At 45.4% G+C, this 72,089-nt stretch overlaps 1 protein-coding gene and 1 long non-coding RNA gene across 2 annotated transcripts in view; both read right to left on the bottom strand.

Moving 5' to 3' along the window:
- Window positions 1–24,287: 24,287 nt before the first annotated feature.
- Window positions 24,288–53,780, bottom strand: LOC139052543 (uncharacterized). The gene is made up of 5 exons (XR_011509960.1): window positions 53,641–53,780; window positions 48,837–49,060; window positions 31,432–31,667; window positions 25,502–25,781; window positions 24,288–24,572 (listed from the first exon to the last, which is right to left on the bottom strand). It is a non-coding gene; the product is annotated as an uncharacterized lncRNA (long non-coding RNA).
- Window positions 53,781–68,716: 14,936 nt separating this feature from the next.
- Window positions 68,717–72,089, bottom strand: part of LOC139052517 (valine--tRNA ligase, mitochondrial-like) — a 14,833-nt gene continuing 11,460 nt past the window's right edge. The window contains exons 3-4 of the mRNA XM_070529633.1: window positions 70,540–70,716; window positions 68,717–68,807 (exon numbers count right to left, since the gene is read on the bottom strand). Of these exons, the coding sequence (XP_070385734.1) occupies window positions 68,717–68,807; window positions 70,540–70,716 (268 nt within the window). The remainder of the gene's footprint in view (window positions 68,808–70,539; window positions 70,717–72,089) is intronic.

Below are 72,089 nucleotides of genomic sequence, written 5' to 3' on the forward strand. Positions count from 1 at the left end.
TTTTCTCAGTGACACGTTTCATTTATTTACAATATTGCAGAGCTTGAATGATGAATTAAGAATGATTATGCAAGTAGCGTAATGTGAAAACATCTTCTGAGTGTCTCCAAGCGACCTCAAGCAACATTACGATTTGGCGCAACTACGTGGCATTTTCACACTTTTAAATCTTGGTGCATGATATTTTGGACACCCTGTACAAACAGATATCAGATTACGGGGACATGCGCAATTTGTACTTCATAGAGTAGCTGTGCGAGTTCTAGCACGGGCTGTATGCATTGTTTTTCTGTTAGTCTTTCCTTCCTTTTCCTCTAAGCAGAAATGGGTAGCCCTGTCAGAAGTTTGCACATAATATGAAACACGTTCCTTCCATAATTGTTAATTTCACTAAAAATAAGCGATGGGGAAATCTTCAGTATTGACTCCAGGAAGCTCTATAAATTGTAACAAAATGCAAAGCCCGTCACACAGGCCACGGTGCACAGCCAAAAGGCGAAGAGTGCACAAGGATCTATCGACGCGCAGCTGTAGAAGTTTGCGGAATTCTGTGCGTAGTTCCCAGTGGCCAACGCCGCAGAAGAGATCAAATTGAATTCGGGTGTTTTACATTCCAAAAGCACGATCTTTACTTATGATGTACGCAGTAGTGGAGCAGTCCGGATAAATTTTGGCTGTCATTGGATACTTAACGTGCCCACAGTGCACCCGCTGAAGAGATCCATCAGGCGTTCTCTCTGAAAGGTTTTAACATGAATCGTGTCTTGAAACTTTCGCACAGCTAATTATCACGGGCCCTTCTGCTTAAAATTATGCTTGCAAATGTGGGTCGCAGCTTCCTTCAGCTGGGAGCTGACAGGAAAAGCTGTCGATAACAAAAAACAAAAAAAATGCCAGTCGCAACATGCATGCTTGAGTAGGCGGCGTTATCTTCACCGCTGTTATCGTGGACGTTGTTATGATTGAAGTCGTCGTTGTCGGTTTATTTACCGATGTTTCCGGTATACATTTACGTTTTCCTTTTAGTGCCTGTGAAAAGCGCTCTTAAGAACTTTGTAAAAAGTTAGTTATTGTAATGGGTACGAATGAGAACTTTATCAGGTTATAGTATACATATCTACAAACTGTTAGCATGCTTCGAAAATTGAGCCATAGCAAGTGTTGCCTTTACTAAGAATCAATAAACGCTGCAGTTGTCTTACCTGTTATCTGTTAGCCTATTCAGTCGCGGTCCTAGTGCGACATATGGATGAACCGCAGTTTATTTCATTATATTGGATTAACAGGGATGCGTTATTTCGTGGAGCACATATGTACAGATGCTACGTTACATAAATTTATGTTCATAAGATAGGATACAAAGCTGGGATGGCTGGTTTGGTTAGTGAGACATATTTACGGGAATGAAAAGAAAAAAAAGCGAGCACGCATCACGGAGACAGGACGGGCACTGAACTGCTTCCCAGCGCCGTCAGTGCCCGTGGTGTGTTCTTTATGTTGCGTGTAACCATTTGCTCAGCAAGGTAAGCTTGTTCCAAACTTTATTTGTTCAGCTACCCACATACATATGTGATCAGTGCTAACACCTGTGCTCCCAGGGATGCGGGTATAAATACAAGGTCGTCCTGAAGGACGTGTCACGTGGTATCCCGACGAATGTGTACAGATTATTTTTTTTTTGTTGTTTTTTACCTGCTAATTACTATTACCTGCGCCGTTGCTACTTCCGGTTACTGAGATTTTAAAGAAGTTTGTGACGCGGCGTTGCTAAGTTACGGTTTATCCCGCACTCGAGCTGTTTTACAAGTCTTCAATTTCTGTTGTGCCTTTTCGTAGCTCTCCATTTGATGAGATGCTCAATGAAAGGCACTGTGATGAACTACCGGACCATTTTCCCGCCATTAGTGTGGTGTTTCAGTCAATTTGATTGTATTCAGGGGAGAAAGTACCTCTGTAACCAATCTTTGCCAATGTCTGAGTGAAAAACACGGAGTCTTGTAGAGATAATCCAGCAGCGGCGGATGGGTGTGGATGTGACATCATTACGTGGTCCAAACGGGATACACTGAAGGCCAGTATTACCCCTTAAAACAAAGCAAAGCGTTCGCAAACAGCTTCTTGAGGCGCCTTCGCATATTGAAAGTGAATGGCGTGCCCTGCAGAGAACTGTACGCAGTCCTGTTTTCTGTACTGAAAATTCGATCACAAAATGATCAAGAAAGGCCAATCGTCCCGTAAGGAGTTATTTATTCCTGCTCCTGTATAGCATAAACAAGTTTGTGTACAATATGATAGGGTTTAGACCATCTCTTTCCACGCAGGACGTCATGCTACTGCTAAAAAGACAGGTTATTGACAACAGGACTAGAGACGTCAGGGGCATTCTTACACTAGACTTGTCCAAAGCCTTCGACACCGTGTCGCACGACTTTATCTTAAATGAGATTTCGGCATTGAACTTGGGAGGTAGATTTTTCGCGTATGTGGAGTCCTTCCTGAGGGGCAGGACGGCGGTCGTCAAGTTGGGGCAGACCAAATCAGAACCATTCCCGCTAGGAAACAGAGGCACGCCACAAGGGGCGGTGATCTCCCCCCTCCTATTTAACATTGCAACGCACGGACTTTCGAAGCGGCTGGCCGCCGTGCCAAACGTGGGGCACGCGCTGTACGCCGACCACATTACGATCTGGTGTCCGGGAGGCTCGGGGGCGGCCGTGGAACAGGCACTCCAGGAGGCCTTGGACGTGACCCAGTCCTTCCTGGAGGGCACGGGTCTCCAACTCTCCCCGACCAAGTCAGAGCTCATGTTATACAGACCGGCAAGGCAGGGGGTTCGGGGGCTTGTGCCGCTCGAGCAAATCCCCACAGATGTATACACGCGGGACGGCCAGAAGATCCCCAGGGTGAATTCGATTAGAGTTCTAGGATTGTTGCTCGATGCCAGGGGCTGTAATGCCAAAACCATTGCGCATCTGACCGCCAAAACTGAGAATATTCTCAGATTAATCATGAGAGTCTCCAATAAGAAGGGGGGCCTAGGCGAGGACAACCTACTTAGGGTGCATCACGCTTTTCTTATGAGCCACATCAACTATGTGGTTTCGGCCCTACAGTGGACAAAGACTGAAAGGAACAAGCTTGACACGTTGATGCGGAAAAGCGTCAAGAAGGTACTGGGTATTCCGATCACGGCGAGCACGGACAGGTTAATGCAGCTCGGCGTTCATAACACGACCCTCGAACTCATAGAGGCGCAACGAGCGGCGCAGATCACGAGGCTTTCGGGCTCCAGCGCCGGTAGGCGCCTCTTGGAGGCTGCGGGCTTGCAGCCGCGTTACAGTCACAGCGAGGTGGTTCAGCTGGACGAGAACTCCAGGGGGACCTACGTCGTCAGTCCCTTCCCTAGAAACGTTCACCCGCAACACAATGCGGGCAGGCGAGCAGCTCGTGCCAGGGCGATATTGAAGAAAACGGTCGGCATGGAAGCCTTCGTGGACGCAGCTCAATATGGGCGCTCCTGTAAATTCACGGTCACGGCGGTCAGCGAAAAGGGGCGAGCTCCTATCTGCGGCTTCGGTAGGCGCTGTGACGGCCGACGTGGCAGAACAGGTGGCGGTGGCGCTGGCGATGCAGGATTTAAAAAGGCCGTATATCTACACTGACTCACGCGCGGCCGTCAGGGCTTTCGCTTCGGGAATGGCTGCGAGACAGGTGGAGGCGATTCTCAAAAACAAGTCCAGAACTAATTGTGACCCCGTGCATTATATTATATGGTTCTCAGCTCACATGGGCGACAACGTGCTGCCGGACCGCCCGAACCCTAATGAAATTGCTCACCGCCGTGCGTGAGAATTCACGCGCCGCGACGGCGATGGGGCTACATTGGATCCGGAGGAGCTCGGCCACAGCGACCCCTTATTAACTTTTCACGAGATCGTCTCCCATTATAAAGAGGAACGCAGGCGCTTCCCGCCTCCGCATCCAAATCTATGCAGATCACAATCGATCACGCTTAGGATGCTTCAGACGAGGTCATATCCCTCGCGAGGTTTCTTAAAGGGACACTAAAGGTTACTATTAAGTCAACGTGGACTGTTGAAATACCATCACAGAAACCTCGAAACGCTTGTTTCTTGGCAAGGAGAGACTTATTTTAAGAGAAAATGCGTTCTGAAGCGTCCGCGTACCTCTAGCGCAGTTCAAATCGCCCGCCCTCCGATCGAGGAGAACTGACATCATGGTCTCATAGTGACGTTGCGCCATCGGTGAGTAGAACGGCGTCCGCAGACGGCGCTACGGCTTTTCTGCGCAAAACGCAAACGCGCGGCCAGAAACAGAGCCAAGACAGAGCCGACAGCAGAGCGAAAGCGGGAGTGTGGTGGCTAGCGGAAGGAGAAACTAATTACGTCCCACATTACGTCCCAAAGCACACGGAAAGTCCGTTTTCGTTAAACTATAGGCTGCGGCGAGCTCGCAGCGTGGTCGGCGTGGTCTGTGAGAAGTGACGAGCCTTTCCGCACTCGCAACAGGGCATAAAAAAGTGCGAATCGACGCAAAACTCGGCCTAGAAACGTGCTTCGCCACAGCCGACCCAGATGTCGTTTCCCGCACCGCCACCAGGCGCCGCTACTATACCTCAAGCTCCAGCGCAAGACGCCCATAAGCTGGTACTTCATTCTATGACGCAAACTTCGACGCTCGTCGCAATGGACCCTGACACCGACAGATTGGCTCGCGATGGTGGGCTCAACTTCAGCGATTTGAGCACCGACGAGCGCGACCTGCTGCTGAGGGCTCGCACTGCCGGCGTCGTTGCGTACTACGACGGCGGCCTCGACACCGGCTCTCCGGAGCGGGAAAGCAACGAGGGCTTCCCACGACATCACATGGACGTGGCATTCTCGCTGCTTGTTCCAAATGAAAGTTTCGCGAGCCAGCAGAACCCTCACAGCACGACGCGATAACGAAAGTACTGAAACTCCAAAGCGTGCGCGGCGCAGAGTCGTGCGCGCAGAGTCGAGCGAAAACGAAACCTTTCGACCACCCATACTACTGAAGGGTAACGTCAAAATCTTAGTTTTTGTTAGAATCGAGTAGACGTAGACAAGTAGCATTTTCTTCCGTCTTATAATCGAATGAAATGATATTTTTAATACGAGTAGTTGAGTATTAGTAACATAAATTACGGGGAGATCTTTCGTCATCGGTTTAGTACCGGAATGTCGCTGGGGGGTCTCAAATCGTGTCATGCATTTACCTCAATTTCTCGGTTACTAAAGCTCTGTTCGCGATTATATTGACGCCTTAGACGTTCTAGAACATTGCTCTACCACTTTAACTTGACTTTCTGGTAACCTTTAGTGTCCCTTTAAGCAGGATTTATCCAGAAATTGACCCACAGTGCCCGGATTGTGGGGAGGTTAGCAGTCTACCTCATATGCTCTGGCAGTGTCCTGCGTTACGGGATACGTCCCTCACCAGCGAACGGGACTGGGACGAGGCCATATCTAGTACGCAACTCAAGCTCCAGTCCATGGCCGTCCAGAGGGCCCGTGAAAGAGCGGAGAGGCTTGGCCTCCCGATTCCGACATGGGAGCAGCCAGCGGCGAGCCGGGGGCCCCAACGGGTCTCCACCGGACCTCAATAAAAGTTCATTGTCTGTCTGTCTGTCTGTGCACCCTCTTCGAACCGTGCAGTAGAGAACCCACGACCACTCCAGCGTGTCCGCCTTTGTTCACATATAGTAGGCATGTGACACAGGATTGCTTCATGAATTCTGACACAGCCTGTCTATGGTGTTGGCGAAATGTAATATCCAAAATATTGTCACACGCTGTCATGAACCACGCCTGCCGCGCAGACAACCAGACGAAAGAAAGAGGAGAACGACGTTAGCCAAGCTGCCGCGAGACCGCTCTTCAACAACCGCGCCTATCAAGCAGATTCATCTGGTTCTGCATTAAACACCTCGTGTGTAACAATATTAGAAAGTACTGTTTTGTTCGCATCAATGTCTTTTACTTCACGCTGCGGCTTCTGCGCGATATAGTACAGGGATGTTAACATCACGTCAATGTTATTATGCGTCCTGTTGGCATGGTAACTTGTAACTTTCTTGCGTAGCTCTCACTGTAGCCAAGTTTCTTAAGTACACTTTTTTTTTTGGCTGGTCAGCAAACCTCAGCCGAAGCATTTATATAGGCGTAGAAGCGGACACCAGAGGCGCCACTGTCTGCAGAAGCCTATCGGCGGGCCTCGGTCGGCTGGCCGGAGCCGCGCGCTCCAGCCGTCCGGGAAAGTAAGGCGGCCACGTTTCTTGGCCAGTTGTTGTTTTGTTTATGCACTTGCAACAAGCAGGATAGTCAAGGTCGGCCGCGTTTATAGCAGGCTGAAAATTATTGAGCAAGTTGCTTACTCCCATACATCGAGAGCACCGACGGTGGGAACGCACCCGAGTAAAAATAATGGAGAAGGCTAGCGAAATAAACTTGCGCTCTTAAAAAGTGCATAACGTAGAAATGTCACATTTATACTGATATGTGAAGTGACGTCCTGTGGAACATCTCTGTTTGAAGCAGGAATACACTATCTGCGCCGCTCTACCTTACATTCAACATAGTGCTGTTCAATTGTGTCACCAACATTAAAACTGCTTAATTAGTGAACGAATGTCTAAGAAGAATATTGTATTTTATTCGTATTTTGTTGTTCCTCGGTCCAGCAAAAGTAAAGCTCAGCAGAAGAAAAATAATATATATATATATATATATATATATATATATATATTGTACAATAGTGGATCATCTGGCATAATGTACGGGCTACACAAGGATCTCTGACTGGCTAATTGCTACGCATCCACCTATATGGCTTCTTATTCGAGTCGCGCGCTCCAGCCATCCGGGAAAGTAAGACAGCCCTGTTTCTTGGTGAGTTGTTGTTTTGTTATTTATGCACTTGCAATAAGCAGGAGAGTCAAAGTCGGCTGCGTTTATAGTAGGCTGAAGATTATCGAGCAAGTTCCTTACTGCTGCACATTGAGAGCAGAGACGGTGGGAACGCGGTCAAATAAAAAGAATAGAGAAAAGTAACGAAAAAAACTTGCGCTCTGAAAAAGCGCGTGACCTAGTAATGCCCACATATAGATCGATATGTTAAATGACATCCAGCCGAACATCACTTTATAATGTAGGCATACACCATCTGCGTCACTCTATGATAGTTCAACATTGTGCTGTTCCATTTTCTCAGCAACTTCAAAAGTGCTTAATTAGTGAAAGAAAAGATGTCTAAAAAGAATATTGTCTTGTCTCCATTATATCTTGTTTTTCCTAGATCCAGCAAATGCAGACCTCACCAGAAGAACATTCATTTATATAATTATACACGTCTATATATATATATATATACAATAGTGGATGGTCTGGCATAATATACGAGCTGCACATGGATCTCCAACTGGCTCATGGCAACACATCCAGATGCGTATATGGCTACTTATCATATGCTAATTTTATTCACATAGGGCAGATATCTTAATTTTCTAAATATGCGGTATTAATTTTCCAACGGTGGGGGCGATTCTCATTCCCCACTCAGCTTTGTTCCCCTTGGCGTCTCGCGTTGCCTCTTGCCATGCAGAAAAATCACGAGTTTTATGCGAGTAACTACCAGCAGCACGAAAAGCTGACAGTCACTTTACCATCAGCTAAGTAGGATGAATGCAAGAGCTGGCGTCCTCTCGAGTCATTTCTTTAAATCTTGACATTTTTATTCAAACGCGTTAGTTCCTGTTACTTGTTTTCTCCCATATTTGCTCGAGAGCCCTAATTAAGGCTACCCTACATACCGGCGCCTTATTCAAGATCCCCTAATTAACACAAAGGTCGTGTGTTCGACCGCTAATTTTTGTGCCATTGAAGTTTGGTGCCATTAAATACTGTGGGCGGTCAAATTTTCCATTCATCCGCCACTTAAGGCTTTTGCCTTAAAAACAGGGACCGTTAAAAACACATTTTTGTTGCGTCTCTGCTCTTGTGTCTTTCTTCGTTGCTGTTCATTGTGATGGCATTAAATATGAACCGGTTTACTTTTGCCTACTTTCTATTTAAAAAAAAAAAGAATTTTCATTTCGTGTCTTCAAGTTTGGTTCGAACATCTTGAAGGGGCAGCGCAGTAAGACGAACACAGAAGGAAGGAACACACAGGACAGCGCTGAACTCACAACTAACTTTATTCGAAGGCATACACAAACTTATGTACACAACCCACAGCCTTCTGTCTTCGTCTTACTGCGCTGCCCCTTCAAGACTCGGAAGAGAACAGTAGTTTATGATAGGTAGCAATGCACTGGAAGTGGTAAGGGAGTACATCTACTTAGGACAGGTAGTGACTGCGGATCCATATCATGAGACAGAAATAATCAGAAGAATAAGAATGGGCTGGGGTGCATTTGGCAGGCATTCTCAGATCATGAACAGCAGGTTGCCATTATCCCTCAAGAGAAAATTGTATAACAGCTGTCTTACCAGTACTCACGTACAGGCCAGAAATCTCGAGGCTTACGAAAGGGCTCTACTTAAATTGAGGAGGACGCAACGAGCTATGGAAAGAAGAATGATAGGTGTAACGTTAAGGAATAAGAAAAGAGCAGATTACGTGAAGGAACAAGCGCGAGTTAATGACATCTTAGTTGAAACCAAGAAAAAGAAATGCGCATGGGCAGGACATGTAATGAGGAGGGAAGATAAACGATGGTCAGTAAGGGTTATGGACTGGATTCCAAGGGAAGCGCAGCAGGGGGTGGCAGAAAGTTAGGTGGGCGGATGAGATTAAGAAGTTTGCAGGGACGACATGGCCACAATTAGTACATGACCGGAATAGTTGGAGAAGTGTGGAGGCCTTTGCCCTGCAGTGGGCGTAACCAGGCTGATGATCATGATGATGACACTTAAACAGTAGTTTTGTTTTAAACGTAGTAAAGTCAAATCCCCGACTCAGCAGCCATTGAACCTAACGTGTTTTGTATCCGCATAAACCGTACCAGCTTATTGCGTACGTATAGGTTAGCACGTAGTGTTTACACTTTTCATCGCGCAAGCACGGCGGTGCGTCGTCTCTATTGGGCGGCCTGGCAGAACAACAAGCCTCAGAGATTGGAACAACGGCCTTCAAGAGCCCCGTGAGTATGGCCGTGAAGCCACAACAACATCATTATCACTTCGGTACCGTGCCAGATCACAGCCTCCCAATAGAGGAGGCTATGGCCAGATTACGTTGTAAAGTTCGTTCTTCATTCTATGGAGTTGTGGCGTCGTGCGATCAAGGGCTCGCAGTATGCCGAAGCTCAGATAAAAAAGATGCTAGATGCTCAGCACAGAAGGAAAATTAGACATCGTTCACGCTATCGAACCTGACACGAAGAAGTCGGCGTTGACACGCGACAGGAATCTGCTGTTGACTACAGTGTGTGGCATTTGGGATACGAAGCAGTTCCTCGGCAGCGCTGCTGCGACCATGAATTGATGCCAGCTACGAGGTTCGGGCCGTCGTTGCCTGGATGGATAGGATAGATATTAAGAGCGTCCCCTTTGGAACGGGGCGGTGGGTTGCACCACCAAGCCTTTGCTACTGTACTGCCTAATATCCTACCTAGGTTAAACAATGAAAAAAGAAAAAAAAAACACTCTACTACCACGGCCAAATTTTCTGATCCCCTATTGCGAACTGTGCTTTTGTACGTCTCCGTCTTTTGTCGTTTCCCTACTTTTCTTCCACCAATCCTCCAGTCGCCTCTTACACTTACTTCGGCAACAACTCTTTGTTGTTGCCGAAGTGCCACCTAGCGACAGTAATGAGGACGACACGGAAAGCGACAGCACGGGCGATTCAGGCCCGGCAGTGGCAGAAGCTGCGCGTTACGTCAGCCTCATGAATGCAATCGTCGAAACGAGAACAGCCACCCGCAATGAAAAATGCACCCCACAACTTCTGCAGCTCTACCGCCCGCGTGCAGGGAAAACGTGCAACGCCAACGAGGAATCTGCCATGCAAGTGTTTGCCAAAAAGAGGGGGCTGGTTGAAAAGCTGGCTCGCACCTTCAGGAAGTTTGAGGCCGCTGTTGTCGCTGCTAAAACGCCGCGGCATAAGTTGAAAATAACACTTTCGTCGTGCGAAGTGAATAAATACTGTATGTCTTTTTTCCCTTCCATCTCACTCTCTCTAAGTTCCGTTTTTGACAGGTAAGTGGGCGATCTCAGGCTATTTAGGTTAAGCAGTGCTACCGTTTAGTACATACTTTTTTCCGAGCTCCGGCCAACTACGGTTTAACGAGGTTTCACTGTAGTACTTCTCAGTTATTGTTCGAATGATGCTGGCCTGTGATAATTCTTCAAACAGGCAAATGGCAAATAGCAGATAGCCAGTGCATTCGTCTGCTATTTTCACTTACACTTGTCATCGCCAGGCTTCTTTAAATTGTTAACAAACAAGGAACTTCTGGGTAGGTCTTTCAAAGGGAGCTCCTTAGCCATAATCCGGGTGTGTACAGCTTGCTACTCGGGATTGCAGCACGTACCAGACAAAGGACATGTTATTACTGGGCAAGGCGAAAAACAGACTGGTGTATGCACCCGACGGACGTTTGTCTCCAGGTTTCCGAGATGAGAACATGGAGAAGCCGCCTATGAGAGTACCCCTTGGTCCTGGTCGGCAGCTGTCCCAGAATGTGGCTGTCGGTGAACCGGCTCGCTTCCAACCTTCACTGCCTGTGGATCATCCGGAGACATCCCTGGGTGGACCTCGGCAAGTCGTGCACAGCTGGCAGCTGCTTCCTCCTTTCGGAGTGGTTCCCGTGCAACAAATTCCTGTGGTTCGTCAACATTGAGCAGCGCAAAGGATGATCCACCGCGGATTGCCTGGGCAGACACGTGGTTCCTGCAGCGTTCAACTACAATTAAGGAATTGGCAAAGTTGCTCACTGATCTATCGGGCAAGTTTGACTCACATCGATCTACTCTGAGAGATGAGAAGCAAGAGATAAGGAAACCCCTCCATTTCCTGAACTCTCACTTTGAAAGTTTCAAGGCAACAATTGATGCTATGAAGAAAGAACAAGCGTTGCTAAAGAAAGAAAATGAACTACCAAGTAAGCTTGAAAGCACCCGCTATGACATAAGCGAGCTGAAGCAATATACACGACAACAAAATTTGGAAATCGAGGGACTTCCCTTAAAACGAAACGAAAACCTCATCGAAGTATTGACATTTGTTTGTCAAAAGCATGACATCTCTGTTAGTGAAACAGACTTTGATGTGATTCATCGTGTTCCAAGTAAAGACAAGAATCGGCCAAATATTGTAATTAAGTGCATGTCTCGTTCTATTCGAGAACGCATAATTAAAGGATTCAAGAAGAAAAAGATAAGCCCTCAGGATTTTGGATACGATGCCTCAGCGAATGTGTACATTAACGAGCACCTCTGCCCTGAAATGAAAACACTATTAGGGAAAGCTATCGCCAGGAGAAAGACAAACAACTGGAAATTTGTCTGGGCAGCAAACGGAAGAATTCTCGCCCAAAAGGCTGAGAATGCACGGCTTTTCAATATTCGTAATGATAACGACCTATCACTTATTTGTTCGTTTTTTGCATTAACATGGCTACCATAGTACAGTCTGCTAATGACTTCCTGAACAGTTCCTCCTGTTGCAGTTTAATTCATTGTAATGTGCGTAGCTTGCTCAAAAATATTAACAATCTTTGCTCTCTTCTGTCATTGCATAATTTCCCCTTTGATGTTATTGCTACCTCAGAAACATGGCTGCGTTCAGACGAACTGTACCATATACCCGGATATGCATTCTTTTCCACTCCTCGAAGTACGGGAACGAGGGGTGGTGGCGTTGCACTATTTGTGAAGTCTTCTGTATCATGCTCAGTCATTAAGGAGTACTCTTACTCATACGCGAATGAATTTGATATGCTTGCTGTGAATGTTCATTGCTTCGTTGCAGCGGTAATTTATCGTGCTCCTAACAAGAACAAATCAGCTTTTATGCAACATGTTGAACATTTATTAATTTAACCAATTTAAATAAACGAATAATAATATGTGGAGACTTTAATATTGATGCTATAAAGGAACATGACAGTGATTATTTTAATCTTGTTAGATCATATGGATTCCATAACGTAATTAAAACCCCAACATGTATAACTTCATTGACATCCACACTGATCGATCATATATTGTGCAACTTTAACACCAATTCAAGCTGGTGTAATGTTTATGATTCGGCTGTAACAGATCACTCTGCTGCTGCCATCTTTTTTCATCGATCCACTCATTCTTAGGGCCATTCTCATATTTCTCAGTGAGTTAAATATCCAGTATTACGTGAACGCCTTTGCTCTTTAACTATAGATGCGCAGAAAAATGCAAATCAGCAATTTGACAGTTTCAGCAGAGCGTTGTGCGATGCATTAGCACAGTCATCAAGCACCTTAGAAAAACGATATTGTAGCACTCCTATCTGTCCCTGGATGACGAAAGGACTGCTACAAGATAAAGACTTTTGGCACACTAAAGTCGCATAAGGGTAACAAATATTATGAAAAAAAATTTCGTATGGCTCGAAATATAGTAACTGGCACTATACGTTGTAGCGTTCCTAACTAGAACGGCAACAGAAATGACATAATCTAAGTGAGACGGGTGTCGTCCGCCATTTTATTCCTACTTCTTCCTTCTCACTTCTCCCCTAGCCCATTCCTTCATCTTCTTTCATGCGTCCAGTGCAGACCGCTTCACTCTTCCGGATTTCTTTTAATTACACCTCCTGGGGTAATACTTGAATATGTTTCCAATAGCGGCGCACTCCGTTTGGCCTGAGGCTCTGGCGTACCAGACATTCTTCAATATTCCATGCTGGCATGCAGTCTTAATAACTTGAAATGGTCCGCAAAATTTTGAATTTGAGGGCGCAGCTCCTTTCCTTACAAGGACATAGTCTCCAGGCTGTATGTCCGGTATCTCGCTACTGTGCCTTTTATCAAAGTTTTGCTTCATGTGGCGCTTGTAGACCTCCTGTTTTTTGACAGTTTTCCTTACTTCCGCAAGTTCGAGGTTCTCTAGGAGACCTAGCTCACGATCTGCAGGAAGTATGGGCGCTGTACCCGAACTTACAAAATGAGGGCTGCAGCCTAAACCCGTGGTGTATGATCTGTTGTGATGTTTCACAGCGGCCTCGAGACAGCACTTCCAGCCACCGGCAAAGTCTGGATACATCTTCAGATACTGTTTGATGTCTCGTATGGCACGTTCCGCTAGGCCGTTTGCTGCCGGGTGGTATGGAGAAGCATACTTTATCATTATGCCGTGCTCCTGTGCCCACTCTGATAACTTGGCACTCCGGAAAGCCGGCCCGTTGTCGCAGACGAGCGTCTTTGTGTGTTTAAAACATTCAGCTTTGAGGAGGTCTATTACGCTGTTTGCGTCTTCTTTGCCAGCTTTAGCCGCAATCGTCCTTGTGCACTCATCTATGGAGAGCAAGAAAGCTTGCGTTCACTTGACTCCTTCCCCCTTCTTTTTGAGCTCTGCGAAATCCAAATGAATTACTTCCAACGGAACGCTTGAATATTCAGGGTTTGTCATAACGTCTGTCGATTGCTTGAATTTAACTTTGTTCACCTGGCAGAGGTGGCATGTGCGGATGTAATGGCTGATGTCGTTTTGTCGTTTTGATGGCGCTTGGACGAAAGTTCTCATTATTTCGATCTGTTGTATAATGTTCCTTAGCAGTTCCATAACAGTCCAGTCTAGGCTCACCTTCCCGGCAGGCGTTTCCTCTTTGAGGGTGCCACGTCGTATGGGTTCCAGAACGCGTTCGCTCAGTGTCTGCAGTTGTAGATTCACTGTCACCGATCCTGTTTGCACGAGGGCTTGGCGGCTGATTGCAGCTTGTTGCAGCACTACGTTGATCAGCGCGGTAGAACTAACTTCAAGAGGAAGGTCCGTCGCTGGCTCACCGTGCACTTGGTATCGGGTGAACACAACAGACTCCGATGACGCCTGGTCGACGAAAAACGTCACCCGCATGGCTGGTCTTCGAAAACTGTCGGCTGTGCCAAAATGTAGCGTTCCTAACTAGAACGGCAACAGAAATGACATAATCTAAGTGAGACGGGTGTCGTCCGCCAGTTTATTCCTACTTCTTCCTTCCCACTTCTCCCCTAGCCCATTCCTTCGTCTTCTTTCATGCGTCCAGCGCAGACCGCTTCATACGTATTCGTAAAAAAGAGTATTACACAAATTTAATAGTCCGTATATTCTGGTAATTCAAAGGCTACGTTGCGCATTATCAATTTGGTAATTAAGCCATCAGTTAGAGAATATACAATGCCAGACTTGAAAATCTTAGGAATATCTATGGAATCCTTAGTCTCGTTTTTCAACTCGTACTTCTGTATGATTGGTCACGCAATATCTAATAATATACCTCTTCTTTCGTCCATTACTTACCCAGAAAGGACGACAAACTCATTTGGTTTTGTGGACATTACTGCGGAGGAGATAGTGTCCGTAGTTAACGGCATGCCATTCAAACATTCTACTTGTCACGATGGAATATCCACAGTGGCCTTAAAGCATTGTGTTGATATATTGTGCGTGCCATTAGAAAAAATATTCAATCTCGCTTTCTATATTGCTACCTATCCAGACTTACTAAATATCGCTAAGGTTATACCAATTTACAAAAAATGGGGACCACAACTTATTAGAAAACTACCGTCCTATATCTGTCTTAAGTTGCTTGAACACAGTCTTCGAAAAATTTATCGCCCAACGAATCACTTCATTTCTTGAGTGTGAATCCATTTTGTCTTACTGCCAGCATGGTTTTCAAGCTAAAATATCGACAAGCACAGCAGTATTAGCTTTGTCTGACTACGTAAATTCTAACTTGAACAACAACAAAAGAGTCCTAGGCATATTTCTAGATGTGAGAAAAGCGTTTGACACTGTTGATCCTGACATACTGCTAAATAAGTTAGAATGCTATGGTTTTCAAGGTCTAACTCTACAATTTTTCCGCAGCTATTTCAATAACAGAAAACAACTAGTTTCCATTGCAGATACCAAACCCGACATTTCTGACATTGTTACAGGGGTCCCACAAGGCTCAGTACTGGGGCCAATATTTTTTTCTTTATTTATAAACGATCTTCCTGATGCCTTAGAAAACTTCTTTGCTGTGATGTATGCAGACGACACTGTTCTACTTTGTGCGCTAGACTCCTTGGACAAAACATTTCAAGTGGCTAATAATGAACTTCGAAGTGTTAACCAATGGTTCGCATCAAATAAGCTAACTCTGAATATCAAGAAAACTAAATATATTCTCTTTACATTTTCGTGGAAACCACCACTAAGAGATTGTCATTCGCTTTCTTTAAACTATAATATACTTGAGCGGGTGAGTTCAATTCTATACGTGGGTGTCACACTAGATGAGCATCTTCATTGGAAGCCTCACATTGCATTGTTGTGTAAAAAGTTGAGCAAGGCTTGTTTTATGCTGTACAAATGCCGTTATTACTTCGACACTGCCACTCTGAGAACAATTTACTTTAGCATATTCCATAGCCATCTATCCTACTGTATTGCATCTTGGGGCAACACGTACGTTTCTTATGTAGAACCTGTTGTACTTCTTCAGAAAAGGGCCTTGCGATTCATTACTTTTTCGTATTACAATACTAAATCGATGCCGCTGTTTCAAAGTTTAAATATACTGCTTTTTAATTTATTACTGAATCTTAAAACTATATTGCATACTCATAATAGCATAACCACTAACTGTCCTTTGAATGTATAATTTTTTTTACATTCCAGAAGCAATACACGCAGCGCACTTAAGGGAAGTTTTCTCATACCAAAAATGCATAATGTATATGGAAGGCGAAGGTTAAACAACACTGGAGCACTGCTATGGAACAGCTTACCATCAGAAGTAAAACAAGCAAAGTGTTTTTCAATATCAGTGAAATCTCATTATCACTCACTACTATTATCTGCATGGAGTTTTCATCTCGATGGTGTACATATGTTTACCTTTTTCACTTTCAGTGTATAATTTACTAAATATAAATTCCTTTCTGTGGGTTTCTCGTAGCTACTACATGTACCCTGCCTTGTGTTTATGAATGAATGTTTATGTATGTACGATTTATTGATACTTTTTCGTATTGCTGGTAAAGTTGTGAGTTATAACTAGCATGGATCTCAACTAGCCTTGAGCTAGGGATTCAGATGTCCTGTTCAACATTTCCTGTGTACTTTCCTATATTGCATAAACTTCAACTTCAACCTGCAGCGCAGGTACTCGTTCGTGGTAGTCGACTGGCTGCTGATAGACTACCACTGTATCAAGTTTGTGGAGCTGTGTGAGTCGCACATGTCTCCAGATCAGTTTCTGTTCCGGAACGAGTTTCTGTTCCGGAACGAGGAGGCACGCCAAGCTCTGCTACTCCCTGCTGGACGACTACCCGATAAGGAATCTGATTGACTCGCTGCCCTCCTCGGTGACCGCGCTCGACATGCTGGAGACTAGGAGCATGCGCTTCTCGAGAGTCGGCATTCATGAGCCAATCGAACTCCTCAACAGGTTTGAGGCCATGTCCGTGCTCGTCTTCCACGAGAACAGGAGGGACGTGTCCGATGCTGAGGCACTGATTGGCTGCTGCACCACGCACCGTGGTCAGTACAGGATCCACGTCAACGAGGCGTTCACGGTGGTCGTCTGCTGCTGTGTGCTGGCCAAACTAGTATCGCGTAGCACGGCCATCGTAAGCTCGTCGGGAGCTGCTGTTCGCCGGGCACGCACAGTACGGCCCACGGGATCGTGGCACTGGCACGTTCTCGGGGGCATCGCAGATCGGTGCGAGCAGCTCGGAACGTACAAGATGCAGAACTTCGAGCGGAACGACGCAGACATCCGGAATCCATCCAGAGCGCTGAGCGTCAACGCGAACATGAAGACACTGATGATCACATGCACTGCCACCTCCCCGGGCCTCTACTTGTCTGTCGCGCCTGTTATTGTGCACACTGCGACGCCCACCGAAATTTACATCAGCGGCTATTTGGTGCCCGTTGACAACTGGAAAGGGAGGGCAATCGAGTATAATGGAAAGGGAGGGCAATCGAATATAAGCTAACAGTCAGCCAGACGTGTCTTAGGAGGGGTTATGGCATGCGGCTTGTAGATGCCCGATTGGTCAACTCGACGCCTCGGCACAGTAATGCAGCCGGGACTGGCGAATTTCTGGACACAAGTCGGTGAAAGACACCCGAGAAGCAGGGTAAAGTTCAGCTGCTGCTACGCTGCGACTGACGACGTGATCGATTGTCTGCAGTGTGTCCCCAAGATCTCGTACGTCACATTCGAACCACCTGCTTTCCTGGCCTGGTCCGAGAACAAGGAACTCAATCGCGGATTCTACAATGGCAACGCCAACTTGTGGAGCCTTGTGGTTGGGATGGGTCCAGTGATCGACAATAACTTGGCCTTCCCGCTGTCCACTGTATTCGCCAGCTGGCTGTACCTCGAGAACTCTGAGGTGGCCTTCGCCACGCACAGTTCTGAGGCCGGGAATCAGCACACAGTTACCGGTTAGATCCGCAGCCACTGCTCCCTCATCTTCGGTGGCTGGACCTGGACCTTCGAACACCACGCGACGACCGCCTTAAGTAACATGCTGCGCAGGAGTAGCACCCTGAACTACGTCACGTTCGACGCGGTGTTGCCCGAATCCGCCGTCTCCCGGATGGCGGGGCCGCGAGGCCTAGAAACAAATTAGACGCTCTTAACCATCAACGACTGTAAGCAGAGCCACCCCACACAGAACGTGCTCGTGATGCGCGACGGGGTTCATGTTGTTGTCTGACTACACATATGAGATGGCGGCCCCACTATTGAAGAAGGCGCTCGAGACCGGTCGCTACTCGTTAACCTGTCCTCACTGGCTCGCATGACCACAGCCGAGGGGGCTGAGGCGGCAACTAGGCGACAATGACACCAGGGCACGCACTTCCTGGCCCTCGGTGCTGTCAGGAGAGAAAAACTTCAGTGTTACCCTGAGCCAGTCAGTGGTTACCGCCTTCGCCAGTTGTACAAGCATAAAAGGTCATAGCAAATCCTTGTAGAAATGCCGATGACAGGACTGCTATTATGGGCCATTGTATCGCCTGGGTGCGACAGCATATTGTAGCGAACCAAATGAAAGTGCTCCACTGCTAGCCATTCTAATAGTGATAGAGATACCGATGTTCAGAACTGCCTGTACGCAAAAAATCGGGATGTTAAGTTTGTTGTTTTAGTTGTGATGCATGATAATCAGTTTAGTTGGACACAACGTCTGTGGCATCAGGCACTTCTGCAAGGTTGGCTCGCTGCAGTGAGAATGGCAATGACAATACCTGCTTGCGGAATTTGACTTTTACTTCTGTATTCACATTTCTTTGCGCAGTTAATCGCGAACAAGCGATAAAATCAATGCTTCTTGCACGTCAACTTCTGGTAATGGTGCTGAAGATTCCACAGAATTACCATCACTTCTGTGATGTGTTGTTTTTGACGCCAAGTTTCAACTAAAGCGCACATAAGGTTATGTCTGTTCTATAGGATTTTACGTATACCGAGAACATCAATAGGGCATATTGTTTGCAGCGAAATGTATTTTGTTCTGTTCTCTCTGGAACATAAGGACATACATTCTTTTGGTTCATTTGGCGACATCTATTTCACTCCTAGCGTGTTGTTACGCTTGAGCTATTGACTGCGAGAACTGTTTTGGCGTGCAGTGACACCTTGTATAAATTATTGCTATGACAGTTGCGTTATCAAAGCAGTAAAGATCAAAAATTATTTCTAATGCACTCGCAGTATTGAGTTAACAAAGAAGGAAATAAATTTTTGAACGAGGCCATAACAGCCAGATGTAGCTGCAAGGAGTTTACAGAGCTCGCAACACAAAGGACTATCACGCAAACTGGATCCCTGTAAACTTGGGTCCATTGGCAGTATAAGCTTGGTGCGTGTGGTGTTCTCTATACTAAGGTGCAGATAATAGCGCTGTGGAAGTAGTCGTTCCATAGCCAAGAGGAGTTACGTTCACATACGTAATAGGTACGTTAATGTACAACTGTCACTATCTAGAACTTGTAGAATGGTCGTTACTGGTGATCACGTAGTCGCTGATGACAGGAAGATTCATGGCGGCAGTTGCAGGCATGGTGCCATCAAACGTGAAGTCAGGGCTTTGAACGTGCTTATGTAGAGACACTGCCGCGCTTTCACCATGGAAGCTGGTGAGGATGAGGGACATTCTGAATTGCAGCAGCGAGGACAGCGAGAAAGAACTTACGTGGTGACTGTATAACTTTTTAAACACTCCAAGGCGAACTGCTTCCGTGCATCTTTGCCGAGTTTAGCACGTCATCGTTTAGTAAGGCAAGTCGTTCAATGGTAGCAGGTGTATGAACAGAGGTTGCCAATTTATTGATAATTCGCTTATGTGCATTTACACTCGCCCACCTTTGTTGCTTGGGGAGTTCCTTAAGACCGTGCTTCGATTAAACAGCATATTATGTGATTCTCCGGCCTACCAAGTTGCATTGCTTAATACGAAAGGGACAGCAGACAATCAATTTCTTTAGCTCTGAATTAATTTACGACGACAGCAGCATTTGTCAACTGTGAAGAGCACCACCTCGTTGCTGTTGCCTTTAACTTCATGAAGGTGCGCTTGAGGAGAGGATTCGCCAAGGTTAACAATTTAGGCATACTAAATGAACTTCAAAGCGCTAACATTATGTTCTCTATTGCCTATATTTAAATAGTGCTACAATAAATCCTAAAAATTTTTTTGGAAAGATATACCACTTTTTGGTGAAGTCGCTGACGTGTTAAGAGAGAATCAGCTGTTAATAATGAGGGAAAAAGGTGTTCAACACGTCAGCCTGTCTGTAGCATTGCTTTACTCATTCATCCACATTCTGACTTGCATCTTTTCGACCCAACGAAGGTTGCTAACACCAAAACATAAAATATTACCCACTGTGAGAGTACAGCCACTATGCAATAACAGTTGTTATAGGCGCTTATTTATTTACAGATTATAACTGCGGTAAAGATTGGCGTGCTTAGCTTTTCCTCAAATAATTTCGCTCAGCAACTACTGGGAATTGAACATGAAACTAACGGTAAGAAAGTGGCTGGGTTGTGTGGATATGTGCAGTCGTATAAAAACATTCATAAATATTTAATATATGTTTAAATTTAAACCTCAAGTCTCACTTCTGTGATATTACAAAACAATAAGTGCGTATTAGATGAAGGAGTTGTGACTTTAGCTTATGGACGATGTACTACAATTCGTCTCTATGAACTACTAGTAGTTTATCTTGTGAATTTCAATATATGTTCATAAACAGGAATTAGGACTCTCACATTCCATTACCTATACAGACTAGATTTATGTCCTAGAAATCTACAACTTTTTAAAATCTTGTGGTGCGGTGCTGCTTATAGCAACCCTCCAACGGTTGTCGATGTCCATTCGTCTACGCGTCACATCGATAAAAAAACCTTAGTCTCCTGTATCTCGCGAATGCTGTGCATCGCTCAATTTACTGTGGATATCTTTGAAAAAAACACACTGAAATTGGCCGTAATGACGACTGTATCATCTCGCCGAGTTTCATTTACTTGTCACTGTGAAGTTGTAGACGTTACAGAATTCCCTTCTACTTTCAATACATGGCCATCTACGATGGAGTATGGTTATAGAAAATGGTTGTAACTCTTGCTGTATTGAAACTAATGTCTAAACAAATGAAATGACAATTAGCCGCTAAGATGGCTCTAATATTACGTCGAGTTTCATAAATTTTTCCTAATTATGTAGTTCATAGTGAACTTGTGAACATTGTGGAATCCCCGTCGGCCATGTGGCGTTACTTGCACACGTCACTACTTCATAAAAGAATAAGAATAAATCCCTCCACAGTCAAAATGTGTAATCGTTGTCTGTGCCCTTTATACTACTAATTAATTTGTACATATAATTTTGCTAGGTCTGCCAAAGCCTTCTGTGGGCTTGTATGGCAGAAACCTGGCAGTCAGGGCAATGCATCATGTAACCTTATTACAGACAAACTAAATCTCAAACTAAAAAAAATTAAAAAAAAAAGTACCACAGGTTCCTCAGGTAAACATGCCCAGTAAACTACTTAATGCTCAAATGAAGACACGAAGCACACAACAACTATTAAAACTGAGTAAACATGGCACAATATGTAAACAAAGTTACAACCTATCGATGACAAAAAAAAGAAAAATTGTAAAAACAGCGGAAACAGTCTTACATTCATTTTGGCAAAGATCACACTACAACAAAAGAGACTTCATACATGTGAAAACTATTCAATCATTGCTTCGAGGGTCTTTTTTAATCCAGACAAATTTGTCTGATCCAGTACAGCCCTGGGAAGGTTATTAAACAGGTGGGGGAAATAGTACCTTCTTCGTCCTTTTTCATAACGAGTTCTTGCCAGAGGAACTACATATCTGGGATGTCTACGCAAAGCAACACTTTTATGGACAGGTTCTCGGAAAGCATTGCTCCCGAAATAATGCATCCCAATTGTCGAACCTAGCAAAGACTCGAAATCAAGCATTTCTTGATCTTGAAATAAGTTATCCGTGGTTTGGTTGTACGCAACAATTTTCAGGATGCTTTTTAATAGGCTGCCAATTTTATGTTTCCAAAATCCGCTGCAATTAAGAAAAACAGCAAATACCGTACCTTATATGCGAGGAGCCTAAAGCATGCACTATCACTTTTTTAATCTTGGTAGGTGCATACTTCCTTATACGGTAAAGGACACATGCAACATTACGTAATCACGCACGAATTCGAGCCATTTGAATATTCCATGATAAGTCAGTCTCAAAGTATACTGAAAGGTACTTGACACTATCCGCATATTGTACTGGGGCACAAACAGTCTAAGCAATCAAATACGTGAAGGAAGACATGTTAACTTGTTACAAGAGCCTTTAACAGATTTCTGAAACACACTAATCGAGTTTTCCGAGCAATAACTTTTATAAGGTTTTATTTAAACCAGTTCATCACATTTTTTAAGTCGCTTTGAAGTAAGGCGACAGCTGCTTCCTACTGCATTTGCTTAGAAACAAGCAACATATCATCTGCATACTGGAAAATCGTACATGAAGTACGTAGTCACAAACGTGCAAATTAAAAAGAAGCGGAGATAAAACGGAACCCTGCGGAAGCCCTGCGTTAAGAAACCGCAAAGAACTCTTTTGGTCGCCAATACACACAATCTGGGACTGATTTAACAGATAGTTTTGTATAAATGCATGGAAATGTCCCCGAAACCCATAATTGTGTAGTTTAGCACATAGAATACGGTGGCTTACCGAATCGAAACCCTTAGATATATCTAAAAAAAAGCCCACAGGCTACCTGGTTAAGTTCAAATGTCTGATATAGAAGATCCGACAGTTCTTCAAAAAGTGCATGCATGCTTCTACCAGACACGAAGCCATACTGGGAAGATGATAAGATGCTGTGTTTTAAAACGAACCCCTCAATCGTTTCAAGCACGTGTCTTTCCAACAGTTGCACTTAGAAAGAAAGAACAGAGATGGGGCAACAGTTCTCTGGCTTCAAAGCATCTCCGCCTTTTAAATGTAGGAATCACGGATGCTTTCTTTAGTGCATCTGGTATTATGCAAGTATCAAGGATTCTATTAAAGAAAGAAGCAGATCGGCCAGAACATTGACGTTGCTACATATGTCTTCTGCTGATATGCCGTCGAGTCCGACAGCACGGCCTTTTCTATATCGATGGAAAAATCAATAGAAGTCTTCTTTAGTTATTGGTGGAAGAAATGCCGAATATAGTATTGAACAAAGACCACCGTTGAGGGTCAGTTGGTCTATCATTATCAGTGCAAACCAAAGAAAAATCATTGAAATTTTCCGCCAGATTTTGATTGATAGATCCGAAACTTTTTGTTATCGGGTCCAAATACGTACCTGGATAAGAGCCTCTAAGCTCATTTACCAGGGACCACATTTTAGCGGGTTTATAACGCGAGGAAAAAAATTTATTGCAATAGTAGTTCCTCTTAGAACAGCGCATCAGTGCTGTAACTGTTCTGGGCTTCTCGATAGGGACATTTTAAATGTTTCGTCATCAGGGTGCTGTCGACACCGCTTGCACAAGTTTTCCTTGTCTTCAGTAGCTTTTATTATCCAATTGCTCAGCCAGTATAGGTGTGGTCTTCACTTTCGGAGCAAGATTGTTTTTCTACATGCCTTCTCTAAATCGGAAATTGCCGCTATAAAATTATTACATACACTATTCGGACAGCTATTTGTTAACATTGTGTTCCATTCATAGTGGGAAACTAGTCGGTCGAATTTAAAGCAATCAAATACTTCAATGAATTGGGATTCCTTACTTTGGGATTGCTAGGAACTTGGGAATGAACGCTGGCATCTTATAAAATAGTGGTCCGCTAGCTTTTCTGTCACTCGGACGAAATCGATATTCAAAAAAATCTATTGAACGGACCCTCACGTGGTCATACAGGAAGTCATGACACGAGACAAAAGAAGCTCCTCTCGTGTAGCCTTGTTAAAACCTGACCCAATGCTATAGTCAGCTAAGATGTTCAAGTACTAATTGGTAACCATGGCTTTCTCTGAGTTTAAGATGTCTATGTTAATGTCTCAAATGAGACAAACGTTCGACTTAGGAGGTGTACAACTGAGATATTGCTTTAGTTCATTCAAAAATGTTTGCACATGTTCGGAGGGGGGACAATAAATCGCAGCTAACGACAAAGCCACGTTAGAATTTTTCAAGCGGAAGGCGACGCTTTCCGCCCCCGTAAAAGTAAATGTCGTAATTGTAGTTACCCATTTAGACTTAATGAATACTGATACTCCACCATCTATCCTAGCCGTTCTCGTAAAAAAGTGTTCTTGGCAATTCGGTAGACGAAACTATGACAACATATCATCTTGAACATTTATCTCCGACAGTATAAATGCATCCACTAAGGCCATGGCGTCATCAGCACTGAGAAGGAACTGATCCCAGTATTTTCTTATGCTTCTTATATTTATGTGAACGACTGAAAAAGAAGGCTTATCACTGTTTTCGAAAATAGATCCCAAAGAACCGAAGTCTGGGAGAGAAACGTAGTTTATCGCCATGAGTTTAAAGCATCTTATCGATGTCGGTGACCGAAGCAATCCTGATGACAGGGCCTCCGTCTTCCTTTCATGCAAAGATCTTTGCATTCCTTATTCAGACAAACTTATAGCTGTTTTCTTTGCCTTTAGATCGAGTTTTCGAAACCAGTTCCTTAGTAGCTTGGGTCAGGTTTTCATTGAGGTACACAGCAGGTAAGTTTTTTTTCTGTGCCAAGACACGAAGCTTGCCACGAGCCGCCAGCCAAGTGTCCTGCAAAAACGAGGACGAAAATCTAATGAGCACAATAGGTGTTTTATCTTTTCTGGCAGGCAGACGGTAGATTGCAACTATGTCACGGGGTTCAAAATCTATTATTTCTAGCTTGTGTGCGAGATCTGCGATAGCAGTTCGCATGTTTTCTCCCGGTGAAAATGGAAGCCCGTGTAGCTCAAGGTTCAATAGTCTGTTATACTGCTCACAGCCATTAATATCAGCCCACAACTGAACAATCGCAGCAGAGTGGGTATTCACCATTTCCGTCAGCGACACCACTTTAGTTTCTAGGCTTTTCAAGGCTGAGTCAGACTCTTTTGTCTGTATCACCACAGTGTCATAGACTGAAGACAGGAACTGTACAGAGTTTTGCAGTTCAACTACAGTCGCTTTCACTGATAGCACTTCATCTATTTTTGTCTTCAGAGCTAGGAGCTTGTCGACCTTTTCTCGGAGAGGCAAAAGAACAACCATTATGTGCTTAATACCCCTTAGTTCTTCTCTAAGAGCATTTAATTCCTTTGCGATAAAGCCAGGATCACCAGCCACTGCAGTTTCTTCAGGATTATGGGCTGTCAATAAGTTGTCATCGCTTGTAGGTGTTCTGCATTGCTTACATTTCCAGGCCTCTCTTTTGCCACGCCCATTGATGCAAACATATTTTCAGCCACACCCAAGGATTTTTTGCCAAGCGATAGCCTAGTTTGCAATCGAAACACGTCACGAATCTGCCATCACCTGGCAGCTTCTCCGCGCACCATTGACATTTGGTTCGGTCAGGCATGGTCACAAACACACACAAAAAAATAGACAAGGCTATATATACTGTTCGCTAAATACCAATCCCATCAGCACATGGTTCAACATAACTAGACAGCAGTCGGCAGCACTGGCAAACAACTATGCTCTTAAAGTTAATGGCCCACCTGCTAAGACAAACATCGCGTTGAGTATTCAGTGACAGCTTCGCCACCAACTGCGGAGCACTGTTGATTCGGGAGCATATTTCATGGTCCGATGAAAGATCCAGGCGCCATGGTTTGGTGCAATGTCGAAGCTAGCAGCGGCTACTTTGGACAGCAGCTTAGCGGGCTATCAGAAACATCGCCCAAACTTTCCAGCTGAACGCTCTGCCCATGCCTGGCACGAGGAATTGCAAAGCCGCAGAAGCTTGCTCCAGGTTATTCACAGCGGCCAAAGTAGCACCTGCCAAGAGAAACGTGGCGATGAGTATTCGGTGACAGCTTCGCCATCGACTGCCACCGAATAATAATAATATTTGGGGTTTTACGTGCCAAAACCACTTTCTGATTATGAGGCACGCCGTAGTGGAGGACTCCGGAAATTTTGACCACCTGGGGTTCTTTAACGTGCACCTAAATCTAAGCACACGGGTGTTTTCGCATTTCGCCCCCATCGAAATGCGGCCGCCGTGGCCGGGATTCGATCCCGCGACCTCGTGCTCAGCAGCCCAACACCATAGCCACTGAGCAACCACGGCGGGTGCCACCGAATAGTAACAGCTAATATTGAATAATGACAACTTCGCCATCGAGTAATAATAATATTATAATAATAATAATATTAATAATAATACCTATATATGCATACATGCCTCAAGTGAGGCAAAATACACCGCAGCTTCGCTGCTCGTCCTTCTTCACAGAGTGGAAGGCATGATGATTTTCTTTTTGTCATAGACCATGGTGCAACACTTTAATATATGAATATAATTGATTTAGGCAACCACAATGCATCATGTTTACCTTTTCTTTTTGTGTGTGTGTATTGTTATGGCGTTCGAGGTCAGTGTATTTGGCGAACGTCTCTAGAATAGTTATATCTTCTTTTTACATTCAATCGGATCACGTCCAAACACTTACCTGACCTACGCATCGGCATCATGGCATTCGAGAGGTCATTTAAGTAGAAAGTACCCTTACACCACATTTCTATTTGTTTGTGACCAGCTAATGTATCCCAGCGGCTATGACATTCCGCTGCTGGGCTCGACGTCGCAGATTTGATCCGTGCAGAGGCCGCCGCTTTCTTACGGGGTCAGAATGCGTGAAGGCCCGTGTACCGTGCAATGGGTACACACTGAAAAATCCCTGATGGTCACATTTGTTCCGGAAGCTCTTCTAGGCGTTCATCATAATCCAATCATCGTTACTGCACGCAAAACTCCCAAATTTATTTTAACTTAGCGCGGTGTCGCTGGATCCTTCAGTCGATGAGTCGCTGTTGTGCAAGTGTGGACGTGCTATGCATTGGTTGTGTTTACCAAAGTGCTGGAACACAACGTCTCCACGCTTGTTTATCGGGCAAGCAACATCGCGCCGAGATTCGTTTTCTTTTGTCCAACCGCGAGCCTGGAAAATTCTCCGTCTCGACAAAGTGCCCTTGGTTATGCAGAAGGTTTAAAAATTGTGTGGCTTTTCCGGTGGGCATGAGGGAAGCCTTCGGGCTCAAGGACTGAGTAGAACACTTGCGGTCGCTCCATCGCACATGTCTCTCAAACAGCATCGCTGTATGTCTATTCGTGAATCTGTCAGGCGAGTGCCAGAGAATGAAGTAAATGCATGCCACAGTGTCGTTCACTACGTGCATCAGGCTTATCAATAATTCTCAAGTAGTATTCCAGGTGACATGCTCAATCTCCAAAGTAGGTGTGTCTTTTGGCGAACATTTATTTCGATATCAATTATATTTATTTATTTATTTATTTAAAAATACCTTACAGGCCTAAAAGTGAGGCATTGAGTAAGGGGGGGCAGAACATAGAAAATACATAGAATACATGACATCTATAAGCCGTATCAGTTTACAAACTACAACCGCAAGTGCAACAGGGATGAAAAAAAATATTTAGTTCACGATTCGCTAGGGAAAGAAAGAAAACATAATATATTAACAAGGACTAAATCACACAGATTGTTTTCAGTGAAGTTGTGTAATTAACAAGGCCAGAGTGTTAAACAGTATTAATGATTAAAAAAAGACGAAAAGTTGCTAACGCGACATTCCAACGGAACGGTAAACACAGCAACATAACGGTAATAATGTGAGAATAAGCTGTAAAAGATAGTGCAAGTACAAGAAAGCATTGTGCGACAAACGTAAAACTTCACATTTCGTTAGTCATACATTCAGTCATGGCATCACAGAATGAATCGTAGTTAGACTGGCATGCAATGCTGTCCGGGAGTGAATTCCATATTCTGATAGCACGAGGAAGAGTAGAGTAATGGAATGCTTTTATAGAACCGTAAAGGCGGCCATAGCTGAAATGATTATGAAGCCTATGTGACGTGGAGAAGGGTCGTTTCAAGCATGCGGGTGTTCGAGTGGAGTGAAGCAATTTGTGGAACAGTGATGAAATGGCAATGTCTCGACGAGTGCTCAAGGATTGTAATGAAAGCTTAGCATTTATTTGTGTTACACTAGACTGGTAGCTGTAATCGTTTATCACGAAGCGGCTTGCTCTGTTCTGGATCTGTTCTAGCGTTTCAACGCGGTATTTCTGGTGAGGGGACCAAGTGGGACATGCATACTCGAGCTTGGGACGAACAAGAGTTAGGTAAGCTAGCTTGCGAACATTTGAAGGAATATTCCTCAAGTCGCGTCGCAAGTACCCAACGATTGGGAGGCGTTAACTGAAATGGACGTGATATGATCCGTCCAAGAAAGATTCGATGTGAATAGAACTCCTAGATACTTATATTGTGTAGCTGTTGTAACAGTGTAATTATTAATATGGTAGGGACACGGTGATGCTGCCGACTTCTGGGTGAACGACATTACTTTGCATTTTGTGGTATTTAAAGTCATTAGCCATTTATTGCACCAGCTAATAATTTGTTGAAGGTCTTGCTGAAGAACGAGATGATCATCCTAATTTTTGATTGGGCGATAAGTTATGCAGACGTCGGCAAATATTCTTATGATGGAAAACAAATTTTGAGGTAGGTCGTTCGTAAAGATTAGAAAAGGCAAGGTACCGAGGACGCTACCCTGTCATACACCAGAAGAAACGTCTGTTACGAAGGAAGAGTAGTCATTTGCAATAGTAAACTGCTGGCGATTAGACAGAAAATTTCGGAGCCATGACAAGGTAAGAGAGTCCAATTTGAGTGCGGAGAGCTTTGATATTAGGCGACAATGTGCGACATGGTCGAATGCCTTCGAAAAATCAAGAAACAAGCAATCAATTTGTAAGTTATAACTTAAGTTAGTGTGTAGGTCTGTTGTAAATTCAAATAACCGTCTCTCACACGAAAGGCCCTTCCTAAAGCCATGCTGATTATGAAAAAGGAATTTGTTAGTCTCAAGATGTCTGTAAATCTGCGAAGCGATAATATGTTCAAGCAACTTGCTGAGAATGCATGTCAATAAAATGTGACGATAATTCTCACAGGAGTTCCTGTTGACATTTTTAAATACAGGTATAACTTTTGCCATCTTCCAATCTGCGGGAAGGTGGCCAGTCGCAAGTGACTGTCTAAATACGTGAAAGAGAAGTTTCCTTGATATTTCTAAGGTGTTCTTTAAAATCTTTGAATTTATACCATCTATGCCACATAAAGAAGACATCTTAAGGTTATTTAGGAGGGAAGAGAGGCCCTCCAAAGTGATTTCAATAGGTTCCATGTATTGGTAGCTTAATTCTGAACAGAAGGTAGTACATTTGAAGTGTTCTCCTGTGTAAATACAGAGCTGAAAAATGAATTACAGACCTCCGAACGTTCGCTGTCTGGAATAGAATTATTGCTGCTGTTTTGTAATGACAATTCATCAGATTCCTTGTTAGGCTTTATTATTTTCCAAAACTTGGCAGGATTGTTCTTAAGCAGCTCAGGAAGATCATTAGAAAAATATATTTATCTTTAACTTCACCTAAAGCTGAGCAGTACGATTTAAGGTACGTTTTGTAATTCTGCCACGCTGCTATGTGCGATCTCACTCAGCGATATTATACAAGCATTTTTTCTTGTTCCTCATGCGCTGAAGCTTTTCAGTAAACCAAGGGTGCAACTTATCGTTCGTTATATTAACGAGTGGAACATACTTGTCTACATACTAATGCGCACAGTGTATTTTTAAACATGAGCCAGTTTTCTTCAACAGATCTATCGTAAAATAATGGCCACATTGTGTTTTCGAAGAAAGTTTCAAATTCCGAGATTAATGTTTTATAATTGCCCTTATTGTAATCACGAATTTGTTTTCTCGTTTTACCCTTAACCGGTGGCGTTGTGTTTATTGTTATTTGGAGCATATGGTGGTCGCTGAAACCATCCAAATATTCTGTGTGACCTATTGTTTCAGGTGCCGTACTAAGAATGAGATCTAGAACATTCGCACCACGTGTGGGTTTGGTGACAGCTTGAAAGAGGTTGAAGTCTAAAGACAAGTTGATGAATTGAGACGATATATGACAAGGAGTTGATAAATTCGTCCAATCAATTAGTGGATAATTGACATCCCCAAGAAGATAAATTATATCAGTCGGGAAGAGTTCCATGGCTTGGTTGATTGTGTCGCACAGAGCATTGATGAAAGCATGGTTAGAATCTGGTGCACGGTAACAATTACCTATTAGTATCCTAGAAGATGAGATCATGCAGGCTACCCAAACAATCTCGAGATCAGAATTAGTGTTGACCAAAAATGACATAATGGTTTTCTTTACACCAATCAAGACACCGCCCCTTCTTTTAATAGAGCAGTCACACCTATATATGTCATACATGTTTGAAGATGAAAAGATTTCATCATTCGTTATTGCAGAATGCAGCCATGTCTCTGTGACAGCGATAATATCCGATGTACAGTACTGTCTTCCAAGAAGGAAGAGATGAGACCGCGCTTTGATAATATGCTTCGTATGTTGGCATACGATAATGATAGCGAGGGTGAAGTCGGGGTTAGTTTTCGTACCTGGTGGCTCTGTGCGCATGCTCGCAACTGTAGCTATCTATTCAGCGGGACAACTGCACTTGCAGAACCATCGTAGATATAAGTTCTTGAATCAACACGCAGCTTGTCCACGGAAAGCTTGAAAGCTTTATTCTGGGTTTTCGCAAATTCTATTAGCTTTTTGTCTAGCACGTCGAGCTTGCGGTGAAAAATATTCGCGAATGGAATATCACGTTCCCTTCAGTTTGTGTGCCGAAGAAAGAATGCCATCTTTGTCCTTAAAGACAGTCAGCTTGGCTATGATTGGCCTCCGTTTGTCCTCTCTATATCTTCCCAACCGATGCACCTGCTCGAATTGTTGTTATTTTGATGCCAAGCTTATCCGCACAGAAGTAAATTATATTTTGCTCCAACTTTGTCGAGTCTTCTCTAGCATTATCTTCCAAACCGAAGAAAAGCAGATTCGAACGTCACAGCTTATTCTCGAAGTCGTTACAGCGTGCCTTAATAACCGCCACCTGCTCAGACACAACGCGTCCAGCGTCAGAATCTGTCCCAGCTTTGAATGTGCAATTTAACTCCATTGCGTTTTCTAAAGAGACAATCTTGTCACTTAAAATTTTTATTTTGTTGTCAGCTTCCACTTGCTTCTCCCTGGCAGACTTCACATCAGCTATCAGGGAAGCTGACCCTCTTCAAGCCGGCGGATAGTATATATAGCCTGGGCAAGTGAATCTCCTTCACCTTTTGTCATAGGGCCAGGATTAGATTCTATATCTCCCGAAAGCAATAATAAAATAGCAGACAAGGTATGAAATTTGCAAGTAAACAGAGCCATCAAAAACTTAAATTTTTCAATAGACTGTGGTGGGCACGACACCGCCAACAATGAGTAATTACTACTTCTAAAACAATGTGCACCTTTCAGGTAACTAACCTGTAATAATAACCAGCGTGAGTACGACATCTTAGATGCGATGTCGTGCCCGAAGTGGGAGCCAGCCAGCTGTCCTTTATATCCTGCATCCGCTGCCGTGAACGCACATGATGTAATCCTAGGTTGCCAGGTGGACCAGTTGGATTCGTCTGTAACTGGCAGGTGATGAGCTGGAGTCAGCAATCGTCGATGCGGATTGGCAGGCGACAGCAGCAGGTCGGCAGGCGGTTGTCGATCTGGGCAAAGACGCATGGACGATACCATCAGCGTTATCGTCACCTGTAATAATAACCAGCGTGAGTGCGACATCTTAGATGCGATGTCGATATGAACGCTCCAAGTGCATTTTTCCCATTGCCGCCGCCATGATGTTCCGTATCATGGCCGAGGGCGATAACATTGTCGGTGTACATCGTATGCTGTATGTGCAAGTGAAAGCACACGACGGAAGCCGACGATCCATTCCCCATCTGGTGCGCATGAGTGAAGATAATGGAGACAAATGCACCATCTTACGTCACACAAAAGGCAGTGATGTGATGGGAAGAAGGGAGTGGGGGCTGCAAGGTGCTCTGTCAGCAACTGTACATTTCGCGACGGGGCGCAAGGGGAACTGATGATGGCGGCTCAATCTCCCTCACCATATATTTATTTATTTATTTATTTTACATACATTCAAGGCCTAGTAGGCACAACAGAAAGGAGTGGTAAAAATATACAATAATTGCAGTACAGGGCAATAATAGAAAATCAAACTATAAGGCACTTTGAATGGTGATCTTGAAGTTAGTGGAGTCATAAATTGAGACTGTGGAAGCAGGAAGGCGGTTCCATTCAATGGCTGTTCTTGCCAAAAAGGAAGAGTGGCACAAGTTAGTTCGACAGGATGGCACTTCAATTTTGTGTTGATGGTATGTGGAGGCAAGCGGGGAGGACGCGCAGGAGGGAGGCGGGTGCAAGTTTTCGACTCTGCCAGTGTGTGTGTGTGTGTGTGTGTGTGTGTGTGTGTGTGTGTGTGTGTGTGTGTGTGTGTGTGTGTGTGTGTGTGTGTGTGTGTGCGTGTGCGTGCGCGTGTGTGTGAGCAAAACGTGAACAAGGTGAATGCAGGAGCCAACATTTCAACAAGTGGACTTGTCTTCTTCAAGGCGACAAGTCCACTTGTCGAAACGTTGGCTCCTGCATTCACCTTGTTCACGTTTTGCTCATCGTCTTGAATTGCCATCTCCCGCATTCCCCGTCTTTTCTCTGTGTGTGTGTGTGTGTGTGTGAAAACTTTTATTGTCCGTAAGGGGTGACACAGGAGCTCTGGTACCGCTCGTAGAGCGTCCAGGGAGCCCGATGTCACCCTAAGGGCAGCAGGGGTTAGTAGACGAAGCGGTTTGCCGCTTCGGCTGCCAGATGGACAATGTTGGGCTCTTCCGCCAGGTCTTCGCTATGAAGCACAGTCTCCCAAGCTTCTTCGTCCTTGAATAAATTATATCCCGGGGAGTAGCTGCACTCCCATAGGATATGTTTTAGCGTTCCTATTTTATTGCAGAATCTGCAAAATTGGTTCTCGGGATTTCCCGTTTGCGTGAGGCATCTCCATCTGGGAGAAATGTCGTTCTTGGCTTGCAGGCGGTGTCAGGTGACTGCCTCTGCAGACGTGAGGGACCTATCCAGGAATGGATATTTCCGACGTCCTAACCTGTAGTGCTCTATGACCTCGCGGTAGGTCGCGAGCGTCTCGACCTTAATGTTGGGTTGAAGCCAAGTCGAGTCGAGATTGGTAGTCCCTGTGCACGCTTTGCGCATTTCTTTATTATTACATCTCACTTGTTTCTTTCTGTTTTTTTTTGTATGTTAAGAAATGGGGTTGAGCAGCAGATCCGACTCGAGATGAAGGCCCGGACCAGCCTTAACTTGTTGTTTTGCTGTAGCCCTCTGCCTCTGGCCGAGATTCTTCTAATGATGCTTACCACTTGGTTTGCGTGCGCGTCTAGCTTAGCTGTAGTCGCGTGGTACTTTCCTGTTTTGCTTATAAGCATGCCCAGAATTCGGATCTCATCTACTTGCACAATTTCTTTGCCGTCTAACTCTATTGAGATTCTGGGACAAGATGCATTGTCTGTCCTCGTCCTGGGCCTGATAATTAGTAGTTCATACTTCATCAGCCGTTTACTTTTTGCATGGAAGTTTGTGATGCTGGCTGCCCGCTGGAGCCTTTCTTCGATAGACGCATCGCTGCCCTCACTGAGCCAAGAGTTGACACCATCTGAGTACAGTCGCCGACCATTTACTCGGGCCTTACGGGGAGCGGAAATCTCCGAATAAACAGGTGTCCAAAAATGCAGATTAAGAAAAAAAAAGAAATCCTTTATTTCCACACACTTATTCGGGCTTGGCAGTAGGCTTGAAGAAATCGTGAATGCACCGTTGTGCGCTGTTCCGTTTACGCGCAATCAGATAAGCGTAAAGTCGGAGACGGTCATACGGTCACTATAAGTGGCTGAAAGCACAGTCACTGCTTGTACACGCTCCGCATGCGACAGCAGCGTAGCACATGGTGCGTCACCTTCCGACTCGGAGTCATCGTTCGGCGGTGCAGCAGAAACCTGACGAATGATCTCGCCGTCGTCGAGTTCTGGCATGTCAGTACAGCAGTGCCAGCACCTGTGAAACTGTCAAATGAGACGGTGTCTGGAATCGCAATGCAACCACTGCGCAGGTCTCGGCAGAAAATTTTCGGCGTCAGTAGAGAGCACATCGATCTTAGGCCTCCTGGCACCTGCTTGCCGGCATTCCCCAGCGCAGTCTGCGCGGGCACTGTCGGCGCCATTAGACACTCGACGCGATGTTTCCGTATGCCGTGTTGCATCACCGCAAACTCGACACAGCATACAAAGCAAACATTACCACGCCGTCACGCCGACACCAGTCGCACAAACGAAAAACGTGGCCTACTCACAGCGTCGTGCACGAAGAAAGGAACTGATCAGCTGCTGGATTGTCCTGACATGGCTTACTAAGCTGAGACCGGAACTGCTGTTGCTACGAACCAGGCAGAAACAATGATAATGAGCGGGGATTTGCAGTTGCGCCACTTCGTGGGGCAGCAAGGATGCTCCGTTCAAAACAAAAATGTCGTTCGGCAAGTCGAACCATGCACCGGTCAGAGTTGGTGCATGGTGCTCGCGATCGAGTTGGCTCAAGGGGTGTCCGAAAAATCAGACGAGAGGTTGCAAGGTGTCCGAACTTTCGGCAGTTGTTATAAATTATGGTCTATGGGGAGAACGGCAGTGCTGCGAAGCAGACCGAATAATCGAGCATGCCTAAATTTTTGGAGTCCGAAAAATCAATTGGCGACTGCAGACGCTCGTCCTGAGTCCTTCGGTCCTTCCTAACTTGCGCGGCAGGTCTTTCATAATTAAATTAAACAGGAAAGGGGATAGGATGGCTCCTTGCGGGGTGCATCTGTTTCCTAATTTATTCTCTTCCGAGCTGAGGCTCTGCATTTGCAAGGTCGCTGTTCTGTCTTTCAGAAAAGATTTTACTTAGTTGCAAGTCTTCTTCACTACGTTAACAACTGACAGGCCGTCGAGGATGGCCGAGTGGCTGACATTATCAAACGCTTTGCTTAAGTCTACGGCCAATATTGCTTTCGTATCTTTGTTCTACCGTTTGTATATATAGTATAGTGTTGGAGCCTTAGCATGGTATCTTGAGCGCTAAGGCGCTGTCTGTAACCTACCATCTCGTGGTGCCAGATGCTGTTTTCTTCCGCCAATCGAGTTAGTGGCGTCTGAATTACTATCTCCATTAATTTGCCTAGAAACGAGGTCAGTGAAATTCCTGAGATTTTCTATACCCAGGATTTTGCCTTCTTGTGGATTAAAATGATGTTGGCGTGTTTCCACTCATTAGGGACTTCCCTGTATTCCCACACTTTGTTCGGATAAGCTGTAAGGTGAACTATAGAGTCGTCGTCCAAGTTCCTTAGCATACCGCAGGTGACATTGTCTGGGCCAGGGGCTGTGTTCCTTTTGAAGTCAAAGAGTGCGGCGGCTCTGACCTCTGCTACTACAATGGATTCGCCCAGTAGCGGATTCTCCTCTCCCTGATATTCTTTATCCGCTGCCGGGCAAGCGGGTTCTATATAGATTTCTTTAGGTCAATCGATGAGCTGTTCATCGGTTCCATCAAATTTGTATCTTGCCTTGATTTGCTCTATGTTGGCGTCGGTTTTGGTGTTGATGGGGTCTACAATGATGGCGCAGCAACTGCCACGTGTTGGGACGGCTCGTATTGTTCTCTAGCTCGTTGCCAAGAAGTGCGCACTGTTTAAGGCCGCGCACGGTCCCATGCACTCCACCTTGAAAATGGTCTGCAGACAGATCATACCTTTGTGCGCGCTGTGTGTTCGCCGCTCATGCGTTGACGCGTTGCTCCCACCAGCGTTCTGACATCGAGAGTCCGCACTCATTCAGTGTGATTTGCGTTTGCTCCTGTGCACTGACACCATATGCATGTTAATTCAGGTATTAAACGATGGTTTCCAAGTATATACGGCTGATAAAACTGGTATCCTTACTTCGTATGGCTGTGCACTAATTTGTTATCGCAATCGATGTTTCGTTTTGCGGGCGAAACTGCAACCTTTTTGATTTTTACACTAGTGGTTATGACAATCCATAATCAATGTGATAACGTTATAAGAACAGTTACGGGTAATTCCCTATATTTTCAAATTTTCTGGTTTCTCTCTCGAATAGTACTGTATCAGCAGATATGTGAGGAACTCCTCCTTTAAATAGAATTTCAACTTCTAATAATGCTTCTACTAGGAGAGAAAATAACGCATTCCTTCATTTTCGCGATGTCATATCGGTATTCTGTATATATAGCTCATAACATATATTACAAGCTGAGGACTATGTTTGACAAACATAAGCCATATTTTAATGTTAGAACAAAATGGGTGATAAGTTGAAATGTGAATACCGTATTTACTCCAATATAGGCCAACCCCAATTCTAAGCCGACCCCCTAAAGTCTGAAGCCAACAAAAAAAATGTATATTACTTCGAATGTAGGCTGAACGAAAAAAGCGAGGACAGCGTTCACAAAATGCAAACAGCATTTATTGAATCTGAAGGTGCAGAGCTCATTCAACGTCGTCGTCGCTGCTAGAATCGTCACTGTGTTCCTTGTCACTGTCACCTTCAAACAGTGCACTATCTTCGGCACCGTCAAGCGCATTAGATATGCTGCACTATTTAAAGGTGCGCATGATCAAAGTACCTGGGATGTCGTCCCACGCTGCAGCTACCCAGCCTGCCAGCTGCGATAGCGATGCATGTTTGATGCGGCCTGTTGCCGTTAGCATGCGGTCTTCGTCAGACAACCAGTCCATGTAATATTTCCGCAGACGATCCTTGAAAAGTTTGTTGATGCAGACATCAAGTGGCTGCAACTGGCCCATCATGCCACCCGGTATGACAATGAGGTCCGTGTTTGCTTGGGCGAGTGCAGCCTTCACGTTGTCGGTCAAGTGCCCACGGTAAGAGTCCATGACAAGAAGCGAGTTCTTTGTCAAAAGGGCTCCTGGGCGCCGTCCCCACACAATCTTAACCCTCTCTTCCACCATCGCACCCATCATCCACCCGTTCTCATTTGCCCACACAATGACATTTCTTGGGAAAGTTTCTCGAGCAGGCAGTGTCTTCCTTTTAAATATTATATAAGGAGGGAGTTTATGTCCATCAGCTGTGCAGCACAGCATCACAGTTGCACGCTGCTCCTCGTAGCCCGCAGAGCGCACCTTCACCTCCTTGGCACCCTTTTCATTCACGGTGTACACCACTGGCATATCAACCATATCATACCACTGGCGTCTGGTAGGCGTTGCCGATTTGCCCAAGGTTGTAGCCTGCCGCTTTTCTCTTTCACAGTACGTAGCGCTGAAACGCTATCAGCTTTTCTTCGAAATCGCTTGGAACTTTCTGGGTGATTGAAGTGCGACGTCGGAGGCTGAAGCCGAAACACTTCATGAATTTCTGAAGCCAGCCCCTGCTGGCTTTGAAATCCTTTGACGTTAGGCCTCCGCTCCCTCGAAAGTTCCCTAGCTTTCGCGTGGAGCACTTCTGTTGTCACTGGAAGGGCAGCTGCTCTCTGCGTCCGAACGAAGTCGGCCAAAACTGTCTCCACTTCGTGGTGACGGGCTTTCTTTGGTCCACTAAATGCCATCCTTATTGCGGCGCACACAAAAAGCTGCTGTCATTGTCACCTCCAACGACGGACGTTTTTCTCGTCGACGCCGAAGTCCCGCCCGGCTTGAAGGTTCGACGATGCCTCTGCGGCTATCACAACTTTTCGCTTGAAAGCGGCACTGTAGTGGCATCTTCTGCTTGGTGCCATCGCGATAACGCCACGCTGCACACCGATACGGCCGAAATGACACAGGTCAAAATGGCGACCTCACTTGAGAACGGTTGGTTACTGGCACGGCTAGTAGCGGCTTCGATACTGACTTTTCTACATGGCGCTAGCTATGCACCATATTTAGCAGTTTCAATTAAAAACTGGTGCGTTCTTTAAAATCCTCGAATCTAAGCTGAGCCTAGAGTTTGGAATATGACTATTTGAAAAAAACTATCGGCCTAGATACGAATAAATACAGTATATATATATAAAGCCAACAGGCACTGAAGCCAACAAAAGCATAGGGGTGATTAGCTGTGCTTGCAAGGGAATGTCAAGAAAAAGCTCCAGCACCCATCCGACGATGACTGTCAACGGTAATGCGTTCGCATTGAATCAAGATTGCCCCACCAAGTATTGCCACCATCCAAAGGAGTTATGCGTGAGGCGGGTACTGCAGCGGGATTCCTCTTTCACGCACCCCCAAGAACATTCTGCGCCAAGAAGCGCTACTGATGGCAGGCCTGCGCCTGGTCCTCCGAAATGCATGGCGTGCTGGTGTGTGAGAGTGCTGAGAAACGCTTCATGCGGAAACCGAGCTCTGAGCTCACGCTTCTTTCTAGAAATACTGCACCATCTAGCGATACTGAAGTGAAGTATGCGCATTGCCTCCAAGACGGGGAGCATGGTGCACCGGCGCCTGCAAAACGCTGAGAATTGTTCCCTCGCTTGCTGAACACCCAGTGGCACATACTCGGTGTCGCAAGACAGCGAGAGGTTTCTTGAGGAGCAAGGCATACCCAGTGAAATCGCTGCACAGTTTGCTGAAGCGTCGGCGTGGTAGATGTTCATTGAAAGCGGAACATTCCAAGTGCATTTGTTGCACACCTTGCCGACGCCTTCAGTTACGAAAAAGGAGGAAACAAAATGGCGTGTACGAGCCATATTTTGACCAAACAAGAACAACAAGATGACTTTAAGAACAGTGGCAAGGACTTTAAGAACAACATCACCATAACGAACGAAACAGGCAGCCCACAGAACGGGTGTTGTGTCTTTTTCTTGTTTACAATTGCGCAGTGGACTAACAATGGGACTCCCACCTCCTGGCCGTCAAACATAATGCTCCGAAGAGGTCGCCAGCTTCCGGACCAACATTCCTAGCACTCAATTGCCGCAACGCCTTTGGAAGGCATTCAGATCTCCACAGCAGCATCGGTAAAGGGTGGCAGCGCCACTGCTGATGGTGACCTCGAAAAGACAATGTCCGCTTTGTCGCAATGTCTCCGTGACGCGACTCATTCTTTTAACCCTCTCGTCGGTCCCGGTGCTTTCGCAGTTTCTGCACAGAGGCTTACTGATGTTCATGGGTTCAAGAAAGACTCTTCCATATTAGTTAACAGCGTGGACACTGGCAGTCTCCAATCAGTGGACAGATGCGCTGAAAAGATCCATCGCCGAAGGACGTACCCGTGGAGCTGCTGCAGCATGGCATCGTTTTGAGGTTTGCCAATACTCTACATGGGCAAACATGGAGCGCAGCATTGATTTCCCCATTTGACGAACTTTCAGGGATTTACAAAATACAATTTATGGTGATGTGATCCTACTGGCAGAGGCACAATGGGATTCTGCCACAAACATCTCCCGGAAATCATACCTTCTCAAAACGTGCGGCCTTGTTTGGGCGTCCCATGCCTTCAGGCAGTAAATCACTGATGCTATCCAAGACCCCACCCATGCCGCCCTCCTTTTCATGCAACCAATGGAACCCAGTCTGCCTGCTTTCGTCCGGAAGGCAGCTGAAGTACAGGATACCGAAAGTCGGCGTTTGGCAGCCACAGCCCCTGAGCACACCTCTGCCCAGGCTCTGCTTAGACGGGGATGTTTTTCTTGCAGCCGCGTGGGCCACTGCTGCAGGAACTGTTCGCAAGATCCAAGAAAGACTATGCAATATCAAACCCACCCACTACCAATGCTCCGTGTCCCCGTTGTCGGCATAAATGAGCTTACGGTACTTGACACCTTCGCTGAGCGCACGGCACCCGGCTGCGACGTCATGCCACACGCACAGTCCAGCCATGGACCAAGCCACATGTTTGAGGCCTCTGAGTAGCGTCCTGCCCATTGCTGCTCATCACCAGCGACTCCCCACAGACGATGGAAGCAAGTCTCTGGCCGTTGCTCCCATCTTCAAAGAATTACGAGCCAATCTGAAGCTGGGAACCGACTACCTTATGTCCATTGACGTATCCCTCGTCACCGAGGGCGTTGTAGTCCTCCACCCAATAGCCTCGACTACAAGAGATACTGCAGTCGCTAGAGTCGAGCCTGATGGACGTATAACAGATTTCACAGGGCTCGAAAGCTATTGAGCAATTTTCGCAGACAGAAAATTGTAGTTACCAGGCACTAACTTACTGGAACATCGCATTCGTACAGATGACTATGCAACCATGTACAAACCATTGCTATGTTACACCGATCGGGAACGTACCATCATTTTTTAACTAGGGCAGGAAATTCTGGCCGCCAGCTTCATCAAATTATCTTCTAGCCCCTTTGCCGCACCTGTCGTCTCTGCTACGAAGAACGGCAGTCTCAGGTTCTGTGTCCATTAGCGAGAGTTAGGCAAGCATAACACCCGATTCCTACCCACGTATCCGCACCGACGACGCCACTGACAACTTGCGAAACTCTAGATTCTATTCATCACTTGATCTTCGTGCGGGGCACTACTAAATCAACGTTACTGTGGAAGGCAAGAATAACACAGCATTACGGACACCTTCCAGCCTTCACGAGTTTAACCGCATGTCTTTCAGGCTGAAAAAAGCACCAATGCATTTCGGCGTGCCATGAATATTGTTCTCGGCACATTGAAAGACCATGCTTGTGTCCGGTTCTTCGGCGACATAGTAGTTGTGGGCACAACAGAAGAAGAAGTCTTTGGAATGTGTACGAATTTCCACAACTTTTTGATGCAGGGTTCTGTATACTAAGAGAAAAATGCCAATTTCTTTTGAACAACATGACCGCAGTGAAACTTTACCCGAAAGGGTTGAAGCGGTAGCCAGCTTTCCTACTCTGACGTGTTTGAAGCAGCCACAGAAATTTCTGGGCCTTGCCTCATGCCTGCTGAAGTTTGTTCCAAGCTTCACATCAACAGGAGCTCCATTCAGGAATATGTTTAAGAAAGCCTCGAGTTTTTGATGGGTGCCCTCACAAGACATCGCATTTTAAGCCCTCCAGCACAGGCTCACACAATTTCGAGGACCTGTAAGAGACACAGGCACAACCTGATGGCAGTCAGGTCGGCCTAGGAGTACTAGTTCTCGTTGAGCGCGATTCAGACAGGGCTAAGCAGCTTGTGGCCTACGCCATCCCTAAACTATGATATACGGATCGCCATTACCTCTCGAACGAGCTGGAGGGCTTGGCCGTTGTCTGTAGCGTTCACGAGAAGTTCCGGCACTACACACCCAAGTTCCCTGTCATGATGGGCAACATTGCCAGGCATGGATGTTTTGCAAATAGTACCTGAAATACAGGTTTGCCCGCTGGGTGATCCGACTGCAAGATTACGCCTACGACGTAAAACATCCGGTTGCGACGCTAAACCAGCTTTCCGATGCACTGTTGCAAAACCCATACAAGGAGAGCTCACCTCAAGCCCAAGAAGGGTGAATCGAGTTCGCACCTCAGGACCTAACTCTCAACGGTGCGATTCAGATTTGGCATCAATAATAACCTCTCTCAAACATAGCCAGCGCGATTTCAAATTTGTGCTGTGCGAAAAACTTTCCACATACCCTTGGGTATGTGGATATGTGTAATTGCTCCAGGACTTAGATTTGGAAATGCAGTTGCTTGCTTGAAGTCGGAGGGTACAATCAGGACTCGATGGAGACCAAGAACGAGTGGGATGCCTCGCACTGGGCGCTCGCGGGTAGACTACAAATGAAAGTGTGCAGGGTGATATGGGCTCGACAAGTTTTGAAGCGAAAAAGCTCAGATTGAAATTCAATGTGAAGAACGACTGATGAATATGGAAGAAAGCAAACGGGGTGGTAGAGTGTCCAGATTAATAAAGGTGAAATAAGACATCCCCCCAATCACAGCAAATGCTACAAAGGAAACCCATACGGGTTCGTCGAAAGAAAAGCCTTGCAGTTGAAGAGAAATTCGTCCTGGTCCGGGACTTGAACCCGGGACCACCACCTTTCCGGGGCAGCCACCTACCTTCTCAGCTAGCCAGGCTGCTAGTAGATGGCAGGGCAAAGTAGAATATATCAACAATTCTATAAGTAAAGGCAAGAGTTTGAAGTAATAGACCTGCGGAAACCCGCAAGGGGGAGAGAAGTAATCAATAAAGTGAAAATGAGACATCCACTCAACCATAGCAATTGCTACAAAGGAAATCCATACCGGTTCCTCGAAAGAAAAGCGCCACGGTTGAAGAAAAATTCGTCCTGGTCCAGGACTTGCAAGTTTCCAGACCTATTACGTCAGAGTGTTCAGATATTTGTGCAGTAAAACATTGATCCACAGTGGAGGAAAAGAACTAGGAAGCTTACCAGCAAGTATACGACTGGTATGGTGAACAATGTGGCAGCAAAGAACGTCAAGCGTGAAGTCAGAGAGTCCGATACATTCTCATGGATGGCAGGCACTGGGTTCAGCGTTGAATCCATTGGGTTCAGCGAGAGCAAGGGGAAAGGGAACATATCTGTTATATAGAGATTAGTAAGAGGTGACTGAACGATTAGTGTGACAAAAGCAGAGAAACGACTAACAATGGAGGCGCACAAAAGGAAAGTTCTCAATACAGATTAAGAAAGTTTGGTGATGGGAAGTCTTCGTGTGTTAGAGTGTGTGTGTGTGTGTGCGTATTTTATATAGCTAGGACACTAGGCAATATGATAACAAGATATTATATATATATATATATATATATAGAGAGAGAGAGAGAGAGAGAGAGATGACGATAATCATATGATATAGTAACATATGATAATATGACAGCGGGGAAAGATAGAAAAAAAGAACCAGAAAAGCTCGCTTTCGCGCCCAGCTTACTCCGCGAGCATTTTCCGGTAAGGATTACGGTTGCATATGCTGCAGTTGCCGGGATGTGGCTAGTGTAGCATACGAACCAGGGAGCGACGTAACTACACCGTTGTATGTAAAGGAAAAAAAAAACTCCTAACAATTGATTTGTTTTGTGACAGTGCCACCGGAAGGCAACGTATAGTGAGGACTCTTGAAGAGCAACGTGCATACGAGGCACAGTGAAAGTACGGTTAAGTGCACTCACATTGTCTCTGGCCCACTCTTTGCAGGTGCACGAAGTAACGACGCAAGCCATGTCGCTAATGAATAGGTAAAGTGCATGTGAATGTCAACAGCGAATAATTTCAAGCTATGTCGCAATGGGTAATCGTACTAGTTGTCGGTTTTGCAGCTTCATTGTCCAACTGCTTTCACAGCCTAAATTGGAAACCAATATTTTTTTTTCGGTTTGTCCATTTTTTTTTCCTTTTCTACATCTGTAGCCCTCAAACAAGCTCCATAGCAGTTAGTGGTGGAGCTGGAGCTCTATCTGGCACGCCCCGCCCGCGACAGCACCGTGCTTCGGTGTTGATAAGAGTGCCGGAAACTGGAGGTTGACGTGTCGTAGAAAGAATGCAGCCACTAACTTCCGTGGAGCATTTTTTGTGGGGGCTGCATTCTGATAAGCGCAGACCGTCAGCCACGTGGTTTTTCATTTTTCCCGAGCTTTGTTTATCAGCCGAAGCACATGAACGGGCAAAAAGTACCTCGCTGAAAACATGCCAGACTCAGGTTCCTTTCACTTTTCTAAAAATTATTCACTGACAGTACGCCATTAGGAGCATAATTAGAAACCAGCTAATTGCAATTAAATAATGAATAATGACATCAAGAAAAAAACTGGCGGCTACAATACTCGTGTGTGAAAAATACGCACTTGGTTAGGTTAGCACAGAATGCCTCATCTTATTTTAAAACGTGATGCATGATAGTTGTAACACCCTGTTTTCCAAATTTACTTGTCGGCGCACTCTATCACAGGCATTCTAACTGCAGTTTGGTAATCCCTATAAAATAATGAGCTACGAAATAACATAATAAATTCGACAGGAAAACGTTCGCGATAGTAAGTTTCGAACCTCGACACCACGCTCAGAAGCCGGGTGTCTTCAACAAAGGACTAAACCAGCGCCTCGTAGACAGCAGGCCTGTGCACCCTGCTTCATGACATAATTCTACTTGGACCGAAATTTTCGCTTCCAAGGCGAGCATAACGAAAGCGGTGACGTGAAAATCACCGAGGCATATTCCGCAGTGCCCCCATAGATTCTATGGCAGTCAGGCAATGTAGCATGATGTCTCGGATCAAAGAACGCCGGCCTTGTGCTACCTTGGAGGCGTTGGCAAAGTGTCTCGACGCGCTCGCTTGCCCATCAACAGTTCATATGCTCAGTGCTGTTCAAGTGAACATTAACGCTTTCGCATTCACAACTCATAAGAAGAACTCAGGTGGCCTCGGATTTTCTCTAGCATGAACACGGGAGACCATCGTATTCACTACTGTCAGCGCAGTCTAACGGTGGCACCAAAATGTATTGTGCAAGTTCACTCAGTGCAGTGTAAAGCAATTACAGTCGACTCCCGTTAATGCGAAGTTCACGGGGAGCGCAAAAAACTTCGAATTAAACGAACTTCCAATTAAGCACAAAACAAAAAACAGCATTTTATTTGTGGCGAAATCGAGTATTTTCTCTAAGAAAATAGTCGGTCATCTTGCTTTGCTTCTTCTTGCTGAATCGCGCTGCTGAAAGCAAGTTCTGCAGGCTGTAGATGTGGCGGAACGCTTCTTCCGCATTACCTTCAGCGGCAAAGAAGCGCTCCGCGAGAGCAAGGTCCGCAGCTACATCGGCAGCCTTAGGTCGCGGCTCGCCTTCAACGTCATCGTCGCTTCCTGGTACCGAATAATCTCTACAATTTCGCTCTCCGTCAGCGCACCGCACGTTTCGACCGCTTTGTCTACGGTGACATAATCTTCAAAATTGACGTCCCCGAGAGCATCACCAAAATCAGTGCCGTCAAGCTCGCTTGTTGACGCTTCCTCCGCTGAAATTTCAGAGGCATCCTCTGAAGAAGCTGCCACAAAACCGCAAGCCCTGAAGCAGTTTGCGATTGTTTCTTGCTTCACACAATCCCATGCTCGCGCCAACATGTGGATGGCACTAAGCAGGCTCACCTCGTACATTGTGGAGCTATCCATACCCAAAATCATGCGCTTGAAGAGGTGCCGCCTGTACAGGACTTTAACATTCTTGATGATGCCTTGGTCTATTGGTTGCAAAACAGCCGTTGTGTTTGCAGGCAAAAATGCGAGGCGTATTGCACTCAAGGCTGGTACATTCATGTGAGCACTGCAGTGATCGACAAGGAACAACACCTTGCGGTTCGAAGCAGCAAACTTGCGGTCCAATTTGCTTATCCAGCTCTTGAAGATTTCGGCCGTCATCCACGCTTTTTTGTTCGCCTCATAGTCCACAGGCAGCGTCTTCACGCCTTTAAAACATCTCGGCTTCGTGGCTTTCCCCATCACAAGTAACCGACATCGTTCCGTGCCAGTCATGTTTACCGCGATCAGCACCGACACTCTCTCCTTGCTGCGTTTGCCCCCGGCACATTCGTCGTCCTTGAATGTCAGGGTCTTCTCTGGTAGAAGCGGATAGAAGAGTGCAGTCTCATCGGCATTGAAGATGTCTTCCGGTCTGTATTCAGCGAGATATTCACGCAGCTTTCCGTCCTTCCACGTGGCGCATGTTTCCTGGTTAACGGACGCCTTTTCACCACACACGCTCTTGAAAACCAGGTCATGGCGATCTTTAAAGCGCGTCAGCCATCCATCTGACGAAATGAAGTCATCGATCCCCAACATTGCTGAAAGCGTTCGGGCTTTCATTGCAACTATGTCTCCGCTGAGAGGAAGTTTGTTGCTCCTGGCCTCCCTAATCCAAACCAGCAGAGCCTTCTCCAACTCTGTGTAAGCGCCGGTGTACATTCGCTTCCGAGAAGTCTTGAACTTGTCGTTCTCAAATGCATCCATTATTGTGCGCTTGGTCTTGTTGTAGTTTGAGAGCGTGTTCGGCTTGATCCCGTACTTCCGCGCTATGTCTTGTTTGGCGGCACCACCCTTCTCAACTTCCTTCAAAACCTCGACTTTCGTTGCCAGGTCGAGCGTGCGATAAAAGCCACGGTTTGCCATGGCTATAAACTGCGCGACTAGGTACAGTCAATTCCGAATCACCCATGGAACAACCTAGCCTACGAGCTACCCGCACAAAGGTGCTGGACCAACACACGCCTCGACATACGCTGCGCACGCTGCAAGACTAATCTCGCACAATCTCGCCACTGCCAGTATGCAGCGCTGCGTGCACCTATGGCACCCGCGTGGCCTCCGCGATCAGCTCCGGCCACGCGCGGCAGCCGCGCGTGGCCTCCGGCGGGAGCCGCTTCGCCTCCCGCCGGAGGTGATCACGGAGGCCACGGCAGCCGTAGCAATGAATAATCGCGCCGCTCCAAGATGGATGGCGTTGCGGGCGGCTGCGGTGGCGATGACACCAACGCGGAGCACGGAACTGTTGCAACACTTGAAAAATTGCACATTCAACCAAAGAATGACGGTCACCTCGAGGATCCCAGCTAAAAATTAACTTCCAATTAAACAATATTACTGGATGAGGACTTCGAATTATCGAGCAATTTCTTCTATAGGATTACATGCAAAACTGACGGGACCAGCACTTCACTTCTAGTTAACCGAAAATTCCAATTAAGCGGCTTAGAATTATCGGGAGTTGACTGTATTACATCGCGCACATGACGTCACGCCATCGCGTACCTTTACACTGATTATAATGGCCGCATCCTTGAAGTCTGCTTCACCATGGTACGAGGGTTTGAGCCCGTGCCCATAACAGCAATGTGCCATTGGACGCTACTTGCTTTTATCGCTGCGCCATCTTGCTTTTTTTGTTCTTGGCAAATTAATATCGGATTTGACACCACAAACTCACATTCTGCAAGTAGTTGCGTCAGTGCATCTATATAAAACTACACATCCCTCGGTGAGGGTGGTCTTGTGGGCTTGTGGTTGATCATCATGCAATGGCATGAAGTGTAGCGCAGCAAGAACAAGGACCACATGAGCACACTAAGTACAGACACAAACACTTGTGTAGGCATTTTGTTTCTTTTTATGTCCTTGTTTTTGCCCCTCGACACATCATGTCGTTCCAAGTCAGCCGATCCATTATCGGGTGAGGACGACATTGAGTGCATCGCAAGGTAGTTCTTGGAAAGTAGGTTCTATTGCTGGTTCTGCCGATCGCGGCGAGCTTTTTTTTTTCTGCCTTCTGCAGCATTCAGTCTAGATTGACTGTCATTGGGTTATCTAATGAGATTTTTGTTTGTTTATGGTTCGTCCAAAAGGGAGTGGCTGCTATTTTGATCCCAGGTGGGCCTCCTCTTGCAAGTGAAGCAATTATCTTGGCATGATATGTATTTGAGGTACATAAGCTTTGATAACACACTGCAAACGCTAACGCAGCGGAAAAAAATGAATAAGAGGAGTTTATTACAGAGATTGTACGTGGTGTGGCATCTATTTCAGAATGCATCACAATTATCATTCGCAATTCAGGACACAATTATCAGGACGCATCCACTGCAGGTTCTTTGCTCGTTGACAGCACACAAAAATATGCAGATTTCAGTTCTCACCAATATAACCTTTTTTTTAAAGGCTAGACGTCAGTTCAAACAAAAAAGTCTGACGTACATACTATCAGATGCTACCATAAGGTCATTTTTCACTACAATTAGCAAGAAAGCGACTACTTCAATTTCTCCTTTTTTTTTCAATCTTAGTTTTGCTCAATCCCCGAGGAAGTAATGGCGGCAACTGACGATTGGTTATGTGCTGTAGGACTATAATAGCTTCGCAGAGCAGCTAAACTTTTGCCTTCTGTTGTCATGGCATCCCATAATTCAATGTTTTTGCAGAGGTAATGTGTCGCTTGGTGTGTAGGCTCTTTGGTTTTTGCCTGTATGCCTTTGTTGTAGCCTTTCTCGTGCCTAAACCCTCCTGCCGTTCCTATGGATGTCGGTATACACAAGTGGGTGCAGGTTCTGCAAGGCGAACTATTGTCACTGTCACAACGTGATCAAAACTGATACAGCAGCTCTTGTCTCGACCAGGTTCTTAGCTGGGCCATTGCTTGTTTTGTTTTGTTGTTCTGTTTGCAGCCATGATGTGAGAATATGGTGGAGGCAAGTCTGGTGACCTAACTGCTTGATATGTTCAACTTGCTCTTGTGGTATTTGCAGATTTCTTAGTTGATAGTACTGTCACGCACAAAGTAGATGGATAAGACAGGTTCATACATCTTCATCTTTATTATTCGCGTGCGTCTGGTTTGTGCCTAGGTGCGATCCACGAAAAGAACTGACTAGCTCAGTAGGAAGTATATTTGATCAACTGCTCCTGTTACAGCATGCAGCCGTGCCAGCTTCACTTTCAATTTCATTTCATTTCATGCAATGCAGTACTTTATACAAATTTGTGTTGGTTCCCGACTATGAGTAGAATTTAAAAGCACACTGCAATGGCCCTCGGGAAGTAGCCGCCGCCATTAAAACTTCTTGCTCGTTCATGTCTTTGTGGACCGTCACTAAATTGGGTTATTATTATAGTAGAATGAAGGGTCCGTACCCTTCATCGTACTAAACCTACGAGCACGAAATGAAAAGAATGCATAGCTTACTTTACTTTAAAATGTGGTAAGTAGCACATCAACAGCATGTTTTTACGCATCACATTACTGCTCATTTCTAATCCAGCCATATTGCCTGGCTACAGCAATTGCCCGCGTGCCCACGTTGCTTTAGCAATAAACTGTCAGTACCTGATGCATCGTCGAGTGCGCTGAGGCGGGCGTCAAGTGCTAGGTCCAAACATTTGGAAACCCTCGCCGTCCTTGCAGCAGCCATTGGACACTGGGCGCTGCGTAGAACCTTGAAACACGCGCTCGAAACCTTGGCTAGACCCTCTTCCACGCGATACCTGAGCTGAACCCATGGGTGGTCCTTGCCACCGGCTCAAAGGAGCGGTGCTGTATTGCTCCAACTCCTGCGAGCAGTCGCAAAATGCAGCACATGTTCTTGTATAGTGATTGTCGCTGAACCGAGTTTTTAGATAAAAAAAATGCACATTCAATACACAACGACAGTGATTGCTTTCAGCCTGCTGTCGTTTGGGGGGTTCTTTTCCGCTTGGAGTAAGCAGTTTCTTTGTGGTCATATATGAATTATTAAAGTTATGCAACATGTTCAAACACAGACCTTCAATATAAACCATTCTTCCAGAAACCAGTAAAAATCAGGAGTCTGAAACATAGAAAAGACTGTGGAACGAGCCGCACCTTTCAAGGGAGATTGAACAACGAAGCGCTTTCATCGCAGACAGACAGAAAGACATAACGATCAACTCAGCACAGTTTGCACCCTAGGTTAGTATCCTCCTTATTCGAGGTAGCCGCAGGCCATGGCTGTCTCCCATGCCCATTCGATCAGGCTACGCGGTCTCTTCGGATCTGGGTATGATTGCATGTTAACCTTTTAGAGACAAGATATTTTTGAAATTTTTGTGGGGTGCTACGCGTTCGAATAATAACGCGAGTGGACTCAGAAGATAAGAAGTAGTCTGTTATGTTCTATCGGCCAAAAGCCGGCAGCTACGCAATGAAATCCAGGCCGATTCGCAGAACAAAAGGATGACACTATATTTCCAGCTCGGAAATATATATAGGAGAGAAAAGAGAGAAAGAAGGAAAGAGGGACCATCAACGCATTCGCGGAGAGGCGCACGTGGCTCCGAATAGGTTATCTCTACAGCATTCCTTTCCCCTAGTAGCCGTAGCGCTCCACTGGCTTTCTGGTTCTTGTGGACTGACGTAGGTCAGGAACAGGCCCTTCGGGAAGGTCTTGAGCCTCGTATTTCGGTGCCCCTAAGGTCGTCGGAGGCGATTCCTCGGGACTTGATATTTCTATGCTTCCGTCTGTGTCTGATGAACGTTTCCGGATCTGGTCGACATGGCGTTGAACGACACCATCCTCAGTAGCCACAGTGACTAAACAGGCACCACTCGTCGATTTTACTTTGCCTGGTGTCCACTATTCTCCTATGCCGTAGTTGCGCACATAGACAGCATCTCCAGGGGCGAAGTACCAACTGGCGGAATCAGCCGCTGGATTCTTGGGCTTTTTGCGGCTCCTGGGAGGAAGACACATATCTAGTCTTGAACGCAAACGGTACCCAAGAAGTTCAGACGGTGAAAACCCTGAAGCCTGTTGCGAATTTCTGTAGTTACAAAGAATTCTAGCCAAATCAGTTTCTAACTCCACACCAGGCATTCTCTTCAAGCCCTCCTTGATAGTCCTCATGGCCCGTTCGGTGAGACCATTGCTTTGAGGGTGATAAAGCGGGGTGCGAATATGCTCAATTCCATTTTTCTGCACAAATACAGCAAATTCTGAACCGGTAAAGGGCATACCGTTATCCGTAACTATGGTGCGGGGCAACCCAAACCTGCTAAACATGGTTCGCATGCAATCGGCAGTTGCATTAGCGGTAGCTCGAGATACTGGAATGGCTTCTATCCAATGGCTGTGTGCATCGTCGATTACCAACATCTTGTTTGCAATGGGCCCTGCGTAGTCGGCATGCAGCCGTGACCACCTCTCTCACGAAATCGGCCAGCTAACGGGGTTCCGTGCAGGTGGCATGGGCAGAGCCTGCACGCAGCTTCGACAGTCTGAGACCATTCTACAAATGTCTCGATCTAGACCTGGCCACCAAAATCTAGCCCTCGCCCTTGTCTTCATGGTAGATGCCCCCTGATGAGACTCGTGCAGCATCTTCAACAGTTTCTCACGCGCCTCACTTGGTATCACCACACGATGGCCCCAGTACAACAGCCCCTTCTCTACAGACAACTCGTGTCGCCTTTTCCAGAATTCCACCATTTCTCTGCTGTCATCTTCTACGACGGAGAGCCACCCTTCAGTCACGTACCTGCATATCATTTGCAAAAAACCGTCAGCTGCTGCGAGCGCTTGAATCTCTTGGTGGGAAACCGCTGGCTGGTCCCATTCGTCTATGATAAGCACCATCTCTGACAGATCTTCGGTTTCCGCTAGCGGCTCCTGCAGCGATTGAGGCAAGCGGCTTAGAACGTCAGAAATTAGCATCTGTTTGCCAGGTTTACAGATCTGCTTGTACTGGTATGCCCCGAGCAAAAGCGCCCAGCGCTGAATTCGGGCAGCAGCCATGACAGAAGTTTGACGATCCTGTCTGAGAAGGCCCAACAAGAGGCGGTGGTCCGTTACAAGCATGAACTCCTGTCCCAACAGGTAATCGCAGAACCGTGTCACGCCAAATACCAGGGCTAAAGCTTCGCGCTCAGTTTGGGAGTATTTTCTCTCTGCTGAGGTGAGCATTCGTGATCGGAAACCAATTGGCCTGTCTTCACCATTTATTCGATGGAAAAGGGCAGCACCGACACCGTAAGGCGACGCGTCGCATTCCAACATCAACTCCAGCTGCGGATTAAAGTACGTTAGCACTGGGGCTGAACACAAAGCATCCTTGGCCTTCTGAAATGCCACATCTTTTTTTTCGTGCGAAACCCATTTTGCACCTTTTTCAAGAAGGCTGTACAAGGGTGCAAGTACAGTGGAAAGATTTGGCAAAAACTTATTGTAAAATGTAACCGTTCCCACAAAAGATCGCAACTCAGCAACATTTCGCGGTGAAGGGGCTAGCCTGATTGCATCCACGTGCTTCTCGAGTGGGTGTAGCCCTTCAGCATCGATACGATGGCCAAGATATGTCACTGATTGTTCACCAAACTTGCACTTGTCGGAACGAAGCTTGATACCGTTCTCATGGAAACGCTGTAGCACAGCTTGCAGGTTTACGTTTTCAGCATCACTGCTCTCGGCTATCAGGACGTCGTCTAGACAAAACTGGGTTCCTTTTAGTCCTTGCAGCACAGATTTCATTTTCCGTTGGAATATCGCTGGAGCTGAAGCGATGCCAAACGGTAACCTGTTGTAGCAAAAGAGCCCCTTTTGTGTGTTTATCACTGCTAATTTCCGCGAGTCTTCATCTAGCTCGACCTGATTGTAAGCATCGCGAAGGTCTAAAATACTGAATTTTTTTCCTCCACACAGGTTTGCAAAAATATTGTCTATGACAGGCAAGGGGTACTGCTCAACATCGCACACAGGGTTTAGTGTAACCTTGAAGTCCCCGCAAATGTGCACTGTTCCGTCCTTCTTCAAAACTGGCACGATGGGCGTTGCCAATTCGGTATGAGGGACTGGAGATGTTATACCACCTGACACTAATCTGTCAAGCTCCTTAGACACTTTATCACGAAGTGCAAAAGGAATTTTCCTTGCCTTGAAGAACTTGGGGTTTGCTCCGGCCTTGATGTGCAGTCGGGCTGGCGGGCCTTTCATGAGACCAGCGCCTTCAGCGAAAAGGTCGGAGTGTTGCTGGAGCAGCGTCGGCACGTCCTCCAAGGCTTGTTTTGGCACAGGAGCCGTCGAATACACGCTCAGCACCTGAATGCGTTCGTCTGTTAATTTTTTCAGCAGGTCCCGACCGCATAGACTGGGGCCATTGCAGTCTAAAACTGACAGACTGCACTGCACTGTTGTACCTTCATAAGAAACTGGCATTGTCAGTGCACCCCGGAAGCGGCAACTTTCCAAGATAGCATGAAAGCTGTACTTCCGCCTTTTGTAGCTGCGGCCATCGGGGAGAGTGCAATTTGTAAATGCTCTTGGGGATGACACCAACAAGGGAGCCAGTATCGATGTCCATCATTATTTCGATGCCATTCCACACAAACGATTTCCTGACGGGCGGTATGAGAGAGCGTGTGGTGGTCTAGGACCAGATTTGTGACGTGCTGCTATCACTCTCTCCGGTTTCCGATGCCTGAATAGTTACTGCCAGCATTTTGCTTGTTTCATTTGCCGCACACATTCTTGCTAAATGCCCTGGCTGTGCACACTTGTAACATTTGCGCTTGATTAGTCGACAAGCATTGGTCTTGTGACCACGCTTACCGCAACATTTGCATTGTTGCACACCTTGCGACTTCGCGCGCGATTCGTATTGACCAGAGAGCTTTAGCAATCTTGCATGTTCTTTGTCCGTAACAATACCTTGCGAATCGCGTTCAGCACTCTCTGCGGCAAGGGCAAGAGCCTCGACTTCTTCAAGATTCAGATCTTTCTTCGCTAGCAGCTGCTTCTACACATTCTTGGATCTGATGCCGCACACAATACGGTCCCTTATTATTCTGTCCAGCATAGTTCCAAAATTGCAGTTGTGTGCCATCTGCCGTATTGCCACTATGAATGCATGTACAGATTCCCCTTCTTGCTGGCAGCGATGGAAGAACTTGAAACTTTCAGAAACTTCATTCGGTACCGGGTTGTAGTAGCTGTTTAACGTCTGCACAACTTCTTTGTAGGTCAGGGCGTTAGGCTTTCGCGGGGCTACCTTTCCGTTCAAAATTTCTATTGTCCTTGTTCCAAGCGCAGCTACCGGCAGGGCTCTTTGCTTAGCATCGTCCTTCACATCATTCGCTTCGAAATAGGCTTCGACCTTGACTAGGTACGCCTGCCACTTACCTTTTTCGTTTTCAAATTCCCGTAGCCTGTGTGCCATGGTAGGTGGTGGGTTCCTTCTGCTTGGCTTCCTTGCTGCAGCAGAATCCTCGTCGCCCCTGTTACGTTCTACCGGCCAAAGGTCGGCAGCGACGCGATGAAATCCAGGCCGATTTGCAAAGCAAAAAGACAACGCTTTATTTCCAGCTCGGAAATATATATAGAAGAGAAAAGAGAGAAAGAAGGGGGACCATCGACGCATGCGCAGAGAGGCGCACGTGGCTCTGAATAGGTTATCTGCAGCATAGCCTTTGCCAGGAAACAAAAACTATTGTATGAAAGTTGTTCAGTTTTACAGAAAGATGCATAGCCTCCACATCAGACCACTGTGCAATTCAGTGGTACTGATCAATGGTCATATACCTCAGAATAATTTATCAGCATCACAAACTGAGGCCGTCAATCTATCGAGACCGTATTACTAGACAACTGGAGAGATGAACTGACCTCTTTTTTGTGTACGTAGAAGACGCCATAATAGCCCTTATGGTTCCTACCACGTGCAGTCCCACACAAGAAGCCTCCCACCAAAAAACATGTTACAGTAGGGAAGAGTAATCTTTCTGCTGAAACATGGCCTTTGCTTGAAAACAACAAACAAACATGTCATTCACACATTTTGGAACAAATACGTGAGATAACACCTCTAACACTGACGAAAACGCATCCTTCACATTGCAAAGAAAAGCATTTGCGCATTGTAGTGAAGGCCACAGTTAAAGACGCTCCCAGAAAGAGTTGGATGTAGAAGCTTTCTTTGTGAATACTTACCCTATTTCTGTACACAATAATTGCCATAGGTTAAACTGCAAAATATAAAAGCTTAGAAACTAAACAAACATGTATAACTCTACACCTAAGGAAAAAATTCATGTTCGAGCTGTTGCATTTGTGCAGTGCTCGCATGACGAGATCTGCCAGAACTTCCTGCCATGACATCATGACCCAATTCAATACCCGACTAAGCGATGTAGGCATGTGAAAGCTGACAAAAGTTTGAATGTCTTAAGTTGTTCTAAGCAAAGCTTCAAAAGGCTGCAATCTCCTTCGCCTTCACCTGTATAATAACAGTGTTACGGAAGTTCCTGCTTCTCTTTGTGTACTCATGAAATCAAGAACATGTTCTTTCAGTTTGTGGTATTCGTCTTTCTGAGGTCCGTGGTTGCACTTTGAATTCCTTAATTAACTTGTTGGAAGATAAAAAAAACAATGAAACTGGATAATCTGCCTCATCAAGCCTTGTCACCAGATTATTTACACTTTCAAGAATAAGGTGAGAATACATCTTGGTTAGGGCATCTCTAATTGCGTGAGTTGCAATAATGTACTGTACATAACTAGTTTTGAAAGGCTAGACCTAAATTCAAGATGGGACTTTGAAGCTCTCGGCTGATATCCCCAGCATACGTGATCCCTCATAAAGTAAGCCTGATATAAGATGTTGCAACACATTTTTTTCTGGAACTTCTAAAGTGAAGTTGAAACCTTGCCCTTGTTCTCTAAATAGCTGCAGTACTTCGATGACAGCTCTGCGAAAGTTACCGTTTGCTCATGAAAAACAAATAATCATCCACGTATCTGAAAATTTTAAGTGCAAGCCCACTCAGGTTTTGATTAATTTGCTGGTCAACGTAACTTGCAAAAATATTACTGAGCACTGGTGCAACAGAAGAACTCATGCAGATGCCAGCATTCTGGACAAATATTTTACCTTCCCACCAGACCGAAATTGACTTTAAATAGAAATCAAGAAGCCCCAGAAAATTTGCAACCAGAATGGTATCGCTCAACATTTTATGTTAGCTAAATTGGCATAAATTTCATTAAAATTTCTGTCAGTGGCTGACACACCCTCCTCCGGAAAAATGCCTTCCGACATGACAACAAACTGCCCTTTGTCTCCAAGAAACCTCCAAGTTTATGCCCCATACGCTAGCACAGGTAGAATGCAATGATTTTATGCCTGATTGTACACAGTGATATACACATATATACTTTGTATTCTTCATCCAGGGAACAAGAGAAGCCAGACACCACTGACCAATTTCTGACTAAAGCAATTAATTTTTGACTTTATACATCTTATTTTTACTGTACAGTGCTCATGGAATGAAACGCGTCAATTTAGGCCTAACTAATATCATTTCTATCGGCTGCAGTTCGTGACACATTAACGGAATTTTGGCGCGTACACTTAGATTGGAGTCCACGTCACCTTTGGTGACCAGATTCCTAGCGACATGACATGGTACTCTTGAGTACTTTGCACATATGCACGGTTCTACTAAATGCTCCCTGTCGCATTTAATTCCTTGAGCACTGTAGATGTTCCAAACCTCAATTCAGGTTCCCAACATTTATATTTAAAAAGCTTGTCCATCACCACATACAGGGTCTGTCCTGAAAGTGAATTTATTGTGACATGACTGTATGTCAGAGCACAGTCTAACCGGTTGAAGCTGGTAGTGGTGGAATCCAGCTAAGCAGCGCTCCATCGCTCAGTGTGCGCTGAGCATCTGAGAGTGTTAGATGGGCCTGTCCATAAGAGTTGTTTTTTATTCTTGTGCAAGTGAAAATGCAGTGCTCATTAGAACAAAGATTTGTGATCAAGTTTTGCACGAAACTTTGTAAGATCGCTGCGGAAACTGTTACAATGCTCAAGACTGCTTACAAAAAAGAACATGCCTTGTCAGATCGGCAAGTGTTTCGGTGGCACAAGGCCTTTTTATTGGCCGGGAAGAGGTTGATGATGAAGAATGCACCGAACGCCATTCACGACCACCACGGCTGACAATGTGACGTGAGTGAGGGAACCATTGAACTCAGACCGACGATTAAGTGTTTGTTTATGGCCTACAAGTTAAACATTCCGAAAACTCAAGTTCATGAAATCGTTACAAATGATCTCAGCATGCGGAAGGTGTGCACAAAAATGGTTCCAAAAGTGCTTACTGACAACCAAAAGTTGCGCTGCATTGAAACGTGCCAAGAAAACATCGACATGTGCAAGCGTGCTCGAAAATTTTTGGATAACGTTATTACAGGTGACGAGACTTGGGTATTTGAATGTAACTCAGAGACCAAAATGCAATCATCGTAGTGGCACACACACTCGTCCCCTCGCCAGAAGAAAGTCAGGATGAGCAAATCAAAAATCAAGATCATGCTCGTTTGTTCTTTTTTTTTTACATCCACGGACTGGTTCATCACGAGTTTGTAGAACCTGAAGCCACTGTGAACGCCAAATTTTATGTGGAAGTCCTCAAAAGACTGAAACGCAGGGTTCAACGCATCGGGCCGGACATCGCGGACAACAGGAAGTTGCACCACGATAATGTGCCGGCCCACAGTGCCTTCATCATCACCGACTACCTGGTTACCTGGTAAAGCAGGGGTGCCAGTAATGCCCCAGCCCCCATACAGCCCGGACTTGGCTCCCCGCGACTTTTTTTTCTTTCCATGCCTCAAAACACCCCTGAAAGGCAAGCATTTTGGGACAGTGGACGTGATCAAAGCAGCTAGCACCGCAGCAATAAAGGCCATTCCGGAGGAGGACTACCGCAACGCATTCCAGAGCTGGAAGTCTCGCTGGAGCCGATGTATTGACGCAAAAGGAGAGTATTTTGAAGATTTTTAAACACTTTTTGCAACAATAAATTCAATAAATGATCTTCAATGGCCTTACTGGCATTACTTTCAGGACAGACCTTGTACATGTACCTTGAAGGTATGTATGTGGAATACATTTTCAACCTCTGCTTGCTTTTCTGGCAGGGAATAAAATGGCCTTTTGTCTCTAAACCACTTACTTTTAATCTATTCCATTTGGTTAATTTTTCTAACTTCTGCAGAGTTGCATTCACATCTTCCATAGTTAAGCGGCTCCATATTCATTCTTGCTTCCTAAAATATGCCATCCTGTCATGCTAATTTGGAAGGCCTTCTGTTAGCAATGGGCATTGTATTTCAAGATTATCAGTGCAATGTTGCACGAAGAAAACTATTCTTGGAGTAAATTATTGTTCAGCTTGACATCATGATACTGCAGCATGGTTGTCATTTAACTCTGCAAGAGACTGGTCTTGCCGTCCTACCAAGAGTGTATTTCATGGGTATTATTCTCTTTCTTTTGACATTAGTTTATGAGGCTCACAGATGTGTATCTGTGTCGACAATAACACCTGACACGGTCTCCTAATTTTGTGCAACATACACTACATTTAATCAGATAAAAGTTGCACGTTTTGTCTTTTGGACCAGTCTGCTCAGTGGTAGGAGGCGAAGACCCCAATTGGGAATGGCTGGCCAAGATCTGTGGTGTCTGTCCCGTGTTATGCATCTGACAAGATATCGCGGTGGAAAGAAGACATGTCAGACATCATGTGATCTTTCTAATAATTGTGCACAGAGTTATCAGCATGATAATATCCTTAATGCTATAAAGAGTACCTCCAGCAAGCAGCCTATATGTCTTTTTGTTGCTTATGGCAACAAAATCCAACATCCTTTGAAGCATGCTCACTTGCTGTCTGATGCACAAAATGAAAAACACTGCCTTCTCTAAATTTATTAGCAACAAGAAAGCCAATCTGGAAGCAATTATACGCATACACAGCAACACGCACCAAAACCTACAAATGGGGGAAAAAAACACAAACTAAGCTAACAATAAAACTAACGAGACACTCAACAAGTGTTACATGTTACTCAAGTATCCACATTCAACCTGAGTTAGAGAGACAGATGGTCGACTCCCGCACTCCTGTGCATGCATCTGGATATGTTAATTCTCAGCTACTCTTTCATAACTATCACCCTGTTTATGAAATCTGCATGGTGTACAACTGCAAGAACGACGATGGATTGACAGGTGGTTCACCTTTCAATGAGTTCTATCAGGAGGATGCATCAACTCTTCAAGCCAATGTACACATTACCACGTGAAAGCAGCACCTTATAACAGCACAACAAAATACAACACAAATTATACATTTGCCATGTGTTATTAAACTTACATCATTAAAGTACATTAGAATTGGTGCTAAGGCTGGTGCACAATATAAGCATATACTTTAAACCATCATAAATAAGGCAGGAGCTTGGAATATGATTTAATATACTTGGAACTGCTTTGATGATACAAAAGGCAAGGCTTTCTTTTTGGCATCACCGACTCCAATTCATTTCCTTTTTTTTCCAATTGAAGTATTGGCGAGGTTTGTGCCATGTGCTTCGACCGTGATTCTTCCTTGTTTGCGCCTTTTAAAAGCGCACGGCCTTGACCATAAAGAAGAGAATCGGCACAGTAACCGGGCCACTTTTTCATATACTATACTGCAATTCCTTGTGTATGCTTCACCGCATAACATATCTGTATTGTGGCAAAGCTGATTTTATGGAACTGACATTATGTAACGGACCTTTTGCCATTCTGCTGCTCGCACGAGCATAAGCTCGCAAAACCACAAAACGCAGACTTGCCTTGCTGCTGGCTGATTTTCTAGCTAACATTTTGAGACGTCTACGTTGTTTACACAAAAACCGGTGAAGTTTCTCACGCTCGTACACGCTTCTAAAAGCAGCGTGACCACCTATAATTAAGGCACTGTCATAAGCAGCGACGAAATCCACACAAGTTACATTAACTTGCACAAAGCTACCGGGCAACGCCATCAATAACTGGCACAGGCGCCACCCAGGAGCTGGCAAACGCTGCGACGACATCCACATAAACCACGTCACTTTCCACAAAGCTATTGGGCAACACGATCAGTCACAGGCACAGGTGAAGTCCGCTAAACACTACATGGGCAGAACTACTACGGCCACACTCAATCACTTCGCCACAAGCTCTCACAATTAACGACATCAAACAGCCACAATCACTTTTTCACAGTCACGGGCACAGACGAAGTCCACATGGGCAGAACGGAAGCACCGATTCAGAGCTCTCATCGCATTCTTCGCTTTAATGCCACCTATTTGGAGCCAAGCCAAATCATTATTTATCCTCTATTTGAGTGAACCTAATGCTTTCGGGCCCTAAGCGCTAGAACGACCAGGGCAATATAACGCTTACCCCTCCCCCCCTTTCCACTCCGTCGACCAGGTCGCAGCAACGCCGGCCGATATTGAGCCGCAACTGTCGTCTGACCCTCGCATGTCAGTTGTTGGCCCGTGTCAACACGGCAAAAGTATCTTATATACGGCCAATTTTGAAAAAATTTCAGCTAATTTCATCCGCTGCAGCCGATAGTCCATTGTAGCGTGGTCCGTTAAAAAGAACTTTGCATTAATAAAATAGGTAGAACAAACTAAGGTTGAAATATGGTCCATTATATCCGGAAGCTTGTTGTACACAGGTGCGTTGTAACAAGTGTAACAAGAAAGGACGCACAAGAATCACGCAGCACCCCTTTACATTTAGACTCGGCGCACTGACAATCCCTGAGGCTTCTGAGGTCCGCATACTGGGCCTCGATATTCACCAATCCGGCAGTGGTGCACACTGGCTCCGTAAAACCAGACAGAGTTCGACAAAAACACTTCACCTTATTCGTCGCATTGCAGCAAAAGCAGCTGGAGCTCGTACTGACGTAGCTCGACGGTTGGTGCGTGCAGTCTTGCAGCCACGAATTTTATATCAAGCACAATTTCAACGGCTGACTTTGGCACAGCTGGCACAGTTGGAGACGATTAATCGCGATGCTATGCGCACAATCAGAGCTCTGCCCCGCATCACTCCGATACCAACCTTACAGGAACATGCCCAGCTCAACACAATTGCAGAGCTAATTTTGCAACGTGAAAAAGCACGTGAAATAAAAAAGCAACTTATTCCGGCTGTCGCTGCGTTGCATGCTCATTTTCACCACAGCTCTCGGATTGACAATCAGCCCTACCCAATGCCTCCCTGGGAATTCACCAGCATCACAACTAATAAGCCAACGAAGTTACGACGCAGCGATACAACAGGTACTGTTGATGAACACAACATCGTCGATGCATCATGCGTTAACACCTGCAAAGTCTATACGGATGCTGCCATTCTCCCAGACGGCGGAAGGACATCATTCCTGAGTACTACGCATAATTTCATCAGCGGCCACCAGCGCTATTTATCTACGGAAGCCAGCGCCTAGTAATGGAACTTCAAGCCATCCACGACGCTGTGCAAGATGCGACATCTAAGCTGCCTACCATCAAGAATCTAGATATCTTCACGGATTCTTTAGCGGCTATTCAGGAACTCAAGAAGGTTGATAAGGCGATGGAAATCTGCAAGAGAATACACACTATGAATAGTAAGACAGCTACTTGCGTCAAGGTACACTGGATTCAAGGCCATTCAGCGAACCCTCACAACATTGCTGCTGACCAGCAGGCACACTGCCCTCCTAATCCTGATCTTCCCCCTATTCCCCTCCCACCCCAACCCCGTAACTTGCTGCGAGCCCGTAAAAATGTTCTCCGGCAGGACACACGCGCTCTTATCCCACCGTGTGTCTGCTCCCTCCCCCTTCACCTTACTAGGGCGGAGGAAGTTTTGCTTAGGAGGCTTCAAGCCGGGGTGGCCCTTACACCGGCTGTTGTCTCAAGGTGGAACTGGTCGCATTTACCACTGGGTGCTACGTGTCCATACTGCTCCGTTCCTGTGGTGGAATCAGATGCATACCACCTAATATGGACATGTACGGGTTTACAATCGGAACGCTCGCGTCTCCTACTGCAAGCCGGCCTCCGCTACAGTGTGACAACCAGCTATGACCGCTGGATACATGACAACAGATTTCACAACACACTGCTTCAATTCATACACAACACAGGCCTCACAGCACACATATAATACACATATACGCTCCAAGAATTATGCCTTAAGGGCAAGCCTTCATCGCAATTTAAAAAAAAAAAGTGTAAGGCTGTATAAGAAATGTCTGTACAACAGCGCAAAGCTATTGCACCAGCTTTTTATTTTCAAAAGTGGTTGAAAAGGTCGAAATGTAGGCAGTTAACCACAGTTACACTCACTCCTGCGACAGAATGATAGGCGGCTTTCACAACTTACAAGATGGCTATCGACATCACTCTGACTTCTCAGCGTTGCTGGAGCAAGGACTCCTCTACTTTTTTGGACGCTGCTCAGATCGAAAAATTCTGCTTACTAAATATCCACGTGCCTATGGAAGTAACCGCTGTAGATTTAAACACTACTGTGGGTGAGCGTTGTGTTGCACCATAAAAAAACTAGGTCCTTAAAAATCGGTTGTCTGTCCATTTCACAAAATTTTAAATATACATCCTCTTTTGCACTTTGATTATTTGTGCGAAATGATACGGCCGCAAGTGATTTAGGTTTCCAGAAAATGAATTTTAAAGATTGGTTGCGTGTTTCCGACTCATGCCCACGAATGTATGACTTCTTGCTGGCCACCTTGTGTTTGCGACACGCGAGGCTACACCACCACTTTGCCCAGAAACGACGAAGCTGGCTCCTTCTTCTACAACACGGGAGCCAGCAATCATCGTTTTGACAGACGTGCTAACCGGTGCTTCTCTTGCCACAGCAAAATGCGTTGGGCTTGGGCACGTCAGCTGCCTGACATGCCGGCAGCTGGTCAAAAGCAAACGGTGACCCTTCAGTGCTCATACTGTCACTGAAATCAACACTGTCTAGTTCGAATGAGCTATAAAAGCTCCCCATGTCATCAGGAGACATCATCAGCTGTGCCTTTTTGGCATTAGTGCCACGTGTACTGTGTGTTTAAACTATGGTAATGTAGGAACTGTTGTCAACTCATCATGACGTCACACGAAGCCGCTACCCATTTCAATTTTGGTACCTCATTTATTGGTTATTTAAAATTACTGACGAGTTTCTAAGCAATCTGAACCACCCTCCCAGCGACAGGACTGTCAATGCCATTTGAAAATCACAATATCCTAATATGGCTTAAAAAATGCCAAAGTTGCCCTTTAGGCATTCACCCTTGCCATGCATTCCACGCTTCGAAGCCATCGGCGAGATTATAGAGGTGGAATCTATGCCATTGCCGACACTAGTAAATCCTTTAAATGAAAAACAGCACCAAACAGCAGGAAGCTTGATAGTGAACATTGAGGCTGAGAGATAATCAAAAGAGCCACGGTGGTAGCTTAATTGAACGGTGTTTCGGACCTGCAGTCACAGTAAAATGCAAAAAAATTAGACGATGAAGTGTTTCAGCGTCCTAAATTTTAGACATCTGTATAAATTGGCTCTGTGGTGTAGGTGGCAGTGCCACGAAGACGTCCAAATTATCAGGCATGTCCCGAAAATTTCGCGTTGGCTGTGCTCTGCAGGACTCGGAAACCAAAACCGGCAAAAGTAAATTCAAAAGGAATACTGCATTGCAGGTGCCTATCACGTTTCATTGGTGAGATTTAGCCTGCCATGTACCGCTATCTGTGGCCGCCAGCAGGCTAAAGCGTTTTTTTTTCTCATTAACAAACCTAAAAAAAAAATTGGTCAATATTTTATTGGATTTCTTTGAGCCATGCAGCAAGAGCTGTCCTTCAAGCACAGCAATATAAGTAAGGAGGCCACCCATGGCATCGGCGCCAGCACAGTAGAATCTCTGAACGACGCCAATTCTGTGTAGCACATCTGCGAACGTAGGCACAAGCACCGAAGCATCAGAGGCATCGTCCTCGTCTGAGGTGCTAGTCAGCAGTGCCGGCATGATACGCCGACCCACACAAGACCAAAAACCCAATGACAGATGCGTTAGAAGTTTGGTGTCCTTGTGAACATGTGTATTGAGGTGATATGGATGCCTTCCAGTGGCTACTTGGTTCCATCTTCGCACTTGCTTTTGCGCTTTCCATACGCACTAGGGCAGTAATCTCTGGTTATCACTTTCGTGAGTCTTGGCAATGGACACGTCGAAGCATGCAACCAACAACAGTCTTGGCACTCTACAAAGACGAGAGCTTGGCACAGTGGCAAAAAATTTGTTGGCCACATAGGCACCAAGTACAGGTTGAGTTTGGATTGGTGGCACCATGAAGCAGCAGTGCCGTGGATGTAATGGCATGTAACGGCCAGACTGGATGCAGCAGGCACAGCCACCAGTTACGTTGGTTGATAAGGTTCCATCATTTCTTCTGTTTTGCTTTGACTCTCATGGAATCAAATCTGGACAACCATGTTGCGCTTTTGTGTGGACGACCAGTTACGTAAGCATGAGTTGAAGCATTTTCATCGGTTTTCATCGTGGCCTCAGAAGGCCTGGATATGCTGCGCAGTCTTTGGGCAAACACACATACATTTCCAACACTACTGTGGTTTTGACGAGTTGTTCTAACATAAATAGTGAAGCCCTTTATTCAGAGGTACTTCATGTTCCATGTAAATTGTGTTCCTTCACCTCTGCGGGTGTGACGACTCTGAAAACTTGGTGCAGAAGATGAAATGTAGATTTGTAGTCGTCATTATGCCGTCCTCTCAGTGGCACAGTCTTATTTTTTTTAGGGTACATTTTCCTTCCTTGTGCTTCTCAGTGCTGGCTGTGTCTGGTACACAACTCTTTGATGGTGAACGCCAATGCAGTGGTGTGTCCACAATCACCGTAAATGCTGGCATTACACATGCACCGGCTGCTGCCACTGGTTCTCGTTGCATAAAGCTACTTTAAATTGACCAAGACTGAAGGTTGGGGAATGTTTTAAGGCATTAAGATTGGCAAAGTATCGCAAGAAAGGAATAGGACAGAGAACGGGAATGTACAGACAGAAGTGCAATCAGAAAAGCAGCACAAAAAAAAGAAAGAAAAAATTGAAGATGAACATTTTCTTTTCTTTTTTTGTCACTGTTTGTTGTGCTGCTTCATCATTCTACATGCATCAAATACACGACAATGTTTGCGTGAACAGCAAAGTAACATCTCCAATAGAACTGTTGAAGTTCCACGCCTTTGTCAAACAAACTGGCACTCAGCAGTTTATTCAACAATATATCAGCCTCACCCGACAAGTTTTCATCGAACTTTGGACTTAGTTCTATGCCTTAGCTTGCTGCAGTGAGCTCCGTTTGTGGGGTGCATTTACATCACAATTTGCACTCATATACTAGCTGATGTTATGAAAGCGCCTTGCTTCGTACAAGCAGCGACCTTTCTCAAGAGCAGATGCGCGAAAATGCATTTTTCGGCTCGTCAGGCTTTGAGAGCCAGTGTGAAATCACTGAACACACCCATATGCACCTCTGCCCCGTCGTCTGGTCCACCCCCCCTTGCCTCTCCTCCTTCAACTGCCATCCACACAAATGCAGCGATGACACTTTTTCGCCCGCTGTGTTAACCCAAAGCTACAGTATTGTGGCGGGTTGCTAGAAGCAACAAAAATTTTTTAAATGAAGCCCAATGTGCATCTACGAATGGCCACTGATCGTAGACAAACATCAGTGGTTCTTTTCCCACTCCTGATGCTATTGACTTAACAGCATCAGGAAGATGGCGTGTCACAAAGATGGCAGCAGTGAGCAACTTTGTTGCCATCCCATGCACTCACTTTCGTTTGCGAGACAGTTTGTTGGCTTTCCAAGTGTCGCGCAGCTGCTGCGAATAGATTGGCGACGATTCAGCACCCAACTGTAACGTTAGTCGGCGACAACCAATGACGCCAATTAGGCCGAACGGCCTAGGCAGTGTGGCCGTGCCACAAGTCACAGCAAAATGGTTGTCGCTAGGGGACATATTTTGTGACAATCACTTTCGACAACAGTGTCACCTCGGCGATAGTATTGCCGTCGGCCCACGCTGATTGGCTGGTTGAGTAAAATCGGATGACGTAGTGCTCAAGCAGCCAATGAGCTCCTCCGATTTTGCTAAAACAATAAATCAGTGTGTGCGTGCCTATGGCAAAGGCATGGCAAAGGCATGGCTAAGGCGATAGTATCAGGAAAAGTAATCCTCATAGAATACATGCTCTGTAAGTTTATACGGGTGGCTCATCATGTGATTGGTACTGAGGTCATGCATGCGGGTTAGATTGACAGCTGTTAAAGCGGCGTAAAGATTGTCACCACATATCCAACACAACATGTTAATCAGCTCGATCTTTGCACATGCTTTCACACTTTACAAAATGTGCGCCGCTTTTACTGCCATTCCTTCTGTCTGCTGCCGTTCGATCTGTTCATTTCGAACGGTCCTGTCAACCCAGATGAACCTTGTACCGACACAGGCAGCACTGTTCTGTGAATCGCAGTGCTCAGGTAACGTGTACGTGAGCTCTGCATCGGGCCCGCATCGGGCCCACATCGGGGAGCGCTCGCAGTGACAAAGTCCGCTATTGCATCAGATAGGGCGGCTCATCCACTGCACTCTGATCGCTCCTCTTGCGCCAAACACAAAATGAAATGCTCACTTGGACGGCATCCCGCATGAGGGGCTCTGCGGCACACACGACACGTGACACTGGGCAGCTCTCTACCTCAAATATATCAAATATATGAAAAATCGAACAATAGATACTTGATCCGCAAATCAAATTATTTGAATGTTCATGATTCGATTCAATTTGGTGATATTCGATACTCACACACCCCTACTTTTAACGCATTGTCTCTATGGGGGAGTTCACTGGGACTGCATTAATCTGTCTTAAAACCTGGGCCATCGCAAAATCGGGGCACATATAACCAGTGTTCCACGCAGCACTTCCTAGTGCTCCGAGCTGAAGAAAGGCACTTAGAATTACCCAGGTGTGCCAAGTGCTTTACTTCAACCAGCCTAATGCAAAGCATGCGGCAAGAGCACTCTGAAGCATTCGAAAGCGACCTGTTGAATGTACGATAAGTCAAACTTTATGCAGAAAGATCATTACTTCTTACATTTAATTAGATACACCACACTAAACAACCAACTACTACAGTGCAAGTATGTACACATCACATCACTACTGTGCAGCCCAGAACATTAAAAAGCAAGATGTACAAGAACAGAAAAGAGTGGGAGGGGGAAGAGAAATATCCCACCAGTGTTGTCAATAGGAAAGGCAACTGTTTCGAGGAAGCCAACTTCAACTCCAGTGTCTGATCCGGGCACCTTTAGAATCTCACCAGATGATACGGGGACATGCTTGACCTAAACGAGCAAAAATAACTCCGCATCAAATGGGCTCTTTCAACTGACAATTGAGATTAAATCAACAGACTTTAAGATCGTTGCAGAGAGAGAGATGGCTTGATGAAAGGTGGAGAGGTCAGCCTGAGATAGTGCGCACTAGCCTGCTACGATGAACAGGGGGAAGGGATGCAAAGGCACGATGAGGGATGGTGATGACACAGAAAAGGGGCGCATAAAAGTAGTGCATGCCAGTTCACCAGTGTTGCAATGATAATCCAAAAAAGTTCAAAAATAGTATTGTCTAATAAAATCACCCAAACAGCCACAAGAGCGGCTTTCAGATCTTGGTTGAGAGTAGTGACTCAGGCGAACATAAAAGGGCATCACGAGGAGGCTCACGCCTGGCCTTTTGGTCCATGAACAGCACAAGTACCACGAAAGGGCTTTACATTCTGTTATGTGCTACGATGAGCAACACCTAGATGGGAAAGCCAATGGCTATTGACATGTTTCAACTATTCGACGCCAAGTGGTCATGGTGTCACCCTCACCAGCATCAGTTCTGCATCAAAAGCTACCAGCGACGAGATTAAAAAAAAACATTTCTTATTGCTGCAAAATGTTCATGAAGGGCCCTTGAACCATGCCGTGAGCCTTGTGAATAAACACACTCCATAGGGGAAGCACAGAGCTGTGAACATGTCAGTCAAGTTTTGCAGTCATACATGTTATGTGAAGCACACAAGTGCAGTGTAAAGTTAAGATTATTTTCTTCAAACAGCTTCCCCTGGCCTGCTTTGAAGCTGCTGTCTGGCTGCCTCCTGGAGCAGTATTTTCATAATCACTTATGAGGACACTTTCGCTTTTGAATGATGTGGCATTCAGCGTGATGCCTCGGAGCGCTCGACATGATGTGGGCTGGCCCAGCCAATCAACATGCTCTGAAAGTAACATATATATTTCCAAAAATGGTTGATCGAGACACAGTCTCTGTTGTCAGCTCGCAGCAACTTATTGACACGGAACAATTTTTGAGATGATAACAGTATGAAACTGCAGTGAATATCTTTGTAAAATGTGTTTCATGTTACCACAACTGCTTAAATGCAGTAGAACCTTCTTACTAACTACCCACTTAGGACATACTAACAGCTAAGAAACAGTTACAATAAATCCCCAACCCAGTCTCCTAGAGTGGCAGACCACTGAAGCAATAATTGCTTGCTGTATCGCTAATGGTTAGTGTGTACCATGAACAAGTTTTCCCACAACTTTCGTATTTCGCATGCAAAATGCAAAGGTTGTGGGATCGTTTTCCACCTGCAGCAAGTTGTTTTTTCATCCACCTTCATTTTTATTAATTTGTTGTTTCTTTATTTCATTTATTTAAGCACGAGTAATTTCCCCTATGTTGTCCTTGGTGTCAGTGTTTGTTGGCTTCTTATGATATGACTAATAAAAATTGGGCCCCTTGGCTAACCCCCTTTCTTCTCGTTTATGAACATGTTTTGTTGTACAAAATCTTGACGGCGCTGCCTCAATTCACAGTGCAGCTGACGTTGTGCTGGGCTGCAAAAGGTTTTCCACCATTTTCGAAAGAGCAAAGACTGCCTTATCAATGATTCGAGCTGCACGTGAATACTGTGATGCCTATCTGGACAAACTTTGGAAATGTATGAAGGTGCAGCGCTTGGCAGCCACAGCATAGAACACCACCACTGAAGCTTCAATGACCTAGAGCCATTAACCAAACCACAATAAGCAACCTCACCCAACTGTTGGCAATGTGTGCGGCATAGCACACAGTAACATTGAAAGTGTACTGTATGCTTCTGGCATGCAATAATGTGCCAGGTCCTTGAGCTGGGCCTGCCAAAGTGTGCATCACTTACTGTAACGAAATCAAGCAACAGTTGCTGCATTGGCTCAACAAGCTACATGCTGCACTCGTGCACCACATGCACAGCCAAGGAGTGGTGCAAGTACAAAGCACTGGACAGATGCTCGCACTGTATCTGGGTGCATCTGTTTGCAAGCACGCATGCATACAGAAGGCATCCCGCCACAAGGACAGCATGTACTTATGGTATTTACTCGAATCTATTGCACACTTTTTTTTTCAAAAAACTGGACACCACCCTCATCGAATCTGCACTGCAGAAACAGGTGAGTATCGCAAACTTCTTTGCAAATAAATAAATTTTGTGTATTTACTAGCCACATTTTTTTTTCTTTTTAAGCTGTTGTCCACTTACTACGAACTTCAGGGTATAATGAATAGACACCACGTAACGCTCAGGTTCGTCATAAGCGGGCTCGACTGTACCAGAATAGGAGACTGTGCAAGCCGTCGTTTTCACGTGAGACGGGCTGTATATACCGTTCTCAATCGCGCAAACCTCGCGCCTTTTCTTGTTCACGTGGGATCTAACGGCTGGAAAGTGTATACTATCGCAGTTTGGAGCAAGAAATGGTGCCGTGTTTCGGTTGCCGCCGATTAAACACGTGCGCCATGCTTCCAGCAGCACCACGCGCTGTGAAAAAGAAGGGCGAAGATGCTCATCGCAACAGGACTGGCGGCGATAGGTGTGCATGCCACGTGCGACGACCCTGGAGAAGGTTTGCTGGTACCGAAACTAGAAACAGAGTGTGCACCTGCATTTTCACGTGAAACGGGCGGGTGAGTATTCCGGTGAAGCTGCCACAGCAGGCAGCTGTATACTGTTTCCAATCACACGCACCTCGTGCATTTTCTTGTTTACATGGGATCTAGCGGCTGGAAAACGTATCATACGATTGCAGTTTGGCGACGCACTGAACGTTGGTGCCGAAAAATCATGTTTTCTAGAAACATATGAACAGGTAAAAAATGAGCGTAACTCTACTGGGTCTTTTTTTTTTCCTCAATTGCAAATGTTGGCACCAGGAAAATGTACGTAATATTAGGGAACGTATCAACAAAGTTCTACTGTATTGCCTAACTTTTCAAACCATGAAGCCCAATCAATTTTGGTTTATTCTAAATGCATGCAAGCTATTTCACAGCAATGAAATGAAATGCTGATTTGTAGGAGTGACTGGACAGAGGTCTTTGAACACAAAGCAAACAGTAATGCCAATAAATAGAATAGTTTTCCTTATTTTAAAGAAGTTGCTGAATTCAAAAGCTTTGTAGTTACACTACCAAGCCTTTATATTCCCAGATTACCAATTCAAGATGAAGAAAAGTAATAAAGTCTAGTTCTTTTAAATCCACTTGTCAATCCTTCCTACATCAGTGCAGATTATTGGAAAAGTATATTTATTATTATTTGAAAATTTTCATAGCACTCCATTCCAATGTTTCAAATATTTTAACAACTATACATACTTGTTATGCAAGAAACACAGCTCTTCACATACTCTCCCAGAATATTGCTAACACATAAAGGACTACGCTAAGGTCAATCAGTAAATGAGAGAGACATTAGCCATGTTTTTAATTAATTACATAAATTTAGCACAACATTTTGCCCCAAACTTCTGGCCTGTAGGTAATAGTATGGGATTCCTTAAGGCTGTTAAACATTACGTGAAGATCACAAAACACTGACATTTTTTATTCGACCCTAGACACCATTTTATTCTCTTCAGCAACAAGCTTTACAAAACATGCACGTGGTGCACTGCAGTCAACACGGTTGCTGTGCCAAAAAATTCAGTTTATCAGGCATCAGGAATACCAGAAAGTCGAGCGATCAGGGGACCACAAAGGTACCTGTGACTCAACTGCTTCCTCCATGCATGAGCTGCCTCTAGGAATGACTGACGTCCCAGTTGCTGCCGTGTGAGCCCCTGGCCAGCCCAGATCTTCTTCTCCACCACCATCTGGGTGGAGATCCCTGCACGGTCACAGCCGGGCACCCACACCACTCGCTTGCCGCACATGCGATGCCTGCACAACAAAGAAATGGGGGACGAGGATCCCCAAGATTATGTATGCAATTGGGGCAGTTTACCACGGCAGAATGGCACAAGTCGCTGTGCATTAACAGTGCCATATGTGACGTCATGCACCACCCTGTTGATCCACAACACCACCACCGCTCTATCTACCACAATCACCATTTTATCCACGTCCACAGAGCCTGGGCACACTAAATTGTTTTAGAATGGCAGGGGACATAGCTGGAAAGTTTTCATTTTTCCAGGGAGGGGAGGGGAGGGGGGGTGGAGGGCTTGACCAGTTTTCCAAACTATATACATCTACCGGGGAGTTGGGGCTTGACGAGTTTTTCAAACCCTATATTATTACTACTTTTTTTATGAGTCATTAGCATTGCCTACTGGAAAGAAAAGCAATGCTGAGACACATATGCACTCAGGTGCACGTCACATACCGTTAATAAAAGACTCTGCCGAAGGGGTCACTGAAGTCTGCAGGTTTTTTTCAGGATCAGAAAGCACGTGAAGCATTTTGAAGCGAGGTGAATGTACAGCAACATATTCATTCTCCAGGCATAGGCTATCCATACCATTAAAAATATTTGTTAGTTGGCTCCCTTTTTCTCTTTAAAAATTTAATAAACTTTGTCCTGTGTATGAATTTAAATATATTGCCTGTGCACGGTTTTCACAGTGGAAATGAAAAAAAATTTGAGGAGAGAAATTACGGATGAGGTAGCCACCGCTGGTACTTCTAATGCCCTTGTCCTCCTATTGTTGAAATTCGCAGAAATAACGCGAAACTATGACTTAAAAGCCATGCACGTCCACATCAACGATGACGCAGTAGGCTTGTAGCCACAATAAAATTTTAAGTGAAAAGGTAGAGGCAACTCAAAAGGGACCTCAAATGATGTGGGTAACAGAACTCTAGTAATGACATTTTAGGGAGGGGGCTTGGGCCCTGGAGCTTCCTCATAGTCAGCACCTATGGCTGAGTATGCTCTTTATTGAAATGAATATATGAAAGAAGATTTAATCCCCTTATAATGGTGACTGCTACTTTTCACTTCAGGATATAGAGAATAAAATATCTAGCGAAAAATAAAAGAAGGAAACAATAAAAAAAGACACATGCAACACAATGCGCGCATCTTAGATACACAAGCTTGCATGGCATTAGTACGCATTTGAGATCTCAACGTCTACAGAAGATAACATACATACAAACACTTACAGATGTAACTGCCTAGCCATCCATGGAAAGATGCATAACAAAACATACAGAAAAAATTCTTTATTTGCATTTTTGCAGTGGGTAAAGGTTGGCTGTAAGTGTTGCACAAACTGTATGGAGCAACTCCTAACAAACTAGCAACTCGA

This window comes from Dermacentor albipictus, unplaced genomic scaffold (genome assembly GCF_038994185.2).
Source record: "Dermacentor albipictus isolate Rhodes 1998 colony unplaced genomic scaffold, USDA_Dalb.pri_finalv2 scaffold_26, whole genome shotgun sequence".
Lineage (NCBI taxonomy): Eukaryota > Metazoa > Arthropoda > Arachnida > Ixodida > Ixodidae > Dermacentor > Dermacentor albipictus.